Source organism: Chenopodium album, chromosome 26 (genome assembly GCF_948465745.1).
Source record: "Chenopodium album chromosome 26, dcCheAlbu1.1, whole genome shotgun sequence".
NCBI lineage: Eukaryota > Viridiplantae > Streptophyta > Magnoliopsida > Caryophyllales > Amaranthaceae > Chenopodium > Chenopodium album.
Window position 1 is genome coordinate 9,843,545 of NC_137859.1, and position 70,071 is coordinate 9,913,615.

A 70,071-nucleotide genomic window follows, 5' to 3' on the forward strand; every position below is an offset into this window, starting at 1 on the left:
CTACTAGTAATGACGATGACCGGAAGCCGGTTGATGATCTCTTTACCGTCCACCTATCGTACCACGAAGACGGCCTTAACGACGTTAACGTGAAAACAATAAATGATGTGTGTTTTGAGTTCAAGAGAGAGTCTCCTTATTGGGAATGGCAAGATGCCGTCATGAATTTCGTCAAGGATAATGATGTTGATGTTAATGCTTGGGATACTATTGTTGATGTTGTGGTGCAAAGTTGTGAGAATTTGCTTGATGATGTTCGTGATTTTGGTCGTAAGTCACTTGTTATGTACGTCAAGGCCGAAGTGTACCATGTGGGTGAGGATGAGGATGGTGATAATCACGAGTATGACTACGATGATGAGCCGATGGAGGTGGAGGATCGTGGTTTCGAGGAGGAGGAGGAGGAAGAGGAGCCTATGTACTTGGATGATATGGGTGATGATGAGGAGATTATTAAGGAAGATGACATAGAGTTTTGTCTAGAAGCAAGTGGAGTAGGGTTTTGTAATGGTTGTTCAAGGGTGAAGGAGAATTGCTCAATATGTTTAGAGGAGTTTGGGAAGTCGGATAATGTGGCGATGCTTCCTTGCTCTCATGTATATCACAAGAATTGCTTTCTTGGCTGGATATATGAGAGAAAAGGAACTTGTCCGTTATGTCGATCAAAGTTATTACTGTTGCCTTAAATCTTATTGGGGTACTTTCAAATTTCAAAAGGATTAATGATTTTGTTGTGATCGAAGACCTGATTTCATGATTTTATTCAAGAATTCATGAAATTAGGTTTAGAAGACATATATTCAATACTAGTAGGTAATTTGATTTATTAGCTATAATTGTTAGATTATGTTAAACATGGTTTTTTTTTCAGACCCTAGGTATTGGGAAGGCCCTTCCTAGAAGGTAAATCCCTCCCTAGGGTGTTTGTAATGTACTCAATATTCTTTGTTCAATAAAAATTAATACCTTGCATATGAAAATATAAATATTTTATCTTCTAATAATGAGGTTGTAAGAAAATTAATTATACTGTTGCAACAAAATTTGGATTTACAAAAAGTTCTAATGTTAACATATTGATTTTTGAAGATTCATAGTGAATACTGACCACTTTTGTGCCACATAAATAACCAACCAAGTACATTCAAGGCAAATTATTTGAAGATCAACCAGCACTGGCTTAGTTATATTTATTTTTCTTTTTTACATTTCATAACATTTCTTGATATCAATTTTAGGATCGGAACATCTATATATGTCACTGAGCTATATCCACAAAAAATAGATACAAGGCTATCTAGTGTACAAGTGTAATGGACTCTGAGTAGAAGTTGAAACTGTTCAATAATGGCCAAGCATTAGCTGAAATCTAGAGTTAATCTGCGCCCGATGGAGTGGTGGAACCATTTCCAGGGATGGTGTTCAGCATAACTCTGGCAGATATAAAGTGTTATCCTGAGAGAAACCTAAAGTTCTTCTGTAGTGTCTGATAAGACATGATTCTGATGATGAGTTCTGTTTTCTAGCTCCAAGGTAGCCTCCTCTGACTGACTACACACATCTGAAGGAATATTGATGCCAGCAAACCCAGCCATGACAGCTGCAGCTCCAATGTAATCCATTGCATTGGGAGCATTGCCCACCAGTGTATCAACCAAAGCTGCTAAAGGCACCTGAATTGTGAGACCAGCCGTTGCCACTGTCGTCGTTGTCAAAAGAACAGCTTTGGCCCACAAGTAGTCACTCAAAACATTATCAAGCAAACCTGAAATCAGGAGCACGGCAACATATTTATCAGAATAATGTTTCAACTTTTTTGGAACTCGCAGGCTACCAAGCCACAAAGTGCTCTAATTTAACTAATGCATTAGTCTTTCGGACACCTGGAATCCAAAAGGGTGGGTGGGATAGGGGGAGAGGGAAATGACCTAAAACACAGTTAAATGCAGTTATTACACCAGAGCATTTCAAAGAACAACCTTAGACCCTAAGCAAGGACTTTAGAAAATAGAAAAACTTTGCAATTTTCCCAGCCAAAAAACAAAAAGAACTGGTCATGATCCTCAGCATTGAAAGGGCAAGCCAACAAGGCATAGTCTCATTAACCACACAACCTTCCAATGCAACGTATCATTTGAAAACTCTCAAATCTGCCCCAGGAGAATGCAAACCCTGGCTTTTTCCTATTTCCTTTTTTATTTTAATAAAACGTTTCAGATCTAAGGCATACATGATTTAAACTTCATAGATAATGAGTTTAGATAACTTTAATAAGTTCATAGCTAATGAGTTTAGACAACTATAATTCAAGATTTATTAGTTCCTTGACAGGTATAAACACAAAAGTTCAGTCTAGGGCTAACAAGTTTAGGTATGTTCAAATAAGTTTTGTAAGTTCAGTTGAAATAGGTGAAAAAAATTCACACATTGATTTCTTTCAAAGTCAAAATCTTCTGAATGTTCTGATCTGCAGATTCATTTCATTTCACACAGATGCTAATAGCTAAAACGTACATTGCAGTGCTTCAATGCATCGGTTTTACTTTATTTTATTTTATGCTAATTTTATTTATTTATTTATTTTTTCCGTCAAGTGTAAATTTTTGTTTAGTAGCTCAACTTATCAAGAGAAAAGTCCACAAAGCAGGGGGGAAAAAGTCCACCATGGATCTAGGCAATATGAAATAAAAACTCGAATTTCAATACACCATTTCTCCCATAAAATAAGACAGCATACACCAAAACACCAGCATAATGGCAAAAAAAGCAACCTGCCACAAATGTTTATGCCCCTTTCTCTTAATGAACTTCATAAATTATATCAGTAAAGTGTAGATGACCTCGAAGAGTAAAAGGGGCAGTCTCTGAGCTTGCAGATCATCACAAGTTTTGAGAATTCCATGTCTCCTAATTAGCAAGATATAAAATACACACAAGAGGGGATAAAGCGCTTCTGTCGTCTCTGAGCTTGCAGATCATCACAAGTTTTGAGAATTCCCGGACAAGCAAGCCCACCTGTTATGGAGCCTTAGCCTTTCAAATAAATTTAGAAAAAGGGGAGGATTGTCGATTTGGCATTTTGAAGGTGGATACAAAAGGAACCCAGGAATCAGTCTAAAGGATTCCCAGCAAGGTAGTAAGCTACTAAGTTCTGTGAGTTCCAATCATGGAGATTCGTTCTAAAAAGATATTTTAAAGAGTTCACTATTTCCCACCCAGAAGTGTTATTTAGGAGTATATTTATTCACAGATTTGTCAACTGAATGCTATTCTGCTCAAGAATACTCTCGATACGCTGTTTATTACCCTTGTATTTGACCAGGGTAAAGAAGAATAGAAGAGAAATGAATGCAGCAAAACAACTTCCTTGGGTCTGCAATAGACTACCCTAAGGGAGGGATGGGTAGTCTAATATTATTAGGTTAATAGTCTTTAGCTTTAGTGAAATAGAGAGAGGGGAGAAAGGAAAAGAGGGGCAGAAAATGGAACGCATCATTTTGAGGGTTGTGACCTCAAAGGCACTATTAGGAGAGTAGTAGCCTAAAGCTACCTTGGAGATTTGCAACCTAAAGTTGCTGTTTGTAAAAATCAATCTTTTTAACCAAAGAATCAATCTTTTTTCTCTATATTTCCTGTTATTTTGTGTGAGTAATTTAGCAGTACTTTCAGTCTATTACGGGGCCAATATAACCAATCTGACATTCTGCTATTTCATCCGACCAAGCCTTTGGATTACTCTGTACCAGGCATTAGCGTATAACGCCACTATTGCTTTCCACTAAGAACCATATATTTGAAACCAAGGCCACTCTCGTCCTTAGACCTACAAACATTATTCCACAACACAAAATGATCCCTCATCCCCTAAACAATCGGTAGACACAAAAATCTCACAATAGCCTCTCAAGTCTCCTAGCAACACCCATAGGAAGCTTAGAAAGGGAAATAAAAACAAAGGTAGATGGGCAAGGTAACTTCCAAGCAAACTTTTCAAACAAGTAGGTCCTAAAAAACTATGAGGATTATTCCCAAATGGAAGGTGTAAGTAGAAGGAAAATCATAACAAATACAGCCAGCCAAAGAAGAAAGCCTAAGGACAGTGGGAAGGATATAAACTCCAGTCACACAAAATTATAATAAATCAATGCTTAGAACCGGGAGAAACTCAAAATAATGTGAGACATCCCCATCCCTTCCCATTCTATATGAAAGCCATAAAAGGGAACAAAAACAAAAACAACTCTTCTCCCCTAGAAAGCATTAAATTGAAAAGAGGATCACCCTGCTAAAGCCTGTTACCCCGCAGTTTAATGTAAAACAAAAGCTCCCTAATTCATCTCCTCCATGGATCATAAGTAGCCCAAAACACCACTTAGGTTGTCCTTTTACTATCACTGAAAACACACAATGACCCTGAATTCATCTCCTCCAAGGGCCAATACCCTTCAGATCAAACCAAAATCAAGCAGTATATTTTGAAAATACAGTGTGACACCAGGGTATGCAGCCAAGTCCAAGTAACAAACCTAATATTGAATCCTACAAACTAAAATTTACCGAGTATGTGGTGATGGCTGGCTGACCTCAACAAATCATATGGTCAAGGTAACATAGACGTAGCTCAGATCAGAGAGGTTATCATAGTATGTAATATACAAACTTTGATGGCTGCCATAAGGCCTGTAACCCCTGGTTTTTTTCTAAACCTATCTATCTAGGCTTATTTATCGCCCCCTGGGCCCTTAATTGAACCCTCATCGTCGTAAAACTGAAAAGTTTATTTGTGTCAAGTAGGATTTGAGCAATAAAGAAAAAGGTGATACAGGAGTCCAGACTGTGTACAAGATATATCATAGATATAAATTCCAGGTTGAATTACCAAAGGAATTTACTTTAACTACTATCTGCAAGACATGCATAATGTACAGCTACTTCGCAATCATCAATGCAGTATCTCACTTATGTTTGTAAGAGGTGGGAGAGAGGGGTTGGGGGAAGTTGATGCAAAAGCAGATAGCCTATGGGAGAAGGAGCATGTGTTTCATTTTCAGGCTTTACATACATGCAAGAAAGAAATGGATAACGCATCAAAAAAAGGAAATTACTTGAAAACATACCTTTGCCTATAATCAAGCCAAACTGCTTCCAGGTAAATGTGGTAAAAAATTCCACCTTAGCCAAATGCAATACAAGCACAACAGGTAGGAAAATCACCATGTTGAAAAATCCCAAAAACCCCAGAAACTGTGCCATGCTGACTTGACCGCTTTTCTCGTCATCAGGCAACTTCTTACGAATGAGTGTTACATATACAGCATATAGACCAGCTGAAGAAAGAGACAATAAGTCTCCAAGAATAGGATTCGAGTTGATTACACCCGTTCCTGCTTCCTTGTCACCCAAGCTGACAATGATTGTTCCTCCCATGCAAAGAAGTACACCCGTGAGCTTCAACCAAGTGAACTTCTCCCCCAAGAATGCCAGAGAGAGCATAAAGGTGAAAAGGCTAGAAGACGTGCTTAAGATTGTATTTGACTGGAGAAGTAAGAGATACAGTTTAGGCACCTATGCAATGTTTTTCAAACATAACATATAACTAAAAAAGATATACATCCAAAGAAGTGAAAAGGAAAGGACAAAGATGAGAGGATTTGTTCTTACAGTAACTGTTGTATACTTCAGCGAAAGGTTAAAGGTAAGCTGTGCCAAAAACCAAAATGGGCAAATCAATAGGCTGACTCTTGCTACCCTAGACCGTGTCCAACGTCCCTTTGAATCCAGTTGTTTATTAAGATCTTTATCAGCTCTAACTTGGCCAGGCAAATCATTTTCCTCTTCAAAATTTGGCTCAGGACCAGATTCTATAGTGCTTTGATTAGTTTCTTCTTGGCTAATACCTAAATGGGGATTTAAACCACTTGTAGGCTCATCTAAATCACTTTTCCCAAGAAGGACAGCCTCCTCCGAACGAGCTAATTCTTGCAAGCCAACTTCCGGTTTTTTCCGCCAAAAGCAAAATTTCCCATTATAATCTTCCAAATATCTTGAAGCTTCCACAAGAGGGATATAGACTATAAACAACGAATTACAAATGTATGTAATGAGGAATGGTGAAATTCCTTCATCGACAACGGATTGAACCACATAGCTAGCAGCAATCCAAATACCGGCCACTGCCACAATGTATATCAATCCTATAATCCATCTTGAAACCTCAGTTCTCATAGTCCACACACCTAAGCTATAAAACTCTCTATTACTTGTGATAGCATCAAGCCGAAATACCCAATTCCCGTCACACTCAAATACTACAGCCTCATTGTCATTGATGTAATCAACGAATATTGATCAACTATCACCTGAATTATGCAGGAATTAATCACAAAAGAGGGTAAATTTCTAAAAATCAGCTCAACACAAACAACAAATTAATTGTAAGTCCAAAGAAACAAAAACTTAATACTACTATGTTAAATCAAGGTTATAAAACAATGAACTACATACCCAAAAAAACAAATTAAGCAAAAATTTAGCATAAAGCAAAGAAACCCTACTAAAAAAAACAAATATTTTGCATTGAGGGTATATATTATAGTTTTGATCAAAAATCTAAAGACCCAACATATCAAAATCATTAATTACGCGAATTACAATATAATATCATAAAAAATAATCACTTTAATAAAGATGAACATAGGGAAATTACCAAGTTTAATAAGCATTAATTAAAGTACGCACCAGTTCTGGGTGAACCCAGAAACGATTGCTAAATCAGAAAGATTAAATCTTTTGATTGAATGTCGGTAGAAAATAAGAATTAATCGGAAAAATTGGGGAGAAATGACGACCGGGGTTTGATTCAAAGTAGATTATTCAACAATGAAGCTGATGACATGAAATTGGAGTATTTTTCAAGTCTAGTTAGTTAAGTCATAAATTTTGGGTTTGAGATCGGCAAAGATGGAGTTTCTAGTTTTATTGACCGGAAAAGTACGAGTAATATGGATTACTATAGTAATTTTTTTTTTTTTTTTTTTTGAAGGGGTGGATTACTATAGTAATTAGATACGAAGTACTCCGTAAGTCTGTATAATTGGGAAATTACAAATTTTTGTATACGGCTGGCCACATGGTGCAGCAGGGTTACTTGTATGGTGTTATTGTAGGTGTTATTTGTATGTTGGGGTTACTTGAATGGGTGTTACTGGTTTTGTCAGGGGTTACTTGTAGGTGTTACCTGTATTCTGGGGTTACTTGTATCATTGTATGGGTGTTACTGGTTTTGGTCAGGGGTTACCTGTAGGTGTTACTTGTATTATGGGGTTACTTGTATGAGTGTTACTGGTTTTGGTCAATGGTTACTTGTAGGGTGTTATTGGTTTGGTACGAGGTTTTGGTCTGGGGTTACTTGTAGGTGTTACTCAACCCATTTAAATAATCCATACAAGTAACCCATACAAGTAACCTCAGAATACAAGTAACTCCAGAAACAAGTAACCCAGAATACAAGTAACTCCAAAAACAAGTAACCCAGAATACAAGTAACTCTGCCGCACCATGTGGCCTGCTGCACTGAAAAAGCTCTGTTGTGAAATTTATTATATACACAGTGCATCGTACATCCAACTAACCCGAGGTTAATTTTTGCTTTTCATTTGATAATTAAATGAAAAATAATTACAGTATTATACGAGAACAAAATATTTATGTGCGTATGGTGTACTCGGGTGTATACAACCATCTCTCGTATAATTAGAGATAGAGATGATAATCATTGTGCAACGTGGTAATCTAATTTGGAGTTATTGAGAAAATTTTGAACTTGATCATCTAACCCGAACCCAAATTTGTGAACCTAATTTGATTTGACTCACATATCATATCTTGTAATAATACGGAGTGCTAAGTTTTACACTATTTTTTGGTTGTTTATTAGCATAACCCGAAATAGACTAAAATTCTAACTCAAATCTGACTGATTGATGAAAATTTCTAATGGATGGATGGTGTACACCAGAATGGCAGAATCAACTACTCACGTGAACTATTTGACTCGAAATTGAACTTAACAACTTATTGCCACCATTAATTTAATATGAAGTTCGGTTTGGTGCTAGATTTATTAAGATACTGTATAGTTTATGTTTAAATTTATTGCATTGAAGATAAAATAATCAATAAGGCTAACGCACATTAATTTTAAGGAAATTCATAAACAACCTTTTATAAGGTCTCTTTTGTCAGAAACAACCTTATATATATATACGAAGTATATTTTTTGGCAAGTTCAAACCTGTTTATACATTTTTTTTGTTAAAAAACTAACCCTACTTTCGACATTGACCATCTACTTTCTGGTGTTGACTTAAGCGTGCCAAGCACGTGACTTCTTACTTTGTTAATTACATATTTACATCCCTTTTCCCTGCAAATCCCTCAAATAAACCCCCGGCCTGCTTCTTTCCTTATCTTCCTTGTATTTTCTGTGCAATTATGCTTGTTCTACCCCATAGGATGAAGTTGCCCTAGGGTGGACAAAGAACAATTCAGCTGTACTGCTTTTTTTTTTTTTTTTTTTTTTTTTTGGGATTGTACTGTATTACTTAAGTTTACCTACATTTCGAACCATAGCATCTCAAAGGTATATACGCTCATTGCTCATTCAGATTTTCAGACCAGTAACACCAGTATGTTTGTGTATTGCCTTGATCACAAAGGTACCTAGGCAAAATTCACAAAGTTATCTTCTAGTGTAAATTTTAAACACCAGACACTGGCACCATAACGGCAAAGTATTGTACTGCATTGCATAGTTACATAGTATATAAGTTAGAGCTCCTTTAACATCTAGGAAAGATGTTTATTACTGTTTGTACAAAATTCATTAGAAACTTGAGCATTCTCCCCTCATAAATCATATACAGATTTATCTTTCAGTAGTTAAGTCCACATATGTAGAGCTCAACTGTCAACACACCACTTTCCCTCTCATATATGCATTTGTATCCTCGAAACAAAAAACTGCACAATTTGGCAAACTCGAACTCCAACAGACATTGCACATACATAAAATATTTGTTCTACTGTTGCATTATGCATTGCTATTAGCCAAGTCAAATTATAGGACAAAAAGAGAAAAATAGATTTATGTTGTTGAATTATAGCTAGTAGCCCGGGATAGAGCAGTGTGAGTAGAGCCCCATTCCATGGCTTCTGCTAATGCTCGCTGGCGCTCTACAGCACTTTGATCGTGATGTCCTTGGACCTGGTGGTTGTTACAGTCAGTGTATTGACTGACAGGAGATCCATCAGGAGAAGTATAGCCATCATGTGGGTCTATCGTCAGGTAATTGAGGGCGGTCACCACATCACTCATATAGGGCCGTGCATTTTCTTCTTCCTGAAGGCACATGGCTGCTATTGCCACAGCCTGGTTTAAGCCCCTCACAGGATAATATCCATCAAGAAGAGGATCAGCCAACTGTGGGTATTTTATCGGATTACTGAAGTATGGTTGTGCCTGCATATAAGTTTCACAAGTAAGAGAATGCACAATGTAAGAAGCTTTCTTGTTCTATGAAAAGAAATCTTAGATACTACAGCAAAGTTGTGTCAAAAGAATGAAGAGCTCACCCAAGTGACAAGATTCTGCTCGTGATTTGGTCTATTGGTGTCAATGACTCTTCGCCCTGTAATTAGCTCCAGCAAAACAACTCCAAAACTGTATACATCCGATTTAGTTGTTAGTCGACCTGTTCTTTGGTATTCTGGTGCACAATAGCCATAGGTTCCCATAACTCTAGTAGAAACATGCGAATTTTCCCCTGTAGGACCGAGCTTTGCTAGTCCAAAATCAGAGAGCTTAGCATGGTAGTGTTTCTCTAGCAAGATATTAGATGATTTCAAGTCCCGGTAGATAACAGGAGGGTTTGCAGCATCATGAAGATATTCTAATCCCTTGGCAGCATCCAATGCTATTTTTTCTGTTATACCAATCTAATGGTCTTAGCTCCCGCGAAATATCTGCACAATACAAGTTTTTCACCCACAAAATCAGCCAATATAGTGCAGGTATATAGGATACAAAGTTAGATTTGAGGTGATAATAATAGGACAAATGATTACCAAACAGATGGTCTTCCAAAGATCCTAAAGACATGAATTCATAAACCAAAAGCCTCTGATCTCCATCAGAACAGTAGCCTATGAGATTAACCAGATTTGAATGATGTAGAAGACTAAGCATCAAAACCTCAACAAGAAATTCTTTATTCCCTTGCAACCCATTTCGATCGAGTTGCTTTACTGCTATAGTCTGAAACCAAACATTAAAATAATCAGCAAGTAGCTCAACTAAAAAAGTTCACTTGAGAAAATGAAATTATTATAAATGAGATCATAGAAGAAAACGCAATGAATTGACATATAGCTATTACATACCTGTCCATTTGAAAGTTGGCCCTTGTATACTCTTCCAAACCCACCTTCACCTAACAGACATTCAGGACGGAAATTCTTCGTTGCAGTCGCGAGCTCTCTGAATGTAAAAATCTGTGCTGCAATATTATTATCCCCATTTTCCCTATGTTCATTCTTACTATAAGTTGTTTCTCTAGCTCCCTGAGTTACTGCAATAAAAAACAGCCTTAAAAATAAAAAATCTGCCAATTTTTTGTTGCATATATATTTTCAACAAGATACTGATGAATGATGATTTACAACTATTACAAGCCAGCAACAAACAGCAATGTTCTGCAACTACTAACACTTAATAAAACAGAAAATAAAGATTGCCAAATTATTGGCTCTGACACAATATTACTTGAACTTCAGAAATCAGATTAGTAAATATAGAAGGCAATGTAAGGAATACAATATGAATCAATTCAGAGGTGCAGTGATGCTGAAGCTTACCGTGTCGAGGCGAAGAAACATTCCTTCTGCTATTGTGCCTCCTTGCTTTCCTACTTTGTGATGAAAAGCATGGAAAACAACCCATATTTTACCCTTTCTGGAAAAACCCAGAAATTAAAATACTCAAAACTTAAGATAATATCTTATAATTTCTTTGTCAATGTGAAAAAAAAATGTGTTTTTTGGTTGAGGACTTTTATCAAACAAGATGTATGCAGCTGTTAGCAATATAGTAATGAGACTTCTTATTGACAAAATTTGAAAGGAAATTAAATAAAGAACAAAACTTTTTTTCCTCAAAAGTCAAAAATAGAGGAAATCAACATCAAATACAAGTTTGATAATGAAAAATGGAAAAATGAAAGAATTAATAAAATTAAATAAAATGAATTTGGGGTTTTTTTAATTTAAAATTCAAAAATTTGTTGAGATTTTTTGGGTGTGAAAATGGATTTAATGTTTGACATTTACAAAAAATGAATCATTTAAAAGAGAAAAAAAAGACCCACAAAAACCCAGAAATTAAAACTAAAATTGAAACCAAGAATTCAGGCAAAATGCAGAAATTTTCAGCAATTTATAAATCAACCCAGATGAATCATGAATTTATATATGATCAAAATATTATTAAAAAAAAATTAAACAATGACACATGATTAAACAAAAAAGAAAAAAGAATTGATCAAAGTAGAAAGGACTCAGCTTTTTTGAGGAAAAAAATAAAAATAAGAGATCGAGCAAAAAGTTGTTGGCTGGAATTTCCGACAAAAATGGAGGAAGGTTAAATAAGGAATTTTAGGAAAGGTATATCATCAAATCCAAATAAGTGGAGTGTTTTGGCGGGTAATTATGTTGCCGTGGCATTCTTGGACACTACTGTATTAACACTATCATAATTAAGTTCGGAATTAATAATCGTGTTGATTGTATATAGGTCGTTATTAATGATAAATTTTGATTGGAAAAAGTACTACCTAATAAATTATGACTCGGTGTATCATAAAATTTTAATAATGTTCATCTACTTATTTGTTTTTTCATAATGGCTAAGGAAAAAAAAAATAAAAAAAATTGTATTGTTGTGTTATACAAGTAAAAATTATGAACAACGTAACTTTACTTTGTACTAGTAATAAAAGTATAACACCCATCATCATGTTATTATGCTCTACTCAAGCTTCATGTATTGGAGAATTATTCATGTTGTCATCAAGGTTGCCGTCGGATGAAATGTACGAGATGGCGGCCACTACATCGCTCATTATGGGTCGTGCTGTTAAATTTTCTACAAGGCACATGGCTGCCACCGCGAATGTTTGGTAGAAACTTCGAGATGGAAAGTTCCCCTGCAGAAGCGGGTCTGCGAACTCTACAACCTTCTTTGATTTCTTCAATACCATTCGATTGGCCTGATTTGGAAATTAAGAAACATTGTTTTTCAAAAGTTTCAGTTCTAAGAAGTTCTGATGTTAAACTTGCTGCATGAATTTCATGTAAAGTACATTTTTTAATGAAATATGGAATAATAGTTAGCTTCACATTAGACACTAAAAAACTAGGAACTGTATGAATCAGTAGTCTGCAGTGATGCAGAGTTGCAGACTACCTCCATCTAAAACTTGCACGAGTAGCATAGCTCGTGTTTAGGTGAAGCAAGAAAGAGTATGTGTAATACTCCCGCTCTCTGTCTCTAAAAGTTTTTCCTGTTTCTCATTTGAGATGCAGACTACCTCCATCTCAAATTTCACGAGTAACATAGATGTGAAATGCATAGGAAGCAATCTTTTTGTTATGAAGATGGATTGAGATTGAGGTAGTCTGCAACTTAAATTTCATGAGTATCATAGATGTGAAATGAATAGGAAGCAATCTTTGTTATGAAAATGAATCGAGAGGAAAACTAACCCAATAGGACAGATCTTGTTCGTTAGTTTCCCTTATGATGTCAACAGCTCTTCGGCCTGTGAGCAACTCTAACAAAACAATTCCAAAGTTGTATACATCTGCCTTGACAGACAAAAAACCTCGTTTCACATACTCCGGTGCAATGTAGCCAAATGTTCCCCTAACTCTCACAGAAACATGTTCTTTGTCACAAACAGGTCCAAACTTTGACAGGCTGAAATCAGAGAGCTTAGCATTATAGTCATTGTCTAGTAAGATGTTACAGGGTTTCAGGTTGCGATATATGACTGGAGGGTTGGCTTTATCGTGCATATATTCTAACGCGTTAGCAGTCCCCAGAGCTATTTTCATTCTCGTGTGCCAATCTAAGGGTGGCATTTGCATGGATGATCTGTCTGAAATTTCAAAATGACAGTAAAATCTTTGTAAACAAAAAATTTGACTGTCTGCTAGGATTGCATCAGATTTAAGAGAATTCGACAAATTATTACCGTGCAGATGCTTGTCTAGGGATCCCAGAGGAAGATATTCATGAACTAAAAATCTGTCATTTCCTTCAGCACAGTATCCTATAAGATTGATCACATTTGGATGATTAAGGAAGTTCAACATCATCACCTGTACAAGAAATTCACTATGTCCTCGCGACCCATTTCTGTCTAAATGCTCGATTGCTACGATCTAATATCAAACAATCCAATGTCAGTCTTCCAACACGAAGAAAATATATGAAAGGAATTAAATCCAAAGAACAGCAACAGATTTTACTTTATCTTAAAACTGGTCAGAATACTCAGAAATTAAAAGGTTATGTTAATTAAGGTACATTTTTAATTTATATACCTCTCTTGTCTCTCCGAGTTTTCCTCTGTAAACATTACCAAAGCTGCCTATATCCACCAGACGTTTACGACTGAAGTTATGTGTTGCATCAACTAGCTCTCCATAAGTATAAAATTTGGCTATGGGTGGACCACTGTCATTGCTAGCTTTTTCAGCTGTTTTAAGCTCATTTTTGTCTGAAGAAGGTAAAATGGTGATCGCCGTCTAATCAAGAACTTTTTCATTTCATTAGAGCATAATGCAGTATTGCCATGAGAAATGACAGGGTAATTGCAGTAAACCATGCTTAAAAAGTTTTGTGCAACGACTTTTGTAAGAAGAAATATACATAAAATCTATTCAAGTGAGGTTACATATATTGCCATTCCATGATCAAAACTATTGTTGAAACAATTTCATCAAATCATGTACGGAAAAACACGAAATTGCAATCATACTCACCAAGTTGTGTAAGTCTCCTAGACGAAACAGTCAAATCAGAGGAAGGGTGGTGCAGCCTGAGTTTGCCATTAATCTTTTTCAATGCTTTATTGAGTTGGGACGATGAACCACAACAATACCAACTCATGGTTTCCTATAATTTGCCAATTTTATCACCTGAAAAGTGAAAACAAAGGAGGTGCTGAAGTTTTCGTTGAAGAATGTAGAATGAAGAGTAGAAGACTCCATGAGAAAAGTCTTATGCAGGAAGGGGAAATAATTACTTGGATGCCACGCTGCCACTATCCCTTATAATAATAGGGGAAACAATGACATGGATACTTTTGTATTTTTACCTTTCTCTCTCTTCCTTTTTTCTACTATCAAAATTATTGTGCCCAACTTGTATGGTGCAATAATAAAAAAACGGAGGAAGTATATATAATCTTGTCAAGTTGAGTCGTGCTCAAGTCAGATAATTAATTACGTACTAAGGTATGTACAAAAGTTAAGTGACCATCATTTGGGTTCCCATGTCAATTTCTTGTCACTCGTCTTTTCTTAACACCATGTCTAATACTTTAAAATCTAGACACGTTAGGAGAACATCTGGTTTGTGACAATTAAGTGAACGATTCCAATCACCAAAAATAAGTCAAAATTCATTCATTTCATCAATTCACATATGAAAAATGGTAGGTTAATTACATGTAAAATTGAAAACTAGCCTATAACAAGCAAAGGACAGCAAAATATAGTGGGCTAATTGTATTGCATCAAAAGTGTAGCATAACACGATAACACACAAAGGTGATCTTCAATGACACCCTTCATCCACGTACGAGACTACGAGTGGTGCGACTAGACAAGTCATTTGTCATCAAGGTAAGTTGTCTGAGGTGAGGCGCATAATGTCTGTAACCACTTCGCTCATCATGGGTCGTGTTGATTCTTTTAACCGAATACACTTGACTACCAACGCGAGTGCTTGATTGAATCCATTAGCTGGAAAATTCCCCTGAAGGAGCGGGTCTGCTAACTCTGGAAAATTTTTAGGCTTCTTTATTTTCTCCTGTGCCTAATAATTAATAATTAGAGAAAGGTATTATTTGCCAAATTTGGTTTTATGCCTGGGAGATCTACTATGGACGCAATCCATTTGATAAGACAAATGATGGAGTTTTATAGGGTAAAGAAGAAAGATCTTCATATGGTCTTTATTGATTTAGAGAAGGCATATGACAAGGTGCCAAGAGAGATACTTTGGTGGGCAATGTTGAAGAAAGGTATCCCACGAAGGTATGTAGACCTAGTTAAGGATATGTATCGGGATGTGTCAACAAATGTGAGGACATGCGGAGGGTTGACAAAAGATTTCCCTATTACAATCGGATTGCATCAAGGGTCTGCATTAAGCCCTTTTCTTTTTGCAACGGTTCTAGACGAATTAACTAGACCAATTCAAGATGAGGTTCCATGGTGTATGCTGTTCGCAGATGATATCGTTTTGGTGGATGAGACTAAGGATGGGGTTAATGTCAAGTTGGAGCAATGGAGGCAAAGGTTGGAATCTAGAGGGTTTAAGCTAAGTCGGAGTAAGACTGAATATTTGGTATGTCGTTTTGGCACTCAGAGGGGGACAAGCAATGAAGTGGTGAGTTTGGATGGAAAGGATTTGACCATGAGTGAATGTTTTAAGTACCTAGGGTCGATCATCCAGAAGAATGGTGACATTGATCAAGACGTGACCCACAGGATTAAGTCAGGGTGGCTTAAATGGAGAGCGGCCACGGGAGTGCTATGCGACCGCAGCATTCCCTTAAAGTTGAAGGGAAAATTCTACAGGACTGCCATAAGACCAGTGTTGCTCTATGGTACAGAATGTTGGGCTTCTAAGAAAGAGCATATTAAAAAGATGGAGGTTACGGAAATGCGCATGTTAAGGTGGATGTGTGGAAACACTTTAAGAGATAGAATCAGAAATGAGGTTATTCGCAAGAAAGTAGGTGTGGCGGGCATTGTAGATAAATTAAGGGAAAATCGTCTGCGTTGGTTTGGACATGTAAGACGGAGACCCGAGGGTGCACCGGTGCGAAGAGTGGAAGAGTGGGACCATGGAGGGATTAAACGAGGAAGAGGGAGACCAAAGATGACTTGGTTGGAAGGAGTGAGGAAGGATATGAAGTGCATGGATTTACGTGAGGATGAAGTTTTGGATCGTAAGGGATGGAGGAGAAAGATTTATGTTGATGACTACACGGAATAATCAAATTTGGTTCATGTTAGCCGACCCCACTTTTGGGATTAAGGCTTTGATTGATTGATTGATTGATATTATTTGCCAAAGTCAATACGTCTAATAAAGGAAATTTTGACTTTTACCACCTGCAAAAAAACGAAAAAAAATTTGTTTTTACCACTGCAGGATAGAATACATGATATAGCTCTTACTCAATTAAATGAGCTAGTTAGCTTCAAATTTTGAAAGGTTAATGATAGAGTATAAAACATATTCCTGGGCCTCAACCATCAGCTTAAGCTTTTGGTTGAGATGGTCCTCTAACAGTTAAGTTGTAGTGTTCTTTGTAGAAAATGGAGTGTTTATGCTAGACAGTAAGAGGGAAAAGTGCCTACATACTGTAATAATGCAACTAAAGGGACATACTACGTACACTGTAAGATGCCAAATTGGAATGGTTTTCGGCTTAACAATTACTCTCTCTGTCTCAAATTTTATTGTACGAGCAACATAAAACTTGTGTTAGTTTACGAATTTAGGTACGTGTATAAATAGTGTAAAAGTCTCAATCTGTATTGAAAATTAGGCAGTCTCTTATATAGTCATGAAATGAGTATAAAAATTACCCAAGAGATCAGATTGCGTTCCTCAGTTGGCCTAGAGATGTCCAAAGGTGTTCGCCCTGTGACCAACTCTAGTAATAAAACTCCGAAACTGTATACATCTGCCTTCACAGTCAAACGACCTGTAGCAATATACTCCGGTGTATGACAGCCGCCATGGAAAACTCCCATCAACATTGTGCAAACAAATATGTTGTTATCATAAGGTTCAAGCTTAGATAGCCCGAAATCAGAGAGTTTAGCATTAAAATCATTATCTATTATAATGTAGCAGGGGTCCAAGCTGAAGTAGATAATTGGAGGGCTTGCAGTATGTATACATTCTAAACCTCTGGCTATTCCTAGAGCAATTTTCATTCTTGAATTCCAATCTAATGGCGGCTTTTGCTTTTGTGATCTGCCTGAAATTTCAAACTCAATTGGTTATGCAAATCAACAACTTAACAAATGATCAGAGGAAGCGATTAGTATCTGGAGCCACACTGTGTGACAAGCTAACACACACTAAAATATTGACTGACCGAATAACTCATGACCAATTGAGTAACCTTGACCGAGTAGCCTTCATCCTAACCGACCAAATAATCCCTGACTGAGTAACTCCGCCCATACCATATATGAAAATTTGTGTTTAGACATTAACTACTTAAACATAAGATTAAAATTTTAGAACAAAGGTTATTACCGTATAGATGATGGTACAAGGATGACTCCAAAGGAAAATATTCATACACTAATAATCTCCGATTTCCTTCAGTACAATATCCTATAAGAGTTATCACATTTGGATGATTAAGGAAGCTCAGTAATTTTAACTGGTGAAGAAATTCTTCGTGTCCTTGTGGTCCTCTTTGGTCCCATAGCTCGACACATACATCCTAAGATTATCAAATGATTTAATCTCAGTCTTCCAACTATGAGAAAATATATATAACAGGAAGCATTGCATGAATATAATTATTGGTGCTAAAAATAAACTTCATGTAATACTTCATCGATTGGTTTCTAAATGTTCTTCCTGGTTGGTATATTTTATAGAGAAAAAATTCAAACCTGGAAGAACTTTTAGGAACGAATAGAGTACAGACTAGGCCAAGAAAGCGGAAAATGAGGTCCTAGCTTGTTAATACCTCTCCAGTATCTCCGAGTTTCCCGTGGTAAACTGATCCAACGCTACGTACACCCATGATACATTCTCTACTGAATCTCTGTGTTGCATCAAGTAGCTGTTGATAAGTAAATTCATGTATCTTTCTGGTTGGAGCACTATCATCATCAGCTCTTTCAGCTGTGTTAGGCTCTTTGTTTTCTGAAGAAGACGGTGAAGATTCAGCTGATAAGGTACAAACAGTTACAGAAGATACACAATTTGACTAAGATAATATGCTTGAATTACTGTCAAATAATAAAGGAAACTGCGTTGAGGGACTCACCAAGCTGTGAATTTGTCGCGGGCAACAAAGTTGAATCAGAAGGGGGACGTCTCACTTTGCTATTAGTCCTTTGGAACGATGAACCACAACAATACCAACTCATGATCTTTAACTTTCTTACTTGAATTTGTTTATTCAAATCTCAAACAAAATTATGTGCATGAAAACAATTACAAGTATAAAATAATGAAATATGCAAGAAATGTCAGGAACATATAATTTTTGACAGAATGAGAAAAAGAGTGCATGCTGAAATTTTCGTGGAAGAAGAGTAGATAGCTAAATAAGTCTTATGTCCACGCACAAAGCAGTACTTGGGTGCCACTAATAATACTAATTCTGATAATCGATAATAAAATTGTATTATTAGGTCATGCAAGTTGGGATTCTGAAGTAGTTATGAAAATTTTTTGAAGTCTGTATATGAAAATTCTAATGAGCTATAGTTCTGAGCTTGGCAGGGGAAATCTGTTGACAGGGCGAGTTTCACCGGTTCATAGGTTAGTATTCATTTACGCGTGAGAGTTCTGATAAACTGTACTATACACGAAGAAATGATACAAGTATGTTACTAATAAGAGCTATTGCAAACTATCAGCTAATTGCAAGCAAAATCAGGAAAACTTGTTGGGGTATTCATCCCAAGTCCCACATGGAAGAAATAAGGAAGAAAAGACTTCCTTATAAGTGAGTGCACACTCCTAATAGTATGAGGTTTTTTGGGAAGGTACCCAAAAATTAATCCGTGCGGGTTAGGCCCAAAGCGGACAATATCATACTAACGTGGAGTGGAGTGGAGTGTGTGTGCGACCCGTAACAAGTATTGAATATTGATACATCATTATACTTTTTCACTAAGCGTATATTACATGTTAGTTTCTGAAAATATGTTTGTTTTACACAAGAAGCAATCATCTATAAAGACAGGAAACAGACATTAATGCACTCAGTCTGAATAATATTGTTCATAAGTAATGATGTTCTGGTACCAAATTGGATGCAATTCAACACTATTTTCCATGATCAAATTCATCGGCAACCTTCTCCAAGTTATTATGCTCAACTTGGGCTTCAAGGGGAGGAGATATCATGTTGTCATTAAGATTTTTATCAGATGAAATGAACATGATAGCAGCAACTACATCACTCATCATGGGTCGTGCTGTATGTTGTTCTTGAAGACACATGGCTGCCACCGCGAGTGCTTTGTTAAATCCTTGAGCAGGAAAATTCCCCTGCAGGAGTGGGTCAGCTAACTCTGGAAACTTCTTTGGTTTCTTCAGTATCTGATGGGCCTGATTAAGAAACATTGTTTTCCAAAAGTTTCAGTTCTAGGAAGATCCAAAGTTAATGAACTACGAATTAGTTAGCTTCACAAGTAGACTGAAGGATTAAGTGTTCTTTACAGAAACTATTGTGAAATCGCGCACATGCAATTGACAGGAAAAAGAAGTAATAGTATGTATCATTACTTTAGTAGCCTGCAGTGATGCAAACTAACATAAATGGAGGGGAAAACTAACCCAAATGACCAGATTCTGTTCCTTAGGTGGCCTTGTCATGTCAACAGCTCTTCGCCCTGTGATCAACTCTAATAAAACAACTCCGTAACTATATACATCTACCTTCACTGTCAATTTACCTGTTTTTTCATACTCTGGTGCAACGTAGCCCAAATTTTCAGTTATTCTTGCAGAAACATGTTCCTTATCATCAGTAGGTGCAAGCTTAGCTAGCCCGAAATCAGAGAGCTTAGCATTGAAATCACTGTCTAGTAAGATGTTGGAGGGTTTCAAGTTCCGGTAAATGACTAGAGGAGTGGCTTTTTGGTGGATATATTCTAATGCACTTGCAGTCCCCAAAGCTATTTTCATTCTCGTGTACCAATCTAAGGGAGGTATTCCCTGGGATGATCTATCTGAAATAACAAATTTTATCACAAGAAAAGTCAGCTTGAAGCAATTTTTGTCAAAATGATTAAGCATTAGTTTTCGGTTGCTTTGAATGCCTAGAAACATCTAGTTCTATTTTTCTTACGTTATTATTATGTATGATTAAATGCTCAGTTAAGTAGATCAATGCTAGAACACAAGAAATCAAATTTGTTTGTTCAATGAGAATTGTCAATGTTCTTCCTAAGAAAATTATTAGGCATGATTACAATGTACAAAAAGTCGAAAAATTATTACCATGTAGATGCTTGTCTAAGGATCCCAAAGGCAGATATTCATGCACTAGAAACCTCTCATTTCCTCGAGTACAGTATCCTATAAGATTGATCACATTTGGATGATTAAGTATGCTCATCGACAACACTTGTACAAGAAATTCTCTGTTCCCTCGCGGTCCATTCCTGTCCAAATGCTCGATTGCTACGATCTAATTAATGTTAAACCATCCAATGTCAGTCTTCCAACACAAAGACAAGATATAATAGGAAGCAAAGCAAAAAATACAGCAACAGAATTTGCTTTGCATTCTAAGGTTCATGATTGTACCTCTCCGTTTTCTGTATACATTTCCAAAGCTGCCTATATCCACCTGACAATCTGGACTAAAATTCTGTGTTGCATCATATAGCTCTTGAAAAGTAAAACATTTCGTGATGATTGAACCATTGTCGTTGTTAGCTCTTTCAGCCGTGTTAGGCTCATTGTTGTCTGAAGATAAAACTGAAGCCTCACTTAATTAGTTGAAAACAGCTTCCAAACATATACACTTCAAATAAGATTAAGGCGCGAACTTGTATTCTTTATGAGCATAGAAATAATGGAGGAGTAGTGCTAGCTAGAGATGGTCTAAGAATATTGATAAGCATAATGCTGTTTTAGTTCAAGTAAAGATGAGAGGATTTAGATGATAATCTAGAAATTAGATGTAAGACGTGTTTGGTAAACGACTTCTTAGTTGACTTATGGCATTTTTACTTAGTCACACAACTCAAATATGTTTGATAAACAATTTTTCAGTTAGCTGAAATGCAAGCCAAAATCTCTCATTTCTATCTTCCACACCATCTCTTCTTTTAATATATAACTTACATATATTTTATCCGTTTTACTAAAATTGCAACACTTGATATACACAAGTAACATGTCATAAAGTGTTGCAATTTTCATGGTTCAATTCCTACAGCTTATGTAATACATCAAAAAAAAAAAAAAAAAAAAAAAAAAAAAAAAAAAAAAAAAAAAAAAAAAGACATAATTAAATTCATACTCACCAAGTTGTGATTGACTAGGCAAAAGAGTAGAATCTGAGGGAGGAAGTCTGTCTTTGCTATTGATCCTTTTCGATGTTTTGGTGAGTTGAGATGATGAAACACAACAAAAGCAACTCATGATAATATGATATGAATCTCACTTTAAATGAGGCAATGAATACAGGCCACCTTTCCAATTTGCTTACCTGAATTTATTTGTGTAATATGGTTTTTGAATTTTGATAAGTCAAGATAGCAAGAAATTTCGTGGTACAAGGGTATAAACTTCTGCATAAAGTTGCAGAAAAGTCTTCTGCAGGGAGCAGAGGGAAAAAATAAACTTGGGTTGATTAATCAAATCGGTATAAAATTTAACATTCCGTTGTCATATTCGTAGAAAGTTATATATTGATTGTGACAATTGGCTAAAATGGGTATAAGACTTTAATTTTGTGTAAAAAATGACTATTAAATTGCAAGGTACAACCGGTTGTATGATGTATGAACTGTCATTTTACTTTTAATTTAAAACTAATACTTGTATAATATTCTACTCATTATTGACTCTATACTTTTTTTTCTCTCTTAAATTTTATTCATATTTGTCACAAACTCGTAACGTGTAAAAATGCAACTTTCATAAAAAAAAAAAAAAAAAAAAAAAAAAAAAAAAGTTAAAAAAGCATAGAGAGTGTACTACTTTGAAAATTATGGAGGGAGGAAGAAATCATGTAAGAGTAATCATGGTTGCCACTCCTTTGATGTATCAATAGAGATATCGTAATGTTGATAACATAACATTTACAATGTCATTTTGTTATGTTATTTTACGGCTTGACTTAATTTAAGGTTGTAAGGCTGATTTTTTAAACATAATTCCCATACTCTCTGTTTTGCTTCTTATATATGGACTTGTTTTTGCCAATAATTGTTATCCATATGGACATATGGGCATATGGTATCTTATAAATAGGAAATAATTTGAATATAAGTCATACAAAAGAGACAATCTACAAAGACAGTGGGATAGAAATGACAAGAAAACAAGCATGATATTCTGATCTATACCGAACTCAAGGGTGATCTTAAATCTGCAAGGTCCCGTCTACACGAGTATATGTCATTAAAGTTGTCGGAGGTGAGGCACATAAGGTCAGCAACTACATCGCTCATCACGGGTCGTGCTGATGGTTCTTCATGAAGACACTTGGCTGCTATCGCGAGTGCTTGGTTGAATCCTTTAACTGGATATTCACACTGAAGGAGCGGGTCAGCTAACTCTGGAAACTTACTTGGTTTCTTTAATCTCTGTTGGACCTAATAATTGAAGAAGAAGTAGCATAAGTCACATGTTCAAACAAAAATTTAATGAGCTAGTTTGCTGAAAAATTATGCACCAAGTTTAGATATTGAATTGTCTGATTTCTGGATTTGTGACATATATTAGGCTACATCAAAAAATTATCTAGTGTTCATTCGACTATAATAGCACCAGTTCAATCTTATGGTAAGGTTGATTAAAAAGTGTAAAAGTTACAACCAATGAGGTGAAGAAAAGAACTAGGAGCAGGCATGTATATAATCATAGTCAATAAATGAGGAAAAACTAACCCAAGAGACCAGATTTTGCTCCTTAGATGGCCTTGAAAGATCGACAGCTCTTCGCCCTGAAATCAACTCTAATAAAACAACTCCGAAGCTATATACATCCGTCTTCACAGTTAGAAGTCCTGTTTTTTTGTACTCTGGTGCGATGTAGCCATGGGCTCCCAACATAACCTTCTCAAGGTTAATTCTCTTGTCACTGAAGGGTCCAATCTTAGCTAGCTTGAAATTACAGAGCTTAGCATTAAAATCAAAGTCTAGTAAGATGTTGGAGGGTTTTAGGTTGAGGTAGATAATTGGAGGACTAGAATGGTGTATACATTCTAAACCTCTGGCTACCCCCAAAGCGATTCTTATTCGTGTATACCAATCTAAGGGCGGCTTTTGCTTCAATGATCTGTCTGAATAAGATTTAAGATTCTACTGTAAGTGAATTCAGTCTGAAGCAAATTATAGTACTGATAATGTATCAATAGATCAGACCATATTACCGTGCAGATAGTGGTGCAGGGATCCAATAGGCAGAAATTCATGTACTAAAATTCTCTCTTCACCTTCAACACAGTATCCTATAAGATTTACCAGATTTGGGTGATTAAAAAGGCTCATCATCGTCACTTGTACAAGAAATTCTCGGTGCCCTAGTAATCCATCCAAGTTTAATTGCTTGACAGCCACGGTCTAAGATCAGACAACTCAATGTCAGACTTCTAGCAACAGAAAAATTTATGATAGGAATTAGGAAGCATTGCATATAATAATGATAACATACTTTGCTTCATGTAAGACAAAGCAAAAACAGAATATAATTCCATATTAATACCTCACCAGTTTCTTGGAGTTTCCCTCTGTAAACTTTACCGAAGCTGCCTTCACCCACCAGATACTCTAGACTGAAGTTCTTTGTTGCATCAGCTAGCTTTTTATAAGTAAATTCTTGTACCATGGTGGTCTGATCACTGTCATAGAAAGCTATTTCAGCTGTTTTCCGTTGTTTGGTGTCTGAGAACAAAATGGTGTAGCTGCACTTAATAACCGGAAAACATTTGCCAAAAATACATTTCGACTAAGATAAAGGTGAGAACTCTTATTCCACATATCATCATTGACCTAGCTCAAATACCACTTGAAACAAATTTTATTCCACATATCAATTATCAAGTAATCATATATTGGTAAATCATGCTGATATTATACACATTTTGCGATATATCAGCTAGAAAGAAGCTATAGGATGAATCACATGATGCAATATTGCAATTAGTTTAGGTTCAACACAATACAAAACAATATAGATAGTCTAACAGATTTTCAATGATTAACAACAAAGCAGTATGAAATTAATGTGGAAAGAAGTAAAAATAAAAACCGAATATGCATTCATACTCACCACGTTGTGATGAACCACAACAAAAGAAGTTCATGCTGACCAAATTCAATTTTCTAGTTGATGCAAGAAACCCAGTTTCCCAATTAGCTTACCTGTAAAAAAAACTATGATTCCATCAATAAAACAGTATATGTTCACATAAATAGATAAACTAATGCAAGTATCAAGTTTAAGCAATTCATTAGAATTAAGGCTAATTAGATAGCATGGTTTGACCAGATGAGAGAAAATAACAGAGGATGAAGTTTTCGAAAACTCTACGATGGTTGCAGAGAAAGTCATGCAGGAAGGAAAGTAACTTGGGTGCCACAAAGTACTAACAGTTATATTAATTGACAGGACCTGGGAGACCCGTCAACCAAACATTCCTATTAAATTCAGGTTGGATAAAATAAGATTTGGTTTTATTTTTCCTAACAGTATTGTTTGTTCAAAGCTCACAGAGTCACAGCGTTTGGGCTCGGGTTAACATAGAGAATGAGATATGTCAATAATGCTACAAAGCAAATCGTACTTCGTAGTTGGTAACTATCATAGCATTGTAATAATACCTAACCTCCATAATCATACGAGTGCCCTGCTTTCATGTTTACATTGATCACTAACTCTACTATCCCCAGTCATAACCCATGACACAAAAATAAAATTGTTACAATAACAAAATTTTGAAAATATAACTTCAATGCGTGTGTTACAGGGAATCAAACATTTGTAATATATTGAAATTGAAAAAAAAAAATATATCAATCACATTTTACAAAATCTTTCTTTGAGGGATGATAAGTTAATACAGAGTACTTGTAATGGTTATTGCCCTCATTGGAAAAATAGACCAATAACAAGCAAGAAAAAAGACAAGCATCACCCCCATTGTTTTTACTTGTTTCTAATGGGTATTTTTAGCCTTGGCAAAACAAAAATAACACCAAAATTTTACAAGTATAAAACAAAGGGGTGATATTACATAATTAGATAAATTTAGCAGGGTAATATCGCCCCCATCTTCCTAACAAGTTTATACACAAGAGGCAATATGAAAAGAGAATGGAAGAGAGAGTAACTATATTTACAATCTGCTCAGTTGGAATGATGCTCACTTCATCGGATGAAATAGTGCTGGTGCTCTGCAACACTAATTTCCATGATCAGATTCATTGACAACCTTCACCAGACTATTATACTCTATACAGGTTCGGGAGGAGGAGACTTAATGCTGTCATCTAGTTTGTCTGATGAGAGGTACATTATGGCAGTGATCACATCACTCATCATGGGTCGAGCTGCTTGTTCTTCTTGAAGACACATAGCTGCCACCGCAAGTGCTTGGTTGAATCCGTTAGCTGGGAAATTCCCCTGAAGGACAGGGTCAGCTAACTCTGTAAACTTACTTGGTTCCTTCAATATCTGATGTGCCTATTTAATTGGAGATGCAAACATTATTCCTCAAGGGCTTCATTCCTAAAAAGCTTCAAAGTTAAACTTGTAGCATAAACCACATGTTCAAAACAATATTTAATGAACTAGTTAACTTCACATTAAATATAGGCTGAAGATTTCTGGGTTAGCATCTATGATATAGATCATATATCTATTGAAAAAGTTGCTGAAATGTAGGCATGTATAAGCTCTTTCAAATCGAATAGAATTTGCAGCTATCAGAGAGATGCACAAGCTTTTGTAGAAATATGAAGGAATCACCATTTTATAATGCAATTGCACACATAATCCTTTCAACCATATTTGATTTAACTAATTCAAATTCATATGACTCATATCAATCAAGAAAAAAAATATGTGATACATGCAAGATATTGAATACACTTGCCCAAGCTTTCCAATTTTGTCTTTACATGAATAAAAAGAAGAAAAGTTCCAATCAATTAGCAGTCTTATCTTCATTACCATGAAATGAGAGGGAAGCTTACCCAAGAGACCAAATTTTGCTCCTTGGTCTGTTTTGTGATATCAACAGCTCTTCGCCCTGTCACCAACTCCAGTAAAACAACTCCAAAGCTATATACATCTGCTTTAATAGTCAAAAAACCTGTTTTTTGGTACTCTGGTGCAATGTATCCATAAGTACCCACTACACTTGTAGAAACATATTTCTTTTCACCAGAAGGTCCAAGTTTAGATAGCCCGAAGTCGGAGAGCTTAGCTGTAAAATTTTTGTCTAGTAAGATGTTGGACGGTTTCAAATTGCGGTAGATGACTGGAGGGCTGGCATTATGGTGTATATATTCTAAACCTCTAGCAATCCCCAAAGCAATTTTCATTCTTGTATACCAATCTAAGGGCTTTTGCTTGGGTGATCTGTCTGAAAATTTCAAGAGAAGTATGAAGCAAAATTAATTGGTGGACAGCTACATGACAAAGTAGCATAAGATCAAATGAAGCAATAACAATTGTGTGCTATCTATGCCAAGAAAATTGGGAGAGTTCATTATCTCGTCATGTATAAGTTCTTATATAAGTTGGCTAATGCTTGAACATAAGCTCGCAGTTTTGAAGCAAGATTTTTCTAAATTCTAAATCAGATTTTGCATGTTCTCAACAATCTACATAGAACTTCATAGTCTCTCGTGCAATGAATGAATATTTTCTGGCCTCATTCAGTCCCAGTGTCTCACCGCTAGTTTTTATTGAATATTGGCAATGTTTGGCATTTATCTTTACGTAGTGACCTATCATATGATTTCTTTCAGGAAGACCTAGATAAGTGAATTTCAAACAAACAAATCAATCTTCTTTCATTTCTTCTCTTCAGGGGGTGGGGGTGGGGGTGGGGTGGGGGTGGGGGGTGGATACCGGGGGCATATGGAGGAAAGATTTCAGAAAAAAAAAATAATAATAATTAGATTACATGTGTTTTCTAGGTTTTGCATCAACAAATAACCGCGTGAAGGAAATTGGCAAATTATTACCATGTAAATGCTGGTCCAGGGACCCCAAAGGCAGATATTCATGCACTAAAAATCTTTCATCTTCCTCAGTACAATATCCTATAAGATTGATCAAATTTGGATGATTGAGGAAGCTCAGCATCATCACCTGTAAGAGAAATTCTCTCTGTCCTCGTGATCCATCTCTGTCTAGTTGCTCGATAACTATGATCTAAGGTCAAACAATTTAATGTCAGCCTTCAATAACAGGAAATCATATGATAGGAAGTATTGCATAAAAATAGTGATAGAGTTTACATAATGTAGAATATAGGAAGTGATCAGATAATAAAGTCCATGTTAATACCTCTCCAGTCTCTTTAAGTTTCCCTCTGTAGATTTTTCCAAAACTTCCTACATCCACAAGATGCTCTGGACTGAAGTTCTCTGTTGCATCAGCTAGCTCTTGAAAAGTAAAAGCTTGTTGCTTGATGGCATGATCACTACCTTTGTTTTCAGATATGGTAGATTCTTTGTTGTCTGAAGAAAAAACATAAAATTTAAGTTACTTAACCAGTTGAAAATATTAAGATTAAGTCGTGAGCTCGCCTTCTTAGCATAATATTTAAAGGTTGTCTAAGAACTTTGTTAAGTGGAGTTAAATAACTTGTCAGATAACTAAGGCATTTCTAATGCTTAAGCTCTAGAAGTAGCAGATCAAAATGATACTGTAAGCCATTACAGCAGACTAACAGAACGATTGCAATTGAGAATTGACTATTGTTAAAAAAAACTTGTGCCATGACTTTTTATGAGAAAAATGTACAAGTATATGCTTCTGATTTCAAGTAGGATGCACATTACATTAACTTCTTACTTTATGTATTGCAAATAAAAATGATGTGTGTGCATGAGTTATGCATTTAAACGACCCATAGCATTGATAATCAGTCGAATTTAGTACACATTAGTGGATGTTTTTTTGTAACGAAGTTGCTCTGTTACATGAATTTTGTAATCAAGTGAAGAAAAATTCCACAATGAAGCTGCATACTGTTGTGTTAGAGACCAAAAGCATGAGCAAATAATAAAATCCCACCAAATTGACTTCAAAGCAGTATGAAAATATACACCCAAAACATTGCATAATTCAATAAGAAAGAGCACAAATTTGCATTCACACTCACCAAATTGTGTTGGTCTTCTAGGCAACAGAGCCGAAACAAAAGGCGGTCGCCTTTCTTTGCCATTAACCCTTCTGAATGCTTTCCTGAGTTGGGATGAGCCATAAAAAAAGCAACTCATGATCACTCAATTCAAACTCCCAAATGAGGCAACAAACCCAGTTCCCCAATTTGCTTACCTTACAAAAAATTCTCTGAAACAAAATATCAAACAGTTTATGTGCATAAATACAGTTTCTGTAATTACGCAATTGAGCAATGCCAGAAACCTCAATTTGTAATTATCTATTAAAAATTGAGACTTTTATAGTAACTAAGAAGTACCCACAAAAATTAAAGAAACAAAACTGTTCAGGGTCAATTCAAACTCCATAAAACACGATCAATTGAATTTAGGCCAAGAAATTCTTCTGCATTTATGTAACTGGGTTTAATCTTAGACTTAATGGGTTTGTAAAAATTAAGGGTTTTAGAAGGTTTACAAAATCTAAAGTCAAATTCAAAGTAAAGGCGTGTGATATGGGTTTGATCATATGAAAAAGAGTAAAAAAGAGAGAAAGAAATGGTGGAAGAATTCGTGCAACAAAACTCCATTAGGTGGTTGTACAAAAAGTCTTACGCGGGGAGGGAAAAAAGTAGGGCGCCACTAACTGATTTTCTAACATATTTTCCCACTATGTGTCTATGTCAATTGCAACATTTTGACATTTACGCATAGTATTTTTGTAAATCAAATTTGAAAAAAAAAATGTGAAAGATAATCATATGTGGGATTTTGTTTTTTAATTTCAGCGTTGACTTCTTAATTGATACTCCCTCCGTCCCAAAAAGAACGACCTATTTGGTTGATTACGCGGGTATTAAGGAAGTTAAGTAAAAAAAAAAAGTAAAAGTATATTGGAAAGATAAATTTACATGGGGTTTGTAAAAAAATAGAGAGAGAAAGTAATAAAATAACATGGAAAATCAAATTTTTATATGGGGAAGCTAATTTTGCACAAATATTGTGGCAAATTGGTGGGTGTTTTAATGCAAATGGGTCATTCTTTTTGGGACAAAGTTTTGGCCAAATGGGTCGTTCTTTTTTAGACGGAGGGAGTATTAAACTATAAATATTAAATAATATTGATGTTTACATAATTTTTCTACTTTAGCTCTCTTATCTAAAGCTTTGGAGGCGTTTGTAGCTTTTGCCTAACAAATAAACTAATAACCAACCATTTAGAATCTCATTAGAGAAAAAATAAATAAATAAACCTTTAAAATTTCTTGTTACATGCAATGCCCCAAGGTCTCTAATTGTGTGTACCAATAACAAGTTTTTTTAATTGATATGTATTCTGACTATTCTCTGTTGTTTTTAAGTTTCTCAATTTACTTGACACGTACATTTGTTAGTGCGGAACATATGGAACTTTGACCAATAATGATATGACGGTATATTTAATCATCAATAGAAAAAAATTATAAATGTGGAAATGATATTTAAAAACTATACCTTAAGACAATGTTAATAAGCTTATCCACATGACTATCATTAATGTTATGTAGGTATAAATCTAAAAATTTAGTCTAACTCGTGTATGTTAATAATGCAGAAGTAAAGTAGACACTAAAAAAACGGGTAAGAGTCTTAAAGTCAATTTCAAAACTTAGCAACTTCATAAAAGTTATGTAAAACCAAAATCATGACAAATAAGGGAGGATGTAGAATTTAATGTCTAAATTAAATTACTAAGGCCCCGTTTTTTAGAGTTGCTCTGCTCTGCTTTGCTCTGCTAAAATCTGCTCTGCTTTGCTCTGTTGAAATTTGCTCTGCTCTGCTTCAATCTGCTCTGCTCTGCTCTGCCCTGCTCCGCTCTACTCTGCTTAAAATTAATACTTAATATTGAATTATTATAATAATAATGTATATTTAATAAAAATAATAATAAATAATTAATACTTAATGATAATAATAATTAATATTTAATAATAATAAATAAATAAATAATATTTATTAATAATAATTAATATTTATTAATAATAATACTTCGTATATAATTAATATTTAATAATAATAATATAATTAATATTTAATAATAATATTATTAATAATAATATAATTAATATTTAATAATAATAATATTAATAATAATAATAATAATATTAATAATAATATAATTAATATTTAATAATATTAATATTATTAATAATAATTAAATTTTAATAATAAAATTTAATGATTATAATAATAGTAATAATAGTAGTAGTAGTAGTAGTTGTTGTAGCAGTAGTAATAATAATAATAATAATAATAATAATAATCATAATAATAATAATAATATTTAATATTTAATAACAATAATAAAGCATTACAATTATTATTATAGTATTAGTAGTAGTAGTAATAATAATTGTAATAATAATAATAATAATAGTAATAACAATATTAGTAGTAATAATAATAATAATAATAATGATGATAATAATAAAAATAATAATAATAATAATAATAATGAAATCTGCTCTGCTCTGCTTTGCTCTGCTTCAATCTGCTCTGCTCTGCTTCAATCTGCTCTGCTCTACTCTGCTTTGCTGAAATCTGCTCTGCTCTGCTCGGCTCTGCTTTGCTCTGCTTCAATCTGCTCTGCTTTACTCTGCTTTGCTGAAATCTGCTCTGCTTTGCTCTGCTCTGCTGAAATCTGCTCTGCTCTGCCCAGAAGCTCAATAGAACAGGGCCTAAGAATCTCATTGGATATACAAGTAATAAATGTATTCAAATGTTATAATATACATGCATTCCATGTATGAATATAACCTACCTACTTTGACCATGTAACAAATAAAGTAAAAATCAACACACATACGGAAATAGATTGCTCATCGTTGTAGCCAGATTTTCGAATGAGTTACTCAATACCCACCTAAAAGTCAATTATTTTCTCTTAACTGATTCATCTGTTATTGTGCTTATTTAAAAATTTCTACACGTGTATATATATATATATATATATATATATATATATATATATATATATATATATATATATATATATATATATATATATATATATATATATATATAAAGTGATGTGTTAAAATTCAAAACAACCACAAACTATATATCTTCATTCATCCTCTCCCCAAAAAGTATCACAACAACACAAGAAAAATGAAATCACATGGATTTCTAGTACACTTTATGCTCCTAATTCTTGCAATTATCACTTTCTCTTCAAACAATAATGGAGCAAATCAACCCAAAATATATGTCAATGCAATAGCCTTTGCAAAATACGTAGAATACCATGTAGCCATTATAAATAATTTGTCTAATGATACCCTTGATGTGCATTGTAAAGGGGATGATAGAGATTTTAGAGATTTCAAGCTTCAACATGTGCAAGTAAATGCCAATTTCACATTTGATTTGCGCACTGCCTTCTTTTACACTGTAAGTTATGAATGTGTGATTGATTGGGTTGAAGGTGGTGAAATCACATTTGAGTCGTTTAGGGATACTTCTAAGTTTCTTGACGATGGTTGTGGTGGGCGACATTGTTTTTGGAAGGCCAATAATTTTGGGCTATATTTGTTCCAAATTCAACAACAAGCGTATGTGTTTAAATTTGGGTGGCCTGGTAAGGGAAAGAAAAACTTTGCGTTAGATTAAAGTTAAATTTAACAAAAGTTATTAGTTTAATGAGAATAATCTTTGTATGTTAAATTAGATAAACATATGTATTCAGAGCTTATATTGCGAGCATTAAAAAAATAAAAAGTACTCTACTTCATCATTAAGGGGTGACTTAAACGTTATTACTCCCTCCGTCCCTTTTTTACATTACTGGTTATTATTTTGGGTATTCCAAAATTACATTCCTCTGGTAAGGGAAAGAAAAACTTTGCGTTAAATAAAAGTTAAATTTAACAAAAGTTAAGTAAAAATAAGATTAGTTTAATGAGAATAATCTTTGTATGTTAAATTAAATAAACATATGTATTCAGAGCTTATATTGCGAGCATTAAAAAAATAAAAAGTACTCTACTTCATAATTAAGGGGTGACTTAAATCGTTATTACTCCCTCCGTCCTTTTTTTTACATTACTGGTTATTATTTTGGGTATTCCAAAATTACATTTCTCCTTTCTATTTTTAGTAAGTTTTTCTTTCCAAATATCCTAAATCAACTCTCTTTTTCTGTTGTATAGTTAATGCTTTCTCACTCATAATTTTTGAGAATCCTTGTGCCTAATTTAAATTAATATGATTGGTTAAAAATTTTCAATTAGGAGCATGTGATTGGTCCTTTTTTTTTTTGCAAAGGATTGATGACATGTCATGATTAATCATTAATCTATGTTTGTTTTACTCAAAAACATTATTTAATGTTTTGTACTTCCCATTGCAATATCTCATTATTATTATTTGTCTTATTCTTTCCTCCTTAATTCCCGTGTAAATTTACAAATAGGAATGTAATTTAGGGACGGAGGGAGTATTAATTTAAAGTTATGTATAGTTGAGATGTTAATGAGTCCATTTATTTCAGCGAAAATAAGCTTAGCAACAATTTTCAATTAATAAAGAAAGATTAATTTAGAATGAATAAGATGAGAAGAACAAAGTCTTAAATGCTAATTTGACCTTTTTTGTGTGTAGTCGTGTAGATCAAGATAGTTGCGGAAATGTTAAATAATAGGATTTGATTTCATGTCCTAAAAGTTTATTTTTTTATTATTTCACAATTTTCAACTCAATTTGTATATCTTTTCAATTCAGTCAGTTTCTTCTAATTAATTTCATTTGTTTAGCTCAGTTGAATTCATTTCAAATACATTCCATCTGAATTAGAAAATACGATCTTATTAAGAAAAAAAAAAAAAAAAAAAAAACCAATTTCCATGTTTTTATAGCCACCGCTAACCTACTTGATAATTTGATTTATATACTTTGTAATTGAATTAAGGAAATAAATAAATAAATAAATAAAACACTTTCCTTTTTAACACTACCTTTTTTAAGTCATTAACAATTCAATCCATATTATTGCAAAGAAAAGGTCTCATCATTAAGGAGTGTAAATTAAAGGTACTTGTTAATGTTAAAAACCATTTACCTTTTCCTATTTTTTTTACCCAAAATTATTTGATTGGTAAAGATCTAAAACTCCACATATCCAAATTATTTTATTTAATGCATATAAAAGTATAAATTAAACGAAAAAGCCTGGTTAAAGAGGACTAGAGACTTGAGACTTTTGCAATTGGTATAAGCAAGTTTATAATTTTTCAATTACAAAGCCTTGCCTTTTCCAATATATATATTGACAAAGACAGGGGATCCAAGGGGCTAACCCGCCCGCTAACCCGGTTTACTTATCCTTTTTTGTAAATAGAATAATAATGTGGTCAAATGGTCAATCATATCTAATGGATTTTATGTTCGTTACATGCATAAAAGTTTTTGATGGCATATTCCTTATTATTCTTCCATAATTTAATCAACTGTTTGATTATATAATTGTCATCTACCCCACAATTATTCATTTGCAATTTACAAATAAATTAACCAATATTTTTTCTTATTATATACAAAAATACGTAGTTATAAACTTACGTATTAGGTACTCAATATAGGCTATAATTGAAACTTTGGCTTGATTGTAAATATTGTATCTCAAAATGTTGAAGATATATATGTGGGATTAATTGCACTGGGGTTATGAGTGAGGATACTCTAGTCTCCTAATCCCCAAATAAACCCCTTCCCCGTATCCCCGGCCAGTCTTCTCTAAGAGACTTTAATTTGCTCGGAAATAAAAACAAACATCAACAAAATACGAAGGTGAAAAATCCCTAAAACTATTGCTCTCAATTCATATGTTTATTCAACTCAACACACATGTAACAGTATTCAATGTTTCTTTGTATGTGTTGGGTAGAAAATACAATAGTTGCTTATAATGTATTTACATTGTACATACATTACGAGTACTTTTTAGATACCATGATTTTGGAACCAAACTTGAGTATGCATGCAAGTGTAGGTACTGTTTTCTATAGATGAGTTTAATGAGTATGCATATATAAAATGTATTGGAAAAGAACTTGAATGATATATTACAACTTCGATCTACCCCTAATAAGTACATGGAGTACATTATTGTCAACTTTGACGTACTAATTTTAGCAAACCATATCATGTTTTTTGAAGTCATGTTACTCAACATTGGTACTTGGAAGCTAGTGCTCCCAATTTTATTGATTGTAATTTTCTGGTGCATGAATTTTGTTATACTTTGAGCATAAAACTTTACGTTGTCCTACACTTTACTCACACTTTACAGTCAGATTCAAATACGGAGTATTGAACATTTGAACATCAAACAAATATCTTTACATGGACCTTGTGCAGATAAGATAAAGTTGGGCCATATATAACCCAAACGACTAGGAGCATGTAAACTTTTAGTTTAAAATTTTAAGTTCCTTTTAAGTATTATTATTAGGGTGGCTGATTGACGCATGCGATGCACGAATCATACCATATCATACTTGGGTAGCTTTTTCGGTTTGGCCTTATATCATAACATTAGCGGTTCGTAATATTAATGAGGGATAATATATAAACAAATATTATTAGGGGTATATGTCCACGCACTATACTTAAGAGTTCAAAAAAAGAGGCAATAAAAAATATGAGATAAATAAATAAATAAATAAATATTTTAGAGGTTACAATGGTCCAAGTACTGTACTATTTATAACAGCTATCTTAAACTCCAAAAAAAAATGTTGGGATGCCACATACAAAGTACAATAGTTTTTTTGTGATCATATATATGTGATTCAAAATTTCAAATACTACCTCCGGTTCATTTTAGTCGCAATAAAAGACAACTTTACGCAAACCAAGGCAAAAGATTGAAAGCATGATTATGAACAAATAAGGGTAGATGCTTAACTATTAATCCAACCCAAAATTAAAAATAATAAAAAAAAACAACCTTAATTAAATTAAAACCACCACCACTACTGACACCACCAAGCATCACCCAAACCACCCACCACCACCACCCACCTTCACTGAAACCATCCACCACCACCTAGACCAAACCCAACACCGCCGACGAACCGTGACCACCACCACCCCACGAACCCAAGAACCCAGGAACCCCACGAACCCACCACCACCGCCCCTCACGCACCCACGAAACCCACACACTCGCAGATCTTCAACCACGAAACCCACCACCACCGCCCCTCACGCACCCAGCAACCACGAAACCCACCCACAACACCAAACCCACGAAACCCACACGTCGCCGATCTGAAACCAACCCACAAAACCAAACCCACGAACCCAGCCACCCCACGAACCCACGAAACTGCCGTTCTGGGTTGGTGCACCGATCTGCAACCACGAACCCAGTCGATTCATGAACCCAGCATACCCACAAAACCAAACCCAAACCAACCCACCACCACCACCCCACGCACCCACAGCCGATCAACCAACCCACCAAACCAATGAAACCATACCCACGAAACCAAACCCACGAAACCCGCCGATCTAAAACCACGAAACCCGACCCACGAAACCAAACCCATGAAACTTACCCACAAAACCCGCCGATCTGCAAACCCCCGCCGCTTGTAACACCATGAAGCCACCATGAAAATGGGGTTGGAGGAGGAGAGAGAATGTTAAATGGGATGGAGTTTAATTAATTAAGGTTGGGGTTTAATTTAATGAAATCAGATTTATAATTTAATAAGGGTGTTTAAGTAAAAAAGTAAGGGCATATATGTCATTTTGTAGGCCAAAAGTTACTAAATAAGGAAAAAAAAAATTGTTGCAAGTAATATGAACCACCCCAAAAAGGAAATTGTTGCAAGTAAAATGAACCGGAGGTAGTATTAGATGTGATGATAGATGATATAATCCATAATTATAAATTTTTATAATGCATAGTTTAAGAGTGATATAATGCATAATTATAAATTTAATAAAAAAGTTAAGCCGGGTAAAATATTTAAAATATTTGAGCCATTGACCGCTTGAAGAGGCTCTCCGATATTTTGCGGCTAGTTGCTGCTTTCAGGTTGCAAAACGCCAAAACATGATACATACACGAACCTTTGACCTTTTATTATACGGGACTTTTTATAAATATCTCATGTCGCAATCCCAGAAATTAAATAAATTGCCCATAATAGCTACTCCGTATTATCTATTTTTGGTTCAACAATAAGAGTAAACTCATTTATCTTAAACTTTAAGGTACAAACTACCAATTGAGTTTAACTACTTTTCACGGTTTTATTTAATGATTTTAATGTGATGGGCGATGCCCCAGGTCATTATATGGATTGATCGTTAATTTATGTCTTAATTTATGACTCAATTTCGTGTAATTAAATTTGTTATTGATCAAATAATCATTCGTTACAATATTAATATTTTGTATTCAAAAGATAACATGAAATATCACATGGATTAGTGGTAAAGGTATTTAGTTCTAGTATTAGAGGCTATATGTTCAAATTTTATGGTGAACTATTTTTATTATATTATAAGTGCATGACATATAATAATAAGATGATAGATGGAAGGGAGATCCACGTGGTATAATGAGATTTTGAGTGGGTGACATGGCGTCGAAGGGAGAGCCATGTGGCGTAATGAGAATTGAGTGGTGATGTGGCTTAATAAAGGGGCCTTGATGACACATAAACATTATTAGGATCGGAACACTTTTTAATATTAGCATAGATAGATTAGTGTAGAAATATTGTTAATTAGTTAATAAATCAAAGTAATTTATATGTACCAATAGAAAATTAAGATAATACAAGTAGTAATATGTATTAGCAAGCGGTCAAATATGCATCTATTGACTAATACTAAAACAGAACATGCTTACATCATTTTTGACACATGTTAAACTATTATTGAACAAATTCCCGCCAAAACAATATATGATGTCATCTTTAATTTTTTTTTTCTACTTAGCTTATTTTTTAAAAGTACGTTGTATAGTTAATTTTGGGGAAAACATGCATCATTTATGTAATATAATGTCGTATACTACTTTTAAATATTTTCAACACAACTAATCAACAATAATTTTTTTCTCAATTTAATTTTAATAATTTTGGCCTTTTTATTTCATTTTTCTTATACACATAGCATTTGTATATTTCATATGAACTGCCTCATTTTTATACTATATAGCAAATTAATCATGAAAAAAAAAAAAAAAAACTATTACTATCGTGCAATGCACGGCCACTAACCTAGTTAAAGAAATAAAGTGTTACATTTAATTAAAAATACGCAATAATAAGCAAATACAGCACTATAATTGAGAAGCAGAAATTAGTGTTAAAATTCATAACCTCAATAATTCCTTGTCAGATTTGATACTAATGTAATGAAGGTTTTGTTTTTTACAATATAAATAAAAAAAAACGTTTCAGAAAAAGATTTTTAAAAAGAAAAAGGATAAAAAAAAAATAACGGGTATCTTATCATTGAGTCCAACTATAAAGACACCCATAAATTTTGGCTGAGAAATAATTATTGGAAAGACCGGAAACATATGCACTATGGGAACAATCAATCCCTCGTGGTATAAATTCAATTTTGCAGATGCCATTATTATTTCATTATACAACATGTATGGACCTTCACTATTTGATTCCTACATTACCAACGGTGTCAAACACTACTACAATGCTCAATACAGCATCTTTTTCATCCCCCCTCAATTTTGCAGCATAACGGAGTATGACTTTACTTTTGTCGGGTGTGCAAATAGACGTGATTTGGTGTCAAGTTTTGAGTGTTTAAAGTAACTTATCCTTTAATTTAAATAGAAACTTGATTCCTGTCAAAAAAGTTAAAACTTTATAACTGATGTTAAACTGTCAATTTTTATAAAATACTCTAGTTTAAACTTGTTTTTTTTTATAGGTTGAGTGATTAGTTTGTGACATTAATTAGATAATAGTATTATGGAGAACTCATTAGATAAAGTAAAATATTTCTTATAAAATGACTAATTTAAACTCGTTTATTATAATTTAAGTGAGTTTGTGACATTAGATAATTGAATTATTAAAGAACTCATTAGATAAAGTACGTAAAATACTACTTCGTACTTAGGGACTGTTTTGATTTACTGAGATGAACTGAACTGATTGGAGTTGAACTGAACTGCACTGAACTGAACTGAACTGAACTGAATAGAGTTGAAATGAATATTTTATGAGAGAAGGAAATTAGGGGATGAACCGAACTAATAAACTGAACTGAACTGATTAGAACTGAAATGACTGAACTGAAGTAAACTAACTAGAACTAAACTAAACTGAAATTAAGCTGAAGAGAAAAGAACCTTAGTAAATACCAAGAAATTTGTGGATAACAATGACAAAAATAGTGAATAGTTGACTATTATATATATGAAGTAGCCAAGTCAAAAATGTGCACACTAATTACAATACTACAATCCCAAGATTTTAAGGCGTAGTATATAATGAAATTCCGGCGTAGTACACTAGTGACTAGTACACTAGTACTAGAACTTATCATTTGGCAATTGTGACGAGTAATGAGACAACAACATTAACCACAGTCCACAGACTACAGTAGCATCCAATACAAGTCGTCAAATCTTACTTCATTCGTCTCTTTCCCCATTTGCACACCTCGTTGCCCACCACTCTTCTATTAGTATTCATAAGGTTGATTTTTAATACAAACTAGCTATGTAGCGCTGGCCAAATCGAATATTCGATATAAAATATCAAATATTATTAGAAAATTTAGGATTAATTAAGATTCGTTCCAAGGTACAATACTAATTGAGTAATGTAAAATAATCAGGTTTATGAAGTTCTAACCAACTCAACTATCCCTCACTCTCATTGAATTTTTACAACGTAAAAAATTTAGAAAAGTATGCAAATTATGGTAAAGGAGGATCTTATAAATCACGTGAAATATTTACAAAACCAAGCAAGAAACTTAAGTACATGTTATCTTAGCTTTTGGAAATTTATACTATATATTAAAAGACGTTCCTTTTAAAGGAACGGTGCCACGTGACACTTTTTAAAGTATGTGTGCTATGTCTCAATGCCACATCATCATCCAAACTATATGCGTCACGTAAGCTAGCCAATTCACTTAACAAAATAAAATATGCTTTGAACAAGATTTGAACCCATAACTTCCAATACATATAAGTAATACATTTACCATCTCAACCAATTATTATTAATATTTCAAGTTTAACATAATATTATATATTTATTTCAATTATTAAGTAAATTAGAGGTAATATAATCCATTTATTTTTCACAAGATTAAATATAAATAAAGATGTAAAAAAAATAAAAAAAATAATAAAAAAAAAGTGACATTCAAAGCAACGCCCGAAACACTATACACACTAACTATACAAATAGTCGAACATAATTATATACACAAACTAGCAGCCCGGGACATCGCCCGGGGTACACACTAGTATATACATTAAAACAATTCTATTAAGGCTCTACATAACTACAAAGTATATTTTTTGTTACCTACGGAATATTAGCGATAGACTTGATCAAACCTAGCCCGTCCCCAAAAAAAGGGCGGAATTGGACAGTTTTTTGAGCTCAGCCCAACTCGAATTTTTAAAAAGTTTTACCCTGTGTTATGGCCCTTATGGGCAACCAAAAACACCAATTTCAGTTAATGACTCGACCTAATTGTGGTCCTAAAAGCTAGGTTTGGGCACAGCTTTTTGGATTCAAGTTGGACCAGACTCAAATATTTAGTTCAAAACATATCAATTTTTGACAAAGCTTGGCATGACCCATGATCACTTTTAATTAGGGCCTGTTCACTTCAGTTCAGCTCCAATCAGTTCAATTAAGTTCAGCTCCAATCATTTCAGTTCAGCTCCAAGCCTCCAATCATTTTAGTTCAATTCAGTTCAGCTCCAACTCCTCCAAGCCTCCAATCATTTTAGTTCAATTTAGTTTAATTCTTCTCTTAATTTCTTTTTCTCATAAAATATTCATATCAGCTGTTCAGTTCGATTCAGTTCAGCTCCGATCAGATCAGTTCAATAAATATGATCAGTTCAGTTAAGCCTATATAATCAGCTTGAGTACATCTTTTAGAAACATGAAAAGAATACTAGTACTAAATTTTGTTAAATAAAATGGCTACTAACTTAAATTAAAAGTACCAAAAAGACAAACGTGATATTTATAAAACGAAGGTATAAAAAACTCTTTCGTCAGTGTATCAAGCAAAGAACGTGTTTCCCATTTAAACTTTTTCCTATTCGAAGAGACAATGTTCAGAGTATAAAAACACACACAAAAATATAACTTTTCTACAAATTAAATCTTATCTTCTTCTCAAGTTTCCCCCACCCACCGCTCAAATAACCCACAAAACTAATCACAATTTTTTTTTTTTATTATTCCTCCTCATTTCTATCCCCAAATATACCAAAATTATTCAACCAAAAAAAAAAAAAAAAAAAACTTCCATTTCCAATTATTCCCTATTTAGCTTACCTCATTGCTCACCTCTGTAAATTTATTACTCCATTTTATTTGTCGTTTGTAGAAAAAACTAAAAAGGGAGAATTATTTTTTCTCTGAAAATTCGTCGATTAATTTTTCTAAGTCGGCGAATTTTTATATTTTACTGCTTTTTAGAGTTAAATTTATATTTATATATATATGCCGGTGATTTTACAAGGTACTAGTACTACTTTTCTTCTAGTACCTTCTTCAATTTCTCAAAATTTATTGTTTTTTTGCTTAATTTAATTTTATATTTGTTGCAGTTACAGAATAAGTTAACTTTTTGTGAGCCATATATAAGAAAAAGTTACTAGAAGAGTAACAAAAATACTTACATGACGAACTATTATGTTCCGGATTTCCAAATGGAAGAGGACGACCAACACTTGATTTCTACATCATCTACGGTCACCCATCACAACAAGTACACAACTTTTCCCGAGCTTTTTTTATTTTTTATTTTTATTTTCAGCTCGGGATTGATCGATTGAATTAATAGTCACGTTGATAGTGTAATCTTAAACGGGTGTCACTTATTGTAAACAGGGCTGAAGACGAGATTCTGGAGTTGTTATGGCAAGATGGTCAAGTAGTTGCGCAACCTCAACACCAACGGAAATCACAAGCGTCTAATACGCCGCCTCAACAAACACAATCACACTATCTGCAACAACAACAGCAGCAACAGCAACAACAACAACAACAGCAACAACAACAACAGTTATACATGGCCGAAGATGAGATGGCAACGTGGCTTCACTACCCGTTAGAGGACTTGTATAGTGTTTTGTTAGGTGATAATAATAATCAGACAACTCCAGCTCCAACTCCAACTCAGCTTCCGGCGGTAGCGACTACCGTAGTACGTCAACAGCCGCAGGAGGTTATTCGGCCTCCTGCGGATGTTGCGGTTGTAGTGAAGCCACCGCCAGTACCTCCACCCCCGAAACCAACCAAGAATTTTCAAATGTTTTCAAGAATGCGCGGGAAAGATCCCGAGGTGTCGTCGAGTATGAGGCAGGAGTTAACCGTGGTGGACTCGAATACGACACCGGCTTTGGCGACCATGAAGAGTTTAGGGGAAGTGTCATCTGCTTTTCCTAGCGGTGGTGGAATTGGTGGCAGTAGTGGTGGAGATTTTGGGTTGGATAGGGGTGGAGGGAGTGGGGAGGTGACGGTGTCGTCGTCGTCTGGTGGGTATAGTGGCGGCCCTTCTAAGGCCGCCGCCGAAGATGTGAAGGATAAAGGGGTTAAGAATGAGGCGGAGGATCGAAAGAGAAAGCGAAGAGAAGATGATGAATCTATGACACCTACGGCCATTGATCAAGTGAGTTTGTTAATTACCTTCTTCATTATTTGTATGATTGGCATATTGGATGTGATTAATTTCTATAATTGTTGGTTTGTCGATAATGTTTGGATGTTAACTAAATTAGCTAGTTGGACGTGTTCAAGAGATATTAATATGTAGTTTATTAGGATATTGCTAACGAACGTTCCTCGACTATACACTAGATGAAGCCCGTGCGACGCACGGTTTATTTGATTTTTTTTTTTTTTTTTTTTGAGTATTTATGAGCTTAAATTTGTTATATATTTAGATAAAATTCCTAATATTAAAAGATAATATTTCATATTTAATTAATTTAAACTTATAAATCTCATTCGCTAATTTTGCTTACGTGGCATTTGAATTATTTAATTCTAAAAGAAATTAATAATCTCTTATTCAATTGGCTACTACTAAGATTTATAATCTTAGATGGCGCGCTGAGAAAATTAGATCTTACGTGACTCTCTAAAAACTCAGGAAAAAAACCCCTTTAAATATATATATTATATTTAAAATATAATCTAAGGGAGTATTAATTTAGGAATGCATGCTAAAATTACGCATTGATCGGTATAATTAATGTTTATTTTAATCTAATATTTTTACTTTTAATTATCTTACCTAACGCTTTCAGAGCGTTCGTTACCTTTTGCCAATATAATCATGGAGAGTTTTTAAAAGAAAGACCAAAATAAGTCATTAAGATAAATGTAATATGGAGTACGTAATGCAAAGTAATGAAGTATAGATAGATTATGATGTTTAATTTCATCAATCCATATATTAGTGTAGTTGACTTAGGGTCTGTTCACATTTAGTGAAATGAGCTGAGCTGAACTGAACTGAACTGATTGGGCTGAATTGAACTGAACTGAGCTAATTAGAGCTGAACTGAACTGAATTAAGCTGAAATGAACATTTTATGAGAAAGGGAAATTAAGAGCTGAACTGAATTGAACTGATTGGAACTGAACTGAATTGATTGGAGCTGAACTGAACTGAAATTAAGTAAATGTAAACAGACCCTTAGTTCTCTTTATAGCTATTGATAATTAATCACATAATTTGACTTTTACACATTTACATACACAAGTGAGGTCAATATATACGCAGTATATACTTTTTCCGTGCCTTATTAATAGTCTCTTATGGTCAATTTTTAGTCCCAAAATGATAATCCTATTTGTTTTTTTCAAGTACCATTAATATCAATTTTTTACTAAAATTCTCTCCAATTTGTAACAATATTTGTGTAAAGTTAACTTTTTCATATAAATTTTGCTTTTTCATGTACTCCCTCCGTTCCTAAATTACATTCCTCCTTTTGATTTTTGGTATTCCTAAATTACATTCCTCCTTTCTATTTTTGGTATTCCAAAATTACATTCCTCTTTTCTATTTTTGGTAAGTTTTTTTTAGTAAATCAACTCTCCTTTTTTGTTCTATATTTAATGCTTTCTCACTCATCCTTACCTAATCTCACTCATAATTTTTGTGCCAAATTACAATGAATATGATTGGTTAAAAATTTTCAATTAGGAGCAGGTGATTGGTCTTTTTTTTTTGCAAAGGATTGATGACATGTCATGAGTAATAACTAATCTATCTTTGTACTTCCCATTGCATTATCTATTATTGTTATTTGTCTTATTCTTACTTTCTTAATTCCCGTGTAAATTTTCAAAGAGGAATGTAATTTAGGGACGGAGGAAATACTTTTATTACTTTCTCTCTCTACTTTTCTGCATACCCAAAGTAAATTTACATTTTTAATGTACTTTTACTACTTTTATTTATATTTATTAATTCCCGTAAAAATTGCGTATAAGGTACGGAGAGAGTACAGGAATTAGGTGTTGGATTCTTGGTTAACTATACAATTATGACATTTTAACTTTTTTTAAAAAGGTTACATTACTTGTATAAGAAGATTAATAATGTAGAGATGGAACAAAAAATCATGCAATAATATAGCTAAAAATAACTAAAGAAGATAATACAACTATGTCGTGCAAGTATTTAAGATAGGTTCAGTGTATTATCTGCATTGAATATGGGTCTTCTTTTGTTGTCTAGTTTATTTTGGTGCAATGATACCTTTTCATGACTCCTTATATTTCTGGATATTCATCTTCCAAAAATTAAATTAAAGGAAACATCATCAAGGAAATATAATTAAAAGGACAATACAAGAATAAAAATGTAAAATAAAAAAGATAGAGGTAATTACTCTGTATTGTACTCCGTAATAGAGCTTATTTTTTCATCTTATTTAATTTCAATTAATTTTTTTTAAAGTTCATATAGCTCAAACAACATCATTTTTGAAAAATAATATTAAAATGTATAAACTCAAATTAAATTGAATAAATTTTCTTCTTTTTTTTTTTTGAAGGGAACTAAATTGAATAAGTTCATATAAAATAAAATAAATCCTATCAAAATAAATTAAAATAAAATAAATATAAATAAATTAATTTTAAAATCAAATAAATCAAACATAGTGCTCTTATTTTACTTAATAGTTATATGAAGTGTGTATAAAGTATTTACCAAATTAACCATAATAAACAAATAAAATGTTGAAAGATCATAACTATCTACCGTATAAGAAATGCTTGAAGTGAAAAGTGGAAACCCATTCAAAAAAAAAAAAAAATTATAAAATGAAAGGAAACAGATGGTTTCAAGGAAAGAAAAGAGATTCTTTAAGTATGGAGGAAAACGAGGAAATGATTTTGGAACATCAAAAAAAATTTCTACCACCTTTATGTGCGTTCAGATATGCTAAAATTAATTTTTAGTGTGTCAAAGTGAGATAAATTTGGTATTCTTTTTTCTTATAATAGGAAAATATTTTCAAGTTATTGATAATAATATTTCGCCCTTTACAATCAAAAAATTAAAAATAAGAAAATTATTTGTACAATGTATATGGGAATTAATTTACCAAATTAAACCCTAACCTTGATCACTCAAACTTCCAACATAATGTCTATTCTCAAAATAAAAACTTGTTTAGAATATACACATAGTGTATAATATTGTAGATTTGGGTGGTTTTTTATGTTAAAATTTGACTTCATAGTTCCTACCCCTTTTAGGACTGTACTTTAATTATTGGTTTTTGGAGGGCCTTTTTGCCTTTTGTACATAGAGGAATTATTGCTTCTTGTTGTATACGTGGCTGGAGTTGGTCAAGAGTGTTGCTGACATGTCAAACATTGATTGTACCATGTGTAGAGAGTCACAATGAATGCTGTGAGTGGTGAGTTTTACGGCGGTGCTGTCAAATCATGTAAAATAGACCATATTTTCCTTTCTGTTCTTGAATACTTGCAACGGTCAGTCTGTAACTAACATAATTGTCCATATATTTTTGACCATCTAACCACATACGAAATATTACATAACAATATTTAGGTTTCAATATATTTTAATGAAAATTTAGTAAAAAATTAATATAAAAGTCAAACTACGCAAAGTATTCAAAATAGAGAGAGTATTAGACGATCCTTAATTACTCACCCCAAGCCAAATACATTTACGAAAAAGTAAAAGTATAATCCATTGATCAGAAATAGAAATTAGACAATTTTTTACGAATGTTCTTAAATAGAATACAGGACAAACAATAAGAAACCGTAGTAGTAGACAATTACTCGTACTTCACTTCACGATATACGTAGTACAAATTAAGGGTAGTAATTGACAATTATAAAAGTTTGGGTCAGATTTGTCGTGTGGTCTCTCTTTATGGATTGGAGTTGAGGAAGTGGTTAAGGCCCACTTTCACTGTCGAAGCATGGGTCTTACTATTTCATGTGCCCATGTGGGTGTGATATGCCGCATATATTCTCTATCCTTTACCTCTTTACATACCTTTTTTTTTTTTTTTTTTTTTTTTTTTTTTTTTTTTTTTTTTTTTTGGGTTAGGAGTAAAATATCTACATTTTTCCGCAATTTCTATCATACTCCTGGAGTACCATGTACACGAAACTCTAGGTTTTATAAAATTCATGTTATTTTGATGTTAACTCTTTGTTACTTCAAATTATATATATGTTATTTTTAAATACATGTATGTTATTTCGCTCTTTTTCTCATTCATCTTCCTCCCGCACTCACTCTATCTTCCTCTCAGCTACTCCAACAAAATCATACACTTTCTCTCTCCTTTCTTCTTTCAATTTTATGGGTTTTTGAGGAATCAACCTCACTCTTACTCTCTCTCTCTCTCTCTCTCTCTCTCTCTCTCTTACTACTCCAACTCTAAATCATACACACTTTGTCTCTCCTCTTTTCTTCTTCTAATTTTTTGGGTTTCTTAGAAATCAATTGATTTGAAGGTAATTTAAGGGTTTAAATGTGTTTATGTCCAGAAATTTAGTATCTTCTAAAGTGTTTTGATTCTCTTCACAATGCTTTAAAACTCAACAATGCTAATGTTATTTTGATGTGAATTTATTATTATTTCAATTTATATATATGTTATTTTTAAATAAGTACATGGTATTGTGTAAATTAAAAATAGCATGAGTTGAGGTTGAAGTAATAAATAAGTGAATAACATATTGTTGTAACAAAATAACACAACATTTAAACAAAATAACATAAAGTGTGCGCCAAAATAACTCAAATATATTGTGTAAGGAGTACCATGATCCATAGTACTCCAGGAGTATATAATACTAATTGCATTTTCCACCCTTTTAAGATTGCCCTTATTTTACGATCTCTAAAACACGTCCCGAAACAAATAAGTATATGTTTTTAATTCTGTATGCATTAATGGTAAAAATATTTTTTTTTTAAATAAACGTTAAAAGGAAGCTAATGAGATCCTCAAAAAAAAAAAAAAAAAAAAGGAAGCTAATGAGATTTCACATGATCATAGTATTTCTATTTATTATGAAGTATAAATTAGTGAGAATTTTTGTTTAAAGTTTGTCCTTTTGAAGGGCTAAGGGGATATATTTTATTATCTGAATTGTTAATAGTAGTAAAATCGGAAATAGAAAGTGGGGTTTCTTTTGGGAGATATGAAGAGTTTGAGAGGTAAGGATGAGCATGAATGAATGTACTTCAATTCAAGGAATATAATTAATGTGAATATGTGATCATGTAATCTACAAATTGAAATGCAGCCAAAACTTAACATAAGAAGCGGTGCCCTTTCCTAACTCCATTATTCGTTTTATGTGAAACTTATTAAGATGCTAGGCTATGTTATCTTCATTTTATTGCATATATTTATAAGATTACTACGAGTACTTAATTTTATTATAATCAAATTATATTAAATTTGAAAAATTCAGACTAGACAATATCATGTGACAATAATGTGACATTGTGACTTATGTCTTCTTAATACCTACTCATTCCTATATGTAACATAAGAATACGGTCAAATTTCAATGCATAAATCTTACTTGTAGAATATCTAGCTTTGGTGGGGTGAAAGGAGCATAGCATAGCCTATTCATTAAATGGCTAACTTGTTTAGCTTAATCATCACTCATGGTATAAAAATTTATACCACCCCTCTCTCTCTCTGTCACTTTCTCACTCCTCCACATCATCTATACCACAATACAATATACTTTCTCCCAAAATCACCCCACTCATGGTATAAAAAAGTTTACCAACACCCTTTCTCTCTTCTATATGTATGAATTATAATAGTTACGTTAATAGTACAATTTGAAATTTGAGTAATACTTTTGGTGTAGAAAGAGCCAACTAATTAAACTGGTTAACATCCACTTGAATTGAGTAATATGATAGTAGTATATTGACAACGACAGTCGCGTCATATCTTGTGATTTCTGTTACAAAGTATCGTAACTCTAAGGTGCATTTTACCCTCCATGTCTTGCATCAAAAGCATGATTATTGATTAAGCTAAATAAAATCTCAAACCAAAGACTTTTCTTATGTAACACTTGGTAAATCCTGCATGATTACATTTGTGTATGAAAAGCATGTTCCATTTCTTCTACTAAGATATATTTTTGAACATTATGATATTATGATTTCAACAAATTAACCAGCAAATTTAAATTTACACAAGGATGTAGAGCTTGAAGGTGATGATGACGATGAGAAGAAGCATTCCCGTGGCTCACATGGCTCGAAGAGATCTCGTGCTGCAGAGGTCCACAATCTCTCAGAACGGGTGAGTATCCTGTTATTTCAAATGAAAATTATGTATTCTTGAAATTTCTTCTCTGATAATTCAAATGTTGGAGTGCAGAGACGTCGAGATAGGATTAATGAGAAGATGAAGGCATTGCAAGAACTCATTCCTCGCTGCAACAAGGTATATACAAAGACTTAATCTGATATTGTAGTGATAAATACTTATATGAATAATTTTGTAAGTAACCAAAGTTCATGTTAATGGAACTTTATCCCTGAGTTTTTGTTTTTCTTTATAAATTTCATTACCGCCTTTGAGGGTGGCATATTTATTGAGTGGTAATGAAACTTTATGAAAGAAAACAGATTCTTGGAGGTGGATAAACATTACTATGAACTTTGGCAAATCCTTACAAAATTACATGTAAGTACATTATCATTACCGTCATTTGTCATTGCCTATTAACAGGCTAAACGAATAGATTGTGTACATTTGACTAGAGTTTTCTTTTTCTTTGAATACAGTCAGACAAAGCGTCAATGCTTGATGAGGCAATCGAGTATTTGAAGTCAGTGCAAATGCAAGTTCAGGTATTACCCTCTTTCCTCCTTTCGATACACTTATATATGTATCAGCAGTAAGATAATTGAAGTTGGTCATTTTTACTAGATGATGTCAATGGGATGTGGCATGGTTCCAATGATGTACCCTGGAATGCAGCAACAGTACATGCCACCAATGGGAATGGGAATGGGGATGGGAATGGGAATGGGAATGGGGATGGGAATGGGAATGGGAATGGATGTGGGGATGAATCGTCCGATGATGCCATTTCCACCCAATATGCCTGCTGCTAACTTGCCAAGCCCTCCTGCAGCTGCAGCAGCAGCAGGGACTCAATTTGCTCCAAGATTCACTGTCCCACCGCCCATTCGTATGCCTTCTTCTCCTGCTTCCAGTTTCTCCGTAAACCAAACCAGCATTCAAGCAGATTCTGTCCGTAGCTCAGTTCCTGTTCAAAGTCCCGGCTTGCCACAACTTCCTACCATGGCTGACCCGTATCAACAATACATGGCTCTCCAACAGATGCAGATGCAGATGCAAATGCAAATGCAGATGCAAGCAGCTCAGGTAACCCTGTTTCCACCATGAACCTGTCAATCAATCAATCAATCAATCAATCAAAGCCTTAATCCCAAAAGTGGGGTCGGCTAACATGAACCAAATTTGATTATTCCGTGTAGTCATCAACATAAATCTTTCTCCTCCATCCCTTACGATCCAAAACTTCATCCTCACGTAAATCCATGCACTTCATATCCTTCCTCACTCCTTCCAACCAAGTCATCTTTGGTCTCCCTCTTCCTCGTTTAATCCCTCCATGGTCCCACTCTTCCACTCTTCGCACCGGTGCACCCTCGGGTCTCCGTCTTACATGTTCAGTAAATTACTGAGCATCCGTTATAAAGTGACGATAGCATACGCGAAAGTTACACTAAAACGCATAAAAGTTATCCTTATATTTATGAGTTATTTATGCTTCATTGATAAATTTGACAAAAGTGACACTAAATTTGACAAAAGTGACACTAAATCTGACAAAAGTGTACCCGATGTACAGTAAATTACTGAAAATCGGATGTATACAAAAGTTTTTCTTATTAATAGATGATCAAAATATTCTTGACCCAATAAATAATAAACGAGTTGAACAAAAAAGAACCGAGGTAGTATACAGCTCCACAGCTCAGTTAGCTTCCGTGTAAAACATGATTGAATCTAATCAACATAAAGGAACCAACTTGGCGGCCCTAGCACAACTCATACAACAATACAAGCATACTGATGAGATAGATTCTGCAACTTAACATCTTGAATTTTATAACAACTAACATTCTCATAATAAAGCAGACAATATTTTCATTAATTAATTTTAATTCAATTAATCAAAACTTTATTTCCTTTTCTCTACACAACTAAGGTGTAGAATCTCCGTTTGTCGGTGCTGCATGTGACAAGATTTACGTATATCAATTAAATTTTATTCTATGAAAATCTTAACAGCCGGCTTCATCTTTTGGAAGTGTATACCTTAATTATTAAGCAATAATATTATTCAAACCCGCGTATTATACAACTGGTATCATGGTATGCTATTTACGTGTGACATAATTTAAGGATAATATATAATTTTATATAATAATATACGAAGTACATATAAACTATATTAATTGGTTAAAGTATTGAATGTGAATCGGTTATATTCAAGTTATGAGACGTAATCATGTTTATATCATCATTTACAGAATTACGGAGTATTGCATTAAAGTGTTATCTAAGATAAAAACTCGACTCCCGTAAAATATGAGAAACGGGCATATCAAAATTAGACGGAGAGAGCATTGACTTTTTTTCTTACAAAATAAGAAAGAAAGATGTTATTCTAACCTCTATGGTTAGATAATCTTAAAGTTGTATACTTTTATTCATAAGTAAAAGCCGTAGATTTTGAATTTGACTGTTCAAAATAACAGAGTAGAAGGTAAATAAAAGTCAAAGACCTAAAGTTTGTACATACCGCCTAATAGTACTTCCTCCATTTCTTTTTAGTTGACACGTTTCTTTAGTCACGTTTGCCAATGCACAACTTCAACCATTCATATCTTTAATTGCCGATACTCAAAAATTATGAAAAATTAATATTTTGAAACTATATATCGTGATGAATCTAATAAGATCCCAAATGACTATATTTTTCATTACGTATAAAACACAAAACACGGTCAAAGGGGAGTGTGTGAATAGTGCTAAAGTCAAAACGTGTCAACTAAAAAAAACGGAGGTATTAATTTACTTCAATGTACAGTACATAATATAGTTGGCATGCAAATATTAATCTAGTTAGAATGTCAAATTTATAATTTAGACGTGGAGAGGATTATTGAAGGTAATGAGGCCATGAACAGGAGAGAGAAAACGCCATATACATGTCGACAACATGGTAATCAACTAAGCCATGAACGAGCTACTAGCTACCTACATGCTAGTGACTTGCCTGACCCCCATAATTAACGATAAATCATTATTAATTAAGAGACTTTTTAATATTAATTATTCAACAATTTACGTACTTTTTGTATCGTTCAACTCGTTAATGAGCATCTTATATCGCGAAACTATGAGAAATTTTACCATTTCAAAGTTGTGGTAAACATGACACCTTATTACGAATTTTCTAAAAACAGTTGTAGAAAAAATAAAATAAAATTAGTAAGGCATAAAAATTATTCAATGAAGGTGACATACTAATCACACAATTGCTGATAGTCATTTTCCCAAAAAAAAAAAAAAATAAATAAAAATTGCTGAGTCATTCTGTTCTTAATTAGATCCTTTGACAATTGCATCTGCAATTAAGGCAATGGAAGAACTGTTAGCCCATTAGAGATTTGATAGGCCCAAAAGAGGCAAGAAGTTGTAATGGGCCTTGCCAACAGCCCAATATGGTACCAAAGGAACAGTCTCACCCATTCTCCTTCTCTCTTTCACGTGAAACAGAAGAAAAAAAACCCTTATACTCCTTCTCCTCCCTTAATTCTCACGACAAAAAAAAAAAAAAACTCACGAACCTGCTGCTGCTACAGTGCTGCCGCCAGCAGCCACCACCGCCCTGCCGCCAGCAGCCACCGCGCGCCGCCAGCAGCCCAGCCCAGCAGTTCGACTCCTCCCTTTCTCCTATCCCTTATTTCTCCTTCTCTTATTCTTGTTATTTTTTAATTAAAGTTTCAATTTTTATTGGTTTTCAATTATGAAATTATTATTATTAGGCTTTGATATTATGTGTAAATTACAAAAGATTATAAATTTATGGGTTTTGTATGTTTAAATTAGTATATTAATTTTCAGATTTGATTATGTATGAATTTAGGGTATTAAAGTGTTGATTTTTCATGTTTAAAGGCTTAATTATGTACTAAACTAGTTACTTAATTATTCTATGTTCAAAGTATGTCAAAATATGATTATTTTGGTTGTATATAAATTTTCAGATTTAATAAAGTTTCAATTTTTATGGTTTAGTAGTGTTGATTTCATATTTTTATGCTTCTAAACCTATAAAATATTTATTGTGGGTATTTTGTGATTGAAAAAGCTTTGAACTTTATATTCTAATCTTAATAATAATTTTCAGATTTTGTATCTTTTATTTTGAAGCCTCTAATTGCATTGAATTGATGTATTTTTGGGCTTTTAACACACTAATTTGCTATATAATGACTATTTCAAATAATTATGCTTATGGGATTATTTTATATGCTTAAACCAAATTTTCAGATTTAATTAACCATTTTAAAGTTGCTGTAATTTGGTATAAAACATTATATTTTCATGATTTTAACACATAAACTTGTAGTTGGGATGTTGTACTACTAGTTTTGGCTAATGGGATTAATTTAAGGGCTTTATTTTAATGGTTTGAGAGGTTTTTAAATGCTTTAGTATTGCTGTAATTTTAATTGCTTTGGTATTGATTTATTCCTTATTATTTGGTTTAGGAGAGGACTTTGTAGAAGGTGATTTCTAGTCTCTAAAGTGGCCAATGGAATTGTTTACTCAAGGTACGTACAAGTTACAAAACCTTGCTTTTAGGTGCATGTTTAAGGATGGATCGAGAACTTAGTATCATGTCTAGGGATGACTGGGTTAAATTGTTTGGTTATACATTGTGAATTTCATTTGATGTGCACTATTCCTTATTGCAATTATTGGTTATGTACTAATTATGCAAGGTGCGCTTAGAGGCTAAGGTATGTGGTTGGTGAAATGATTTAATTATTACTCATTCATGATTTAATGAAGTAGGATGAGTAAAGGAATGGTTCATGTCTTATAAGACAAGGTTAAGAGTTTGGGGTGCCTTATGCACTCAAGGTGTTTATACACCGAGGTAGTAAAGGAATAAATAATAAATGTTGCTTGCCACTAATAAATCAAGAATTGAAATTGAAAAGTTGTTTTACTTGATTGAATTGATATTGGATTGATTGAATTGATATTGGATTGATTGAATTGATATTGGATTGATTGAATTGTTATGCATATGAGTCATCACCAAGCCTAAACCGGTAAATCACGTAAAGTGCAAGATGGATGAGCAATAAAACTCTGGATTGGTGCACTTCTGGAGTAATGACAATCAGGGGTTGGGGTACATGGGGTATTAGCCGTGTACTTTTCTCGAGGCCGTCTGATCTACGAGTCTCTTATCTCAAATATTTTTCAAAACTAGGAGTTAGGTGAGATCTCATACTAACTACGGTCACGGAGTCGCGCCCGTGGTCGTTGGATGTTTATTGATGTTTCCGAAAGGAGGCATGGGGTTTTTCTTTATTGATGTTCCAAATGGGACATGGGTTGGACAACCTTGTCTATTGCTAAATCCAATGAATAAATTGAAATGAGTTAGCTACTATTAACTAGTGAAGTCTTAATAAATTGGATAATCGAGTCGTGCGTCGAGTTTGTTATTAATGATGCGTATGATTGATTATTAGTAGCATGTTAAGTATTTCCTTATTTTACTTTGCAGCTTGTATGTACTCAGCTTTGCTGATTGCGTGCTTTTGTGTGTGTGTCCTTCTTTGGTCATGGCCTTCGCCTTTAAATGACCCTGTGACGATCCAATTTTTACACTTGTAATATTGGGGAGCAGAATAACCGCAGGTTCTCTCACATGCAGCATTCATCAGGGTTGTGGGATCTTGAGTAGAGAGTTGGTTGCTTACATTTCATTTGCCTTGCAAGTTTGATTTTATTTTAACTCGATTTTATTTGACACTATTTCTTTTGGTTAAGTTTGTTTAAACACTGAATTTAATCACTTACTATTTCTTTTGGGTTTGAATAAGGGCCTTAATGGTTCCAACTTGTAATACTTATTTTGATTTAAATACTTTGTTTTGAGGTTTATTTAAAACTGTTTTGGTTTTCCGCTGCTAATTTCTGAGATAGCCTTAACGTTTGAACACGTGGCGGTAGCACACCAGTAATTCTCTTGAATTTGTTCAGGTTATATACAGGTTTCTCACAGGTTTTTAAGAGAGAATTATTAGGGTGTTACATAGATAGATATAATGATATGCAGAAAGTGTTCTTATATGGTAGTACTAAATTATTGTAAATATGTAGCTAAGTATAAGGTGTCGTTTTAGGACAAACGACTACTTCTTGTTTTTTGTTGCAGCACTTTCATGTGTCGTCAAATCTCAACGTCTTTGATAGCCCATTTGAGTACCCCGATTCTAGTTAGAGAAGTTGTTGGTGCTATTTGGAATTTGATGGTCCTCACCTTTAGGTTGTTAGCTATATCTTCAAATTCTGGCCAATTACCCTGCCCAATAATGCACAAAATAAAATTAAAAAGCGGGATTCGAAGGGCTGTTTTTGTTGAGTTTTTATTTGAATTATATGGCCTTTCCCCCTTTTTTTTCCGTTCTTACCGCCATTTTCTTCTCATATATCTCTGAAGTAGGGAGACCAATGAGCTTTTCACAGTCTTCAGCAAAAGCAGTGAGTTTTAGTGTCCCAGTGGCGTCACTCACATCGATTGTGAAATTTACCCTGTGTGTAAAGGGACATTAGTATTTTGGTTATTGTAGTTGTTGCATTTGTTGATTTGAATTGATTCTTACCTGACTGCGGCAGTACTGTTTTTTTTTAGCAGTGTAGGCATTTGAAAGTTGCGTCCTTTGCTTCTTGGCAGCGCTTTCCACAGTTGTTACATCCTAGGTAAGCAAGCAGATTTTCTAACTGAGCATCAGGGATAGTGGCTTGTATCCAATGGCGTTCTTCTTGCATTGTGTTTTGCAGCCTGCGATTTATGAAAATGCATCAGTCCTCTGTTAATAGGTAGGTATTTGTTATGTAGCGGGGTGTGGGTTGTTGTCCTTACATTTTTTTGCTCAATTTCATTGATAGTTTTCGCTGGTGTAGTTCTTGATGGTGTTCTGATGTGGAGTATTTTTGTTGCCTGGTCAAGAAGCATTTCTTGTTTTTCTTTCATCCTAGGATGTTTTGAACGAATTTAGTACAGTTGATTAGCATTAGATATTGTAAGTATATCGTGTTTTTCATTGCTTACCATGTTCGAAGAGCATGTGCTTCCTCCCCCGTAGGATCTGAGATGATAGTAGTTGACATTGAGCTTACAAGGGAGAACCCTACATGTTTTAAGGTTTTGAATTAGGCAGTGTGTTAAGGTATTTTAACAATTTAAGAAGATATGATAGGCTACCTTTATATGTGGTTGGCCGTAAGTGAGTGAAGACTGCAACTATTGGGCTTAGCACCCAACCTGCAAGCTTCTCAGTGTCAATAACAGCAAGGCCTCCCCACATTGAGATGGTGAGCGGCTGTTCAGTGCTGTTTATCATGGCATATAGAGTCATGTATACTTTTGTAGTTTTGTATAAATGGTGGATTACATTGTTATAATAGGGTATTATCGTCATTGTTTACGTACCTTTGGTCAGTGACTATGATTTCACGTACATCCATCATGTTTCCTCCTGATGTTGGTACTTTCCTAACCTCTTCTATGTAAAGGACAACAACAAGCAAATCTGTGTGACACATTACATACGGTTAGTGTCTGCTATATAAAGTGCTGTTAGCAATATAGTTGATGTTGGTTAGCACTGTACTTACCAAAGCGTTCATTTTTGAAGCTTGTTTTTGGAATTGAGTTGATGGAGACATAATTTGGCAGAACTGGACCTGTAGTTGGGTCTAGTGGTTCGATGATCGTTTGTCCGCCGAATGTCATCTGGCACTCATCTTCTCTTTTTTGGTACTTTGGATCTATTGGTTTCAGTGGAGCATTTGCGATCTCATATTCTTTCCCTAGTTGCAGGACGTCCTTGAAAGTGTCTATTTCATCACCAAAAAGAGTTCCTCCAAGATGGTTACCCTGCATAGCACAGTTCAAGTGAATATATGTGCTATAAAAATCCAATCGACCTGATCATATCTAAAGTGACCCTGCTTCTTTAAGTCTCTTTACTGCATGGTATAGTGTTGAACTCATAGATTTGTTTGCTCGGCAATCATGACATTTTGTATAAACTAATTTAATAAATGTCATGTTGAATATGTTAGTGATTTTTAGGTGTTGAAGTTGTGAGTTTCCTTTTTTTTTTTTGGTAATTTGGTTGTTGATTAAATCTGTGAATGAGATCTGTATTTTCCTCATGTTTTTTGGTTTTATGGCCGATAGTAGAATTACAAGCGGTTGTAAATTTTATATTACTGTTTTAAGTGCCTAGTAAGAAAGTGAACATACCTCGGTATCCTCAAATACAAGGCGTTGGTAGCGCTTCTTGTTTGGTGATTGTTGTGGCTGAGATTTTTCTATCACTTTGGCTCTGACTTTGTAAGCTTTGGTGCTTGGAGTTAGTTTACCGAGTGAAGTTTGTTCTGGCTTCATGGTTAAACTCTGCAGCAATATATATGTACAATGCAAAACAGAAAGGGTAAGTTAAGAAACGATATGGATATGACCAATGTGATATAATACTTGTTTACTGAACAATACTGACCTTTTTTAAAAGTGAAGGATACTTTGGATGGCGTTGGTGGAAATGACAGAGAATAAACCACATATATATAGATATATATTGTTGTTTAAGACCAATATTTCAGTTTCAAACTTTTGCATTTCCTGTGCTTGGTTTTAATTAGAGTTTAATTGTATTGATAATAAGATCTAAGTAGTATTTGAAGCTTCCTGTGACTGTTTGTTAACAGAAAAACAGAAAATTTACGTGTTTAGTAAAAAATCAGGTCAAGCCACATACAAAGGCGAAGAGCCAACCATAAAACTGGGAAAAGCTACCTATAAAACAAGACAGATACTTCCCAAATTGAAAAATTTTGTTACATTGTTATAATGTTGGAAGATGTTGGTAATGCCTTGTTATTACTTTTGCCTTGTGCTAATGAAAGATCTTGATTTGTTGACAGAACCAACCTGTTTCGCAACCTGGGTCAAGCAAACCAGCAAGCACTAGCAAAAGTGAAGGCCAACCTGGGCCAAGCACAAGCAAAAGTGAAGCCGATGATGATCAATGACGTAAGCTTAACTATCTGATCGAACCAAGTAGAGCAAGGCCGAGTTACTACCCAATTCTTGTTTTCAATGGCTTAGGATACTTACAGATGATTTTTCTGTTGCAGCAGGTTGATATTTTTGGTTAAAGAAACGGCCAAGGCTATTGCCTGCAAAATTTTGTACCATGAGGTCTTATAGTTGTTTCCCCCCTCAAGTTTGGCCTCAAGCAATCAGGGCACAAATCTTCCGCGAAAAATTACAAAACTAACAAGTGAAGAAAGTCTCATGTAAATGTTATTCTCCATAAATCGATAATGTGTTTTTGTTCAGCTAGTGATTTTGTTCGGTGGAGACGAGCAGTGCAACATTATGCAAATATCTTGCAGTTGGTAGAAATTGATAAACAGGCTTTCTACTGATTGTGTTGCACCATACCAAACAACAGATTAACAGATAAATTAACAGAAAGATAACAGCTCAGTATATGCAGAGATTGAGAGAATCGCCTTCGTGAATCTGTATGTGCCTTCAGGGTTGATCTAAGTCACATAACTAATTACCAATTAACTAGTCAATATCCAGGTTAATACATAGTTTCCTATACTCGAACTCGGTTGCTTCATTTAGCAGACAGTAAAACAATGATGGTAAATGTTACAAAGTTTATATGTAACTTCTGAGAATTACAAGATTTACAACAATATAAGATTATAACTATATAAATTTATTGTTTTATAAGGAAAGTCTCGTGCTAATATTTATGGTTACGTCTGTTCATGGCAAGCATCTCTTCCTTTTTTATTTCCTTGTATATATGTACCGTGATTAAATGTATGGTGGAATTACACATGGTTATGGATTTATGGATGGAGATTAATTATCATGAATTATCTTACATATTCTGATACAAACCAAATATCATTTATTACCGTCCACCAAACAAGTCATACGAGTAAAAAACACGCCTCTGCTAACTACATAGCCCATTACCAGACAACAGGTTTAGAAGAGTAAAACTAATAGAGTACATAATTTCACAATGCACAAGGTTTTTGGCAAATTGTTTGATCTATTGATTGTGCTTTGGCAATAACATTCTGCATTGCTGCATAAATACCGTACAAACACTCCAATGCACCATGATGTTTGTTTGGCAAACTGGTTTTACTTAATGATCAGCTAACCAATCAATCACCAAGTAAAAGAAACAAAATACAGAATGCCACAACTCTTGAACTCACAAGGAAAAACTGTTTCCGTATCAAGTAGATATCAGATGACCCATCGAAGGTTGGAACCAGGGGGTCACTTGACATCCAATATTTGTTCTTCTTTGGTCATCTTGATTCATATGTAGTCTGACCAAGTACATAACGTATCTCTACATCTGCTCAAGCTGGATGTTGTTACAGAGAAACTCATCAAAATTGCACCAACATAGTGGCTATACACTGTCCCTAGGGATTCGCTGCAGACAATACCTGTAAACATGACAATCGAGAGTGAGAAGTTTAATACAAAGGGTTCGTGAATCATTTCAAGTACAGCAACCAATATCAACCATAGTTCACTCAAATGGTCAAGTAGGCATGGAAGCAGGCCAAGGCAAGCCCTTGACTCGGGGCAAAATGGCCCACATGCTTCCTTCAACAAAACCTCAGCCTAGAGTCCTAGGCACAGCCCGATGCCAGGCCTTTAAAAGTAGGAAGGACAAGCCTTAGTAGGAAGACTAGGAATACAGCACCATCAGAATACCTTGTCAGAAAATATGCGGAACACATCTACACCCATAGCCTTTTCAAGTTCCTGAAACAATTAGATATAAGTCATAAGAATATTCATTATGTAGTGCTTGAACAGTAATACCTAAAACTTGAAAAAAGCAGAAGGTTTTTTGCCTCAGAAAATTATAATATTCACTTACTTCCAAAGCATTTGGGGAATCATCTATGCTGCAGATGAGCTTCTGGAGGTCTTCACTCTTCAAAGCATCTCGAATTTCAGAAGAAGCCACTAAAACAATTGAGAAAAAAGTATTTAGAGCCCAAAAATTCCAGATCCTGTAGTTGCCTGTGCTGTCACAATTAGTCCCAAAAGTCATACTTCCTCTGTTCTTTTTTATTTGACCTGTTTCTTTTATCACGCTTGCCAATGCAAAACTTTAACGATCAATAACTTAAATTCTCCATAAGTAAAAATTATAGAAGTTATATATTATGATAGTTCTTATTGAGACGAATCCAAAAAGATCATACATGAATATATTTTTCCTTACATATTATTCACAAAAGACGGTCAAAGGAGCGGTGGTGAATAGTGTAATAGTCAAAGCTGGTCAAGTAATAAAGAACGGAAGAAGTATGACACAAAAATTGTCTTGCTACTATTCGATAACACTTTGACTTTTGGGATAATGATGAACATAATGAGCAGAAAGATAGCTGCAATGCATAACTAGAAAGCACCGAAAAGATTCAGACCCTACTTCATGGATGACAGATAAGATTCGTTGATTATTAGTTCTGAACTTCTGATAACACACTCTGAAAGCTGTTGAACACATATACTATCTGAATTGAGAACAAATGCTTCATGACAAATTTCGAACATAAGTAAACAACAGTATCATAGAGGGCTGTTATATCTTTATAATGCTCTTGCATAGTGGGATAGTGGTGGAAGCTATATGCAGAAAGAGAGCTACTAGTGAAGAACTAAAAGGTATAAGAAGCGCCCGAAATGTCTAGACCCTACTTGTGAATGGCAGACCCTTATTTTTGCTAATTTGATTCATTAACAGTGAAGGGCAACGTTAATTAAGGACAATTGTCAGACAGAGATTTAGAAGAAAGAAATCAGCATTGTCATGAATATCTGTTGTTATTTAATAATGCTCCAATTAGGATCGAAACATGTAAAGTACAAGCTTTCATTTACAAACCTAGACTGCTGAGTGTTGACTATATTTACATGATTATTTGCCAATGTAATACATAGAAATGACATTTAATGTTGTATTAGCATTGTCGAATGACTTATTTTTTAGATCATATATAAGCTAAATGACTAATATTTTGGAATGGGCTTGAAGGATTACTTGGTAACCTCCCAAAACACTCAGACCTTCAGACAAGTTCCACATATGAGTAGAGCCCTTTCTAGTCTACTTGATGATTCATACCTATAGATTCCAATTTAGCTTTATCCAAGACTTCACATGGTTCATCAATAAAGAGTGGTCTTTCTGTAAGCGTCTGAGGGATGACTGTTTGCCAAAATCAAGAAAGAAAGAAAAATTAGCAGAGAATAAGCCATATATATATATATATATATATATATATATATATATATATATATATATATATATATATATATATATAATGCAATTCAGGTAGATAATTTCACTTCATATAGCATTGAGAGCAATGTCAGGATAATAATGCAACTATGTAACATAAGAAAATGAATAGGCCATGAGAGCCAAATGCTTCCTCTGTTTATATTGATACTTCTCAGTGAAACACATTTTATTAAGCCTACAGAATGGTTTCACAAAACAAAGTTCAACCAATTTTAAAATAAAGAGCGCAAATTACAACATCTGAAACTTTTTAAAAGGCCACCTAAGGCAGGACATACCATGCTGAGGAAAAAGAGGAAAAAAGTATAGAAGAAAATAACATACGTCAAGTAAGATCATTCTATATATTATAAGCTGAACAACAAGAGGATCTTGATAAGACGAGGGCTTCTTACTTGGTATTTTATCACCGGATAAAGGTATAGCATACGATGTTTCTACACAGATGAAAAAAAGACAATTCATTACCAAAGGTAATAACCATGACAAACAAAAATAACAATCAATATCAAATAAATTAAGTCATAAAGATTCGTACTTGGTTCATCATCAGACACTGCTGGTTTAGAAGCCGCACATGGAGTTTCAATAGAGGTTTATGCACAGTGGAAAAACCAATCATTACCCCAGAGGCCAGAGGTAAGCACCAAGCTCACCAAGATAATAATCAATATCAGAGTAGTCAAAGATATACAGGTTCTTACTTAGTTTTTCATCAGACACCACTGACTTCACAGAAGCACACGGAGTTTCTGACCAAATAAAACAAGCACATATCAGCCATCATCTTGACAGCAGAGACTGCATAGCTATACCATCAAGCATACCTTTCACCCTAACAAAGTTTTATTGTTCTGATCACAACATACACTTGTCTAAAGAAGCATTGTCTCGTTTTGTTAACTAACTAAATAGCGATAGCAAACTTGTAGAAATTGTATAGGAAACTAGCACAAAATTAGATAATTCTTTAGAAAAACTTAAAAAGATATACTTTCACATTTACTGTGTTTTTGGACACGGGGAATTGGTGGGAGAAGAAAGTGAGGATTCCAATTTCATTACGAATAATATGGATATAGATGGAGGTAAGGGAAGGGAAGAGAATGAAGGAACCTAATTTCCTTTTTCTTTTAATAACCAAATCCTTCTGAAGTTGGAAAGATCTAGAAGGAAAATGCCAATCCACTTCTTCCCCTCCCCTCCCCTCCTTTCCCCTTTCTGTCCTTCCCCCTGACCCTTTGCTCCACTATTGCTATCCAAACATAATGTTAATTCCAGAGTACATAAATGAGGACAACTCCATAAACAATAGTCATACCTTTATGCTTCTTGAAGCAAACAAGGGAGCAACTGCAATTTTGAAGACACACCAATTAAACATCAGCAGAAAATGAATATAAACTACACCGTAACACAATCAACAAAGATCATAAAAACCGACATAAAATGTGGTGGAGGTGGTTATGTCTAATAGTTTGAAACTTAAACAGTTGATGCAACATTTGCTTGCTTACTATGGTACAAGACATGCTGGACATTTGTATTTGGATTTTGCATCATTGCAGACCTTACACTGCTGCGGACCCATGCTTCTTTCGGTCGCGACTTAAAGCTAGCTATGCAAAAAGAAGCTTCAGCTACGAATGTTGGCTTGCTAGCTGTAGCTACATGCAAATAAGAATCATCACTACAAATGACATAATGCAGGATTACCAAGAAAAAATACAAGTACAAATTAATAAATAAAGTATAAACAGCTAGCTGCTAGATCAAACTTCAATCATATTATCAGATTTTACATTCTTTTTACTTACAAATCCTCAAAAACATCTTTTGACAAACGCAGAATCTATTATTGTAGCAATCTACTGCAATCATAACAGCATCATCACAAAGAGGAAAACCAATTAAGCAAAAGAATTAAATCCCAAATTTTACTTATCAGAGTTCATACTTTTTTTTTTTTTTTTGAGAACAATTAGAGTTCATACTCAAATTAAATTTCTTGGTATACTTGACCAAATTAGAGTACAAAATATGAGTGCCCAAATGATGAATAATTAAACACCAGAAAAAACCAAACAAAAAAAAAAAAAAAAAAAAAAAAAAAAACAAACATTGATTATACTTGAAATTTGAAGAAAAGGTATTGATAAAATTGCTAGCAATTTCTAGACCCATGTATAATTTCAGATACAGCAGCCCAGAAATTTTTTTTTAAAAAAATGTAAAATACAAGAATAGACTCACATTGAAGAAGTCAAGAATATGAATGATAGAGAGGAAAGAATGAAAAGAGGGAAGAGTAAGAGAGATATACCAAGAGCTTCAGAGGTTGCAAAAAATGGTGTTTCCGGTGGCGCTACTACCGACTACAGAGACTTCTGCCGATTTTTAGGCCTTTGCGAACTGCGATATTACTGGCAGAAAGTTCACCTGGCCGCCCCAATATCAAGAGGTTAAATTTGTAAAATTATAGGCAAAAACACTATTTCAAGTAGGCAAAATCTGTTGAGAAACTTGAAATTTCTCGTTCACTCAAAGTTTGTATTTCCTCCGTCCTTTTATTAGAGTCTCGTTTTTAACATTTATTAGTACTCACGTAATAAAGAGAAATGGAACTTCAATAAAAGGAAGGAGGGAGTACAAAAGTTTACTAGTATAGGAAATACAAATCTCAATTATACAAGTAAAAGTGGAGATTATAGTGTCTACCTAAAAAGATCAAAATACCCCTCTCCATTTAAAATTGAAATAAAAATAATTAGAAAAAAAAAAAGTTAATTTATTAGCAAAGAAAAAAAAAAAAGACAAATCAATCAGCAAAGAATTACATAAAATAAAAATCAATTACTTAAATTAAGTTCAAATTTTCAATACATCAATCAATTTATACAATCAAAATTGTGAATAATTTGAAATAAACAATTTTTCAAAATATCACACGCATCATGCACATAGGTTTAGTTTTGTTTGTTAGAGAATACTAGACTTCGATTAATTCAAATTAAAGTACAGTCAAGCTTTAATTGCCCCGTCAAAAAAAAAAAAAAAAAAAAAAGCTTTAATTGCAAATTAGTTGATCTAAGCATGTGTTGTAAGCATGTTAATTTTGTGTTTGTATCAACAATATTGACGTACTTAGGGCCTGTTCTCATTGACTGAACTCAGCTGAGCTGAGCTGAACTGAATTCAGCTGAACTGAATTTCAACGTAAGAGAACAGGCCCTTAGTGGATTGCCCAGCTCTTTTTTTTTTTTTTTTTTTTTTTTTAAATATATATATTGACTACTTGAATATGCTATATTAAATCAAGTAGTTTCTGACTTGGTAAAAACATTAAAAGCTTTATCAAAAGTTGTTAGCGACTTAGCTGATATGCCTATTTCAGACTTGCGCCAGATAAAATCAGAAACATAGGCACCATCCCAAATCCATCTAGCGAAAACTCGGAGAACAGAAAATGTGAATCATTTTTAGATATGCTTAGGCATAATTGATCAAAAACTAGGCACTTATAGATGCAAACAGTTTCACAGGATCCAACTTAAAGAACAAATATACAGGGACTAACGGGGAAAAACACAAGTTCTATGTAATTCTAGTAGATATAGATGCAGGCTTTTCACATATATAGTCCTTCAGGCACGCCTTCTTTCTTCTTGAACATCACTTTTTCTTTCGCCTTCTTGAAGTCCGTATGTGTAACCTGGATACAACACAAATGTCCCAAAGCTCAATCGAAATATTTTTCAATCAAATTAAGTATAAAGAAAAAAAAACTTACTACGACCACCTCCAGCACACAACAAAACAAGCAATTAGCAGAACAGCAAGATCAAGCCAAATGTATTAGGGCAATTTCTTTTGCAAATGGCTATAAAACCAATGGTGCAGTTTGGTTACTAAACGATTAGGTGAAAAGCTGGAGTGAAAAATACAAAACACCACAAGCAAGTATATATTTGCATGTGTGACGCTTATCTTCCAAAATAATGCTTCAGGACTTCATAGGGATCCTCATTTTTTATTCAGTCACAGTACATAGCAAAATAATTATAATACAAATCAACAAACAATTAGGTGAAAATCAACATGAGAAAAATAGTTTACTCGGTACTTTACATCAAACAGATGTCACTTCGCTTCAAAGTGAAAGATATCTCAAGTCCAGAATGAAGGTTACAAAATCAAGAGAGAGAACTAACCTTCATACGACGTTCCCTCAAGGCAAGCAACCCAGCTTCAGTGCAAATGGCCTTTATATCAGCACCAGAAAACTCATCCTTGGTCATAACAAATTCTTCTAGGTTGACATCATCAGCCAGTGTCATTTTTGAGGTGTGAATCTGCCAAAGAGAGTATTTACAATGAGAGACTTCAACATTGAAGATCGTATGACCAGACAAATTTGTAAATACATGAACTAGATAAGACAAATGAAGAAGAAACAAGTGTACCGTAAAAATTCTTCTTCTTGTTTTGATATCAGGAAGCGGAAACTCAATTTTCCTATCAATTCGCCCAGGACGAAGTAAAGCTGGATCAAGGCTTTCAATTTTATTTGTTGCGAGGATAACTTTGACATCTCCTCTTGAATCAAAACCATCCAACTGGTTGAGAAGTTCTAACATGGTCCTCTGAATTTCACGTTCACCGCCAGAATGAGCATCGTACCTAAAGATCTTTAACTAGTCAGTATGCTACATATCTCCATAGCTTAACATTTTTGACATTTTATGTTCACCACATTTACCTCTTTGTCCCAACTGCATCAATTTCGTCAATGAAAACGATAGATGGTGAAAGATCATCAGCTACCCTGAAGAGCTCCCTAACTAATTTGGGACCATCACCAAGATACTTCTGGATCAATTCACTACCAACAACACGTAGAAAAGTAGCTGATGTCGAATTGGCCACTGCCTGAGGAAATTCAAAGACATCATGAGTTAGCGATGGCTGTCATAAGGGGGAACCCACCCCACCCCTCCCCCCTCTAACTATATACATTCTAAGAACCGAAGGGTGGTTAAAGCAAATGCCACAAGAAGTTAACAAGTATTTATTTAAGAAATTATAACAGCAAAAAAAATACCAGACGTCATGCAGATGCACAAGCTGCACTCACATAACACCTGTAGAACACCATGTGCTTTAACAATGCCCTAAGCTAATCATATTATAAAGTACTCTTTTACATCGACTCTTCAAGCTCCCTCAAATAGATACAATGAAGTAAGCACAGACTGTGAATAATTATGGGTCAATATCACATTAAGAACTCGAATAAGAACCCAGTCATTGATAATAACAGAAAGTTCATTGATAATAACAGAAAGTTCCTATTCATAAGGTCAACACAAGTATAAATCCAAAGATAGCAGATAATCATAAAGGGTGGTTAGTGACACATTGAATCCAATAAGAACAATGTGCTGAAGTAATATTTCATACTTCAAAATTTAGCTACTCTGCAGTGCAGATGAAGTTCCTCTAAACTATCGGATCAAACAAAAAATATTAAAGAGCTCAAAAATCCCATCCCAATAGATCCATCCTATTCAGCTATTCTTCTGAAATCCAATGAAGACCTCCACGATCAAATAAAAAAAATTACTGAGACTCATCCAATTAAAAAAAAAAAAAAAAAGAAGGCAAGTGTAGAGAAATGACTGCCCCAAGGATAGAGCAAGAGGAATTGTGGCTCAGTGTTGTGTCACAAACAAAAAGGCATTAAGAAGACTTAAAATAACTAGATAACAGGCAAAGGATAGAGCAAGCCAAAAGGGTCCTGTTAACTACTTTTGTTCATAAACTTCCACGTTCCAACAACAAAGCCTTAGTCCTAGAATGATTTGGGTGTTCATATAGTTCCCAATTACTTAAGTCAGCCACCAATCGGTAGCATATATGACGGATGAGTACCAGCATTAGTAAAAGTCCATGGTGCAGTAAAGCTATAAGGTGCAAAGCATAGGTGAGCGGCATGCGCACAATTCTTAAATCAAGGATTTTGTGTAAACAGGTCGCAGACATGAATAAATGCATGCTATGCAGCCACCTACACCTTTTTGCACGCCTTAACGTAAACTCTTCTCAAGACGTTCTAAGTGGTTGGCAGCACAGCCCACCTTTTCAAATACTGACTATGCCTCCTAGAGAAGAGGTTCTCGCAACTTGAAGGGAAAGGAGGTGACTGGACAAGGAAACAAGAAGAGCAAGCCTTTGCTTCTACTCACAAAAATGGTTAATAAACGGCAAAGCATTTTTCCTCCAATAGGGAACTTCCTAGGCCATATCAGATCTTAAAACATCTATAAAAGAAGGAACATATGAGGGAACAAAAAGTACTTGAATCCTTTGAAAGAGGAAGTTGACTGAAAAATGAAAAACAAAAATTGATTTAGTCGCATATTCTAGAATTTTCATCTAGCTTTCTTCTCCATCGCAATTCTCCTCTTCCCCTACTCCCCATTCCCATAGGTTAGTCACTCTCCGTGAAACCCAGGCTCCAAGTAACCTAAACTATTACTAGCTCAGCCTGAGTTTAATTGACACTTAGTCACATGCTAGTGTAACTTATAACATTACTCAGTGAAAATTATTTAATGTGGTGAGAGTATAGCAAGCCAAGGGATATGGTTATTCAAAACCCCTGAAACTTTCCATGAAATTAGAGAATAAACAGTGATATTTGCATGGTTTTCATGCCAGGATCACCTTTCCTCGTGAATATGCCATAAAAAGAATTAGCCAGGATATAGTTAAATCCCATGCTGTCATGCACGAAGCTAATCTCCCTTGCATTAAATGTCAATGTTAATTTATGTTTTCCAATGGTCTACTCTTTATCACCTCCCCTACACTTGCTGACTTGTCACATGTAAGTAGCAAGTGAAGTGAAACATCATTAAGTCTATCATACAATCTACAGATGCAGATTACCTCTCAAACTTAATCAATAATTTCTAACTGCTAGGATGTCATTCTGCAAAAGCCCAAGAGATGATGCGTAATTGAATACCCAGAGCCACTTCACAAGAAAGTACATAACACTCTATTAACACACTAAGCAGTGTAATTCCTCACAATATTGAAATGCAGATCCATTAATACGACACGGAAAAAACCAAGTAAGCATTATAAAATGCTATTGCAAAGATACCTTTGCAAGTAGAGTTTTCCCAGTACCAGGCTCTCCATACAGTATGACTCCCTTAGGAGGTCTAATACCAATGTCTTCATAGAGCTCAGGATGAGTCAACGGCAGCTCAACTGCTTCTTTAATCTCTTGTATCTGAGGATCTAAGCCACCAATATCAGCGTATGATTCTAACGGAGCCTTCTCAACTTTCATTACAGACACCATTGGATCAACTTCATCTTGAAGTAAACCAACAACAGAAAGAACCTGAAAATTTCACATATATTTATATTATGTTCATTCTCTGATAAGAAAGCATAAAAGACCTGAAAATTAGGAATTGCAAAAAGTTAAGGGCCACATCAGATCTCTAAGTAGCAGGCAATAATTTCAGGAAAACCATCAGTTGGTGCAAAACTATTGATGCATTGGAAACAGCACAACATCAAGTATGCTTTGATTCTTTCATTGCATGATAATGATGCTAACATCAAACACGAGAATTTGTTCCATACAAGAAACTATATTATAATTTCATGAAATCCAGAAGGTTCTACAAAAGATCATGTGATAGAACCACTATGAAATGACTCTCATACACCATGACGTTGATATTAGCCGCAAGAGATCCAAAATCAAATCACAGTATACAGTAATTTACACAGGAAACAAGTGATTGATTGAGTATAATATTTGATCATACTTTTTCCCTTTTGGAAAAATTACGAAGTAACAAGTTTGGTCCAAGTAGTGATTATCATGACCGGTTACTAAATCTCAAGAACCATAAGATTTGAATATTTGATGTTGCCTGAAAGTCTAGCATTTCTATAAGGAACTTCTCTAGCCCTAAGATATACACAAACAACAAATTCTCTTTGCAAAGAACCTTCTCATTCTTCACAAACAAAGATAACTTCACAAAAAGAACACATTATATACCGTGCACACTTTTCTACAAACCCAAACACATAAGCAGTCCACAATTCAACATATATGATAATTGCAATTTCCTGCTAGCTCATATCCATACGACATTCTTCAATTGCATAACTTGTCCTCCATATAAAATTCTCACAATGTAACGCTCACGGTATCTCAAAAGCAACTGAATGAAATCCTAGGCTTTGATACAAAAGCCTAAGCAAGTGCACACTAAACCAACTGTGAGTTCCCAACTAGCCAAACATCAGAAAACTAATACTCGAGTTCTGTATAAGTTATAAATCAGTATACTTTTACATTCAATTATCCCAAAATCAAAACTTTCCCAAGTGATGCAAATTTACCAAGTAGTAGCACTTCCTACAACACCATCAATTATAAATCAAGTCGAATTACACCCTAATCCAATTGCACTCTAAACCCTAATTTATAATTCTCTATTCACCAGCTCCAATTAAGTAATTCACCAACCACAAAACTCTAAATCAAACACCCAATCAATCCAAATTCCCCAAAACCCTAACCCTAAATTTCCAATTCATCATCAAATTACCCAGAAAAAATCAATCAAATCAATCGAAAACAAACAATCACAACAAAATTCAAAAACCCACATACCTTATTATGCATCAAAATCGAACACCCAGGCTCCAATTGATCCTTATCAACAAACGACAAAATACTAACATAATACTCAGGCCCAACAGAAGAAGAAACAATGGCATGATTCTCATCAATCAACTCCTCTAAATTCCCAACACTCATGGGAGACCCACGAATATCATCAACCTTAGAACGATCTT

The 70,071-nt window shown here is 34.2% G+C and overlaps 8 protein-coding genes and 1 pseudogene across 15 annotated transcripts in view; 1 reads left to right on the forward strand and 8 right to left on the reverse strand.

The window, feature by feature from the left end:
• Positions 1–1,116: 1,116 nt before the first annotated feature.
• On the reverse strand, positions 1,117–6,882 carry LOC145617883 (putative vacuolar membrane protein YML018C). 2 transcript variants are annotated; one of them, XM_081672641.1, is made up of 4 exons: positions 6,739–6,882; positions 5,662–6,359; positions 5,118–5,535; positions 1,117–1,765 (listed from the first exon to the last, which is right to left on the reverse strand). In XM_081672641.1, exons 2-4 carry the CDS (start codon positions 6,223–6,225, stop codon positions 1,467–1,469), a joined length of 1,281 nt encoding a protein of 426 aa, XP_081528767.1. In that variant the 5' UTR covers positions 6,226–6,359; positions 6,739–6,882; the 3' UTR covers positions 1,117–1,466. The 2 variants fall into 2 exon arrangements, with proteins under 2 accessions (XP_081528767.1, XP_081528768.1); XM_081672642.1 differs by having other exon boundaries at positions 6,707–6,878.
• Positions 6,883–8,907: 2,025 nt separating this feature from the next.
• Positions 8,908–11,544, reverse strand: LOC145618649 (putative serine/threonine-protein kinase PBL25; annotated as a pseudogene). Its single transcript, XR_014107959.1, has 5 exons — positions 10,915–11,544; positions 10,441–10,628; positions 10,126–10,315; positions 9,634–10,023; positions 8,908–9,520 (listed from the first exon to the last, which is right to left on the reverse strand). The product of XR_014107959.1 is annotated as a putative serine/threonine-protein kinase PBL25 (transcript).
• Positions 11,545–19,237: 7,693 nt separating this feature from the next.
• On the reverse strand, positions 19,238–21,771 carry LOC145617726 (putative serine/threonine-protein kinase PBL24). The gene is made up of 5 exons (XM_081672469.1): positions 21,601–21,771; positions 20,876–21,049; positions 20,567–20,756; positions 19,901–20,295; positions 19,238–19,672 (listed from the first exon to the last, which is right to left on the reverse strand). The coding sequence occupies exons 2-5, from the start codon at positions 20,894–20,896 to the stop codon at positions 19,388–19,390; spliced, it is 891 nt and encodes a 296-aa protein (XP_081528595.1). The 5' UTR covers positions 20,897–21,049; positions 21,601–21,771; the 3' UTR covers positions 19,238–19,387.
• A 772-nt stretch (positions 21,772–22,543) lies between these two features.
• On the reverse strand, positions 22,544–24,165 carry LOC145618554 (putative serine/threonine-protein kinase PBL24). Its single transcript, XM_081673327.1, has 4 exons — positions 24,008–24,165; positions 23,676–23,865; positions 23,191–23,585; positions 22,544–22,896 (listed from the first exon to the last, which is right to left on the reverse strand). The coding sequence occupies exons 1-4, from the start codon at positions 24,128–24,130 to the stop codon at positions 22,642–22,644; spliced, it is 963 nt and encodes a 320-aa protein (XP_081529453.1). The 5' UTR covers positions 24,131–24,165; the 3' UTR covers positions 22,544–22,641.
• Positions 24,166–25,330: 1,165 nt separating this feature from the next.
• LOC145617648 (putative serine/threonine-protein kinase PBL7) lies at positions 25,331–29,149 on the reverse strand. The gene is made up of 5 exons (XM_081672370.1): positions 28,644–29,149; positions 27,824–27,996; positions 27,499–27,688; positions 26,500–26,891; positions 25,331–25,987 (listed from the first exon to the last, which is right to left on the reverse strand). The coding sequence occupies exons 1-5, from the start codon at positions 28,759–28,761 to the stop codon at positions 25,757–25,759; spliced, it is 1,104 nt and encodes a 367-aa protein (XP_081528496.1). The 5' UTR covers positions 28,762–29,149; the 3' UTR covers positions 25,331–25,756.
• Positions 29,150–40,951: 11,802 nt separating this feature from the next.
• Positions 40,952–58,229, forward strand: LOC145618669 (transcription factor PIF1-like). 5 transcript variants are annotated; one of them, XR_014107968.1, is made up of 11 exons: positions 40,952–41,403; positions 41,492–41,652; positions 41,775–42,555; positions 48,635–48,739; positions 48,818–48,883; positions 49,228–49,293; positions 49,373–49,834; positions 53,260–53,322; positions 54,417–55,612; positions 57,725–57,833; positions 57,938–58,229. XR_014107968.1 is itself a non-coding variant. In XM_081673446.1 (9 exons), exons 2-8 carry the CDS (start codon positions 41,564–41,566, stop codon positions 53,272–53,274), a joined length of 1,584 nt encoding a protein of 527 aa, XP_081529572.1. In that variant the 5' UTR covers positions 40,952–41,403; positions 41,492–41,563; the 3' UTR covers positions 53,275–53,322; positions 54,417–56,768. The 5 variants fall into 5 exon arrangements, 1 of the variants encoding a protein (XP_081529572.1); XR_014107969.1 differs by having other exon boundaries at positions 57,941–58,229; XR_014107966.1 differs by lacking the exons at positions 57,725–57,833; positions 57,938–58,229 and adding an exon at positions 56,431–56,768 and having other exon boundaries at positions 54,417–56,346.
• Positions 55,421–59,128, reverse strand: LOC145616778 (replication factor A protein 1-like). Its single transcript, XM_081671507.1, has 10 exons — positions 59,054–59,128; positions 58,276–58,351; positions 57,918–57,979; positions 57,732–57,743; positions 57,045–57,197; positions 56,411–56,672; positions 56,226–56,325; positions 56,058–56,125; positions 55,845–55,923; positions 55,421–55,574 (listed from the first exon to the last, which is right to left on the reverse strand). Exons 1-10 carry the CDS (start codon positions 59,126–59,128, stop codon positions 55,421–55,423), a joined length of 1,041 nt encoding a protein of 346 aa, XP_081527633.1.
• Positions 58,862–63,635, reverse strand: LOC145618176 (uncharacterized). 2 transcript variants are annotated; one of them, XM_081672962.1, is made up of 10 exons: positions 63,497–63,635; positions 62,691–62,840; positions 62,495–62,526; positions 61,878–61,925; positions 61,712–61,729; positions 61,569–61,610; positions 60,994–61,077; positions 59,737–59,825; positions 59,568–59,618; positions 58,862–59,293 (listed from the first exon to the last, which is right to left on the reverse strand). In XM_081672962.1, exons 2-10 carry the CDS (start codon positions 62,762–62,764, stop codon positions 59,270–59,272), a joined length of 462 nt encoding a protein of 153 aa, XP_081529088.1. In that variant the 5' UTR covers positions 62,765–62,840; positions 63,497–63,635; the 3' UTR covers positions 58,862–59,269. The 2 variants fall into 2 exon arrangements, with proteins under 2 accessions (XP_081529088.1, XP_081529089.1); XM_081672963.1 differs by having other exon boundaries at positions 62,691–62,834; positions 63,497–63,624.
• Positions 63,636–64,630: 995 nt separating this feature from the next.
• Positions 64,631–70,071, reverse strand: part of LOC145616607 (26S proteasome regulatory subunit 4 homolog A-like) — a 5,764-nt gene continuing 323 nt past the window's right edge. The window contains exons 1-6 of the mRNA XM_081671362.1: positions 69,887–70,071; positions 68,345–68,590; positions 65,933–66,102; positions 65,637–65,853; positions 65,385–65,525; positions 64,631–64,885 (exon numbers count right to left, since the gene is read on the reverse strand). The exon at positions 69,887–70,071 is cut by the window's right edge and continues 323 nt beyond it. Coding sequence (XP_081527488.1) covers positions 64,802–64,885; positions 65,385–65,525; positions 65,637–65,853; positions 65,933–66,102; positions 68,345–68,590; positions 69,887–70,071 — 1,043 coding nt within the window. The 3' untranslated portion in view covers positions 64,631–64,801. The remainder of the gene's footprint in view (positions 64,886–65,384; positions 65,526–65,636; positions 65,854–65,932; positions 66,103–68,344; positions 68,591–69,886) is intronic.

Coding starts and splice junctions, on each gene's coding strand:
- LOC145617726 (XM_081672469.1), bottom strand. CDS start 20,896: ATGTATACAGAAAACGGAGAG. Junction 20,757..20,875: donor TGTATACAGAAAACGGAGAG/GTACAATCATGA, acceptor AACATTAATTAG/ATCGTAGCAATCGAGCATTT. Junction 19,673..19,900: donor AACAGAATCTGGTCATTTGG/GTTAGTTTTCCC, acceptor TTTCTTAATCAG/GCCCATCAGATACTGAAGAA.
- LOC145617648 (XM_081672370.1), bottom strand. CDS start 28,761: ATGAGTTGCTTTTTTTATGGCTCATCCCAACTCAGGAAAGCATTCAGA. Junction 27,997..28,643: donor TAGAAGACCAACACAATTTG/GTGAGTGTGAAT, acceptor TTTTTTCTTCAG/ACAACAAAGAATCTACCATA. Junction 26,892..27,498: donor CCTGGACCAGCATTTACATG/GTAATAATTTGC, acceptor TGAAATTTTCAG/ACAGATCACCCAAGCAAAAG.
- LOC145618176 (XM_081672962.1), bottom strand. CDS start 62,764: ATGGGTCCGCAGCAGTGTAAGGTCTGCAATGATGCAAAATCCAAATAC. Junction 59,619..59,736: donor ATTCCCCAAATGCTTTGGAA/GTAAGTGAATAT, acceptor TAATTGTTTCAG/GAACTTGAAAAGGCTATGGG. Junction 59,294..59,567: donor TCCGCATATTTTCTGACAAG/GTATTCTGATGG, acceptor TCATGTTTACAG/GTATTGTCTGCAGCGAATCC.
- LOC145618669 (XM_081673446.1), top strand. CDS start 41,564: ATGACGAACTATTATGTTCCGGATTTCCAAATGGAAGAGGACGACCAA. Junction 42,556..48,634: donor CACCTACGGCCATTGATCAA/GTGAGTTTGTTA, acceptor AATTTACACAAG/GATGTAGAGCTTGAAGGTGA. Junction 48,740..48,817: donor TCCACAATCTCTCAGAACGG/GTGAGTATCCTG, acceptor GTTGGAGTGCAG/AGACGTCGAGATAGGATTAA.
- LOC145618554 (XM_081673327.1), bottom strand. CDS start 24,130: ATGGTACAAGAATTTACTTATAAAAAGCTAGCTGATGCAACAAAGAAC. Junction 23,586..23,675: donor CCTGCACCACTATCTGCACG/GTAATATGGTCT, acceptor AATCTTATTCAG/ACAGATCATTGAAGCAAAAG. Junction 22,897..23,190: donor AGCAAAATCTGGTCTCTTGG/GTTAGTTTTTCC, acceptor TTCAATTATTAG/GTCCAACAGAGATTAAAGAA.
- LOC145616778 (XM_081671507.1), bottom strand. CDS start 59,128: ATGTCAAGTGACCCCCTGGTTCCAACCTTCGATGGGTCATCTGATATC. Junction 58,352..59,053: donor TACGGAAACAGTTTTTCCTT/GTGAGTTCAAGA, acceptor TATGTGACTTAG/ATCAACCCTGAAGGCACATA. Junction 57,980..58,275: donor TACTGAGCTGTTATCTTTCT/GTTAATTTATCT, acceptor AAAATTTTGCAG/GCAATAGCCTTGGCCGTTTC.
- LOC145617883 (XM_081672641.1), bottom strand. CDS start 6,225: ATGAGAACTGAGGTTTCAAGATGGATTATAGGATTGATATACATTGTG. Junction 5,536..5,661: donor TGAAGTATACAACAGTTACT/GTAAGAACAAAT, acceptor TTACTTCTCCAG/TCAAATACAATCTTAAGCAC. Junction 1,766..5,117: donor TGGCTTGATTATAGGCAAAG/GTATGTTTTCAA, acceptor TCCTGATTTCAG/GTTTGCTTGATAATGTTTTG.